Raw genomic sequence first — 60,948 nt, forward strand, 5'->3', positions numbered from 1 at the left:
ACAATTCCTTCTCAAGAGGCCATGGATGTTTGTACAAAATTGCAGGGCAATCCATCCAACAGTTTCACAGCCAGTGCAGCTGAAAAGTTAAAACTGAAAATTGGCCTCCCAAGGCAGTAGTAGATGGGTGGACTTTTCATTTTAAAATCTGCTAGTCCACCAAGTTGTCACCTACATTTGACATAGCTAGAATCCTGTTTTTCAGAAGGATGGCAGTTTTATCTCTCCTTCCTGTGTATGGATGACCTAATTTATTCTGAACAGCTGAAATGCAACATTAAATAGGCCAGTTTTTATCACAGTTTTCTTTTCAAAACTCAGTAGCTGACACTATACAATTAAAAATACAAACCAGCAGCTCATTGAGAGAAAATAGGGAAATGCTTCACTTTGAAGCTTTAATAGTAAAGAGCCCTTCCTAAACACAAGGGGTTCCTGTGTGATCTAACTTAAGGAGTTTCTGTCTGTCTGTCTCTCCTTTGATCGTCTCAAAAACTGTTCATTCAATTGTCTTTACCGTTTTGCTGAGGACCCAAGAAAGTGCAGTGACGAGTGCAGGCTCTTGAGATCTGCCAGACATATTTATTAGCAGTGTGTCGTGTTCACACTGTGTATTGAGAGGGTATGCTGGGTACAGCTGTCTCCGCCACTTGTTAGAGTACATTCAAGAAATGAGGAGAGAGAGAGAGAGACTGCAGATGTTGCATTGTAGCACACTCAAACATTTCAAGCATCAGCTGAGGAAATTTCTAGGGGAAGCTTTTTTTCCTAAGGAACGATCCAAGGAACGACCCAAGGAACGACCCAAGGAACGACCCAAGGAACGACCCAAGGAAGCGCAGGGTCGAGTTTGAAGTGGTTAATGTGAAAGGTTCTCGAGAAAGCTGCAACCAGCAAGGCCAGAAGCCAAGCAATCGACCCGTTCTGAACAGGAATGTTTGGAGTGGGCATTACACAGTGTTGGGGACTAACTAGTTACATGTAACTTGTTACAGTAATTAAATTAGAAAAAAGTCATTGTAATCAGATAAAGTTACGGAGAAAAATGTAATTAAGTTACAGTTATGAATCAATATGTTGGTGATTACAAAAGAGTACATGAAAAAAAGAAACTATTTTCTGTAAAAAGTTTATATATTGAGTAAAACATTCATTCTGTTGCTTTACATCTTTTTGCCGTGCATGACTGCCTTTTTTGGCATAGTTTTGGACAGTGTGGGTCAGCAAAGCCATTGAGACAAATTTGAGCACAATCCTTATGCACTTATGTTCTTAGGTCTTTTCAGCTTTATTGCCCTGTTTAAAAATAATCAAGAAGTAATCAAGTCTCAGAAGTTAGATTACTTTGAAATAATTCAAATAGTTATGTAATGTATAACATTTTTAACAGAGCAACTAGTAGTCTGTAACCCATCACATTTCAAAAGTTACCCTCCCAACACTGGCACTGCACTAGTTAGTTCAAAGTCAAGTATGAACAAGTTTGAATAAAACGTTTGATTTATATATTGTAGATTACTGAATATTATTCTTATCTATCTATTTCTTGGAAGGACACACTTTTTTGAATACTCAATACACCTTCACCTTTTCCTTGTATATATCACTAGTATTATGCATACAGGAGTAGTTGTATTAGCAGTAGTAACATCTCATCTAAGGGGCTTAGCAATTTGGTGTCAGCAGAAAAAAAGAAGTTACACTCTCTGCTGGCAGTATTAATCTGGAGATGTTTTAAGCTGTTCTGTAGAGATGGTGAGGGTTATTTTTTTGTGTGTGTTTTCTGAGGTGGACATCCAGAGCTGCCTCCGCTGCTAACAACCACAGCTGCAGTATAATAATCATCATCAACCCTCCTAAATTATTTCCTCATGATGAGGCCAACAGAGGAACACACTTACCAGTCGCTATGGCAGGATGAAAATGCCAAGACTGACGAAAGCCAAAACCTTGGATTGAAAAAGGTTTTGTAAGACATTAACAGAGAATTGTTGTTACTCAACACAGGCGATCCATCTCCTTTCCCAGAATTCAATTACTGTCACCAAAAAGATAGCAAGGTTTAACTAGCTGGATACTTTTCTTTGTCCAAACTGGCACCAATGAGATGGTATAAGATGTGGTTTCTTTGCTCCCTCTGATGTTTCATCAAACATTACATGTGCCCAATGCATGTCGACTTATATTTGCACACAGTAACGACGGTCATCACTATTCTGGCTCCAGCTATGAGCTTTGTCTCAGAGAAGAGAAGTGTGTGATAGGGAAGTGGTCTCCATGACAATCCATGTGGACCAGAAGAATTAAAGCTGATATGATTTCCCTCCTGATTTATTTGGATATTTACCCTTCATAATAGATCATTACAAAATCCTGGGTGAGTAGAATGGCACATAGCCTTACCACCACTAGAATTAATCATTTGGCCGTCCCAATATCAAGAATTAGAAAGGCTATATTATTTATATGATTTTTTTTTTTTTTTTTTTGATAAATTTCAACCACAAATAGTAGCCTATTTGGCTTTGCATGACAAAAGTAAGACAAAAAAAATTCATTGACAAAAACTAGACTTAATTGTCTTTGTTGACTAAGTGTGACAAAAAAATTCACTAAATAGTTCAGAATCACATGCCAAAATTAACACTGCTCCAGTTCCATGGAGTGTGTTGTAAACATATAATGACAATTGAGTAAAACACAGCAATAATATAAAATCTTTCTTCATACAAGCAGTTGACATATTTATAAAGTCTTAAAATGCCCTGTTATTGTTAGAAACTACAGCTTGTAAATGCTAAATAGTAGGGCTTAAACTGATACTCTATTGTTATTACTCTATCACTCTATTGTCCTTTATTTCTAAGTAACAGACCACTGCTATAAAAAAACAGGCTGTTGTGGACAGTTCTGATCTGCTAGTGGGAGCATTAAAATAACTTTTGAATCAATAGTTGACTTCTCCGGGACATAGGCGTGTAAGAAGCATAAGCATGTCATTCTGCAACAATGACCAATTTGCTGTGTATCATCCTATCAAAATCATGTGACAGACATTGAATATTTGAAATCAATACTTGATTTCATAATGAGTGTGTGAATGACTTTATATAATCCCTTCTGACATCGTTTCCACCTCCACCATTCTGTCTAATTTTGTCATTCTCCTCCTTCACTTCTTTTTGATTCAAGTCCCTGATTTTCTTGGATTAACAAGATTAAAGAGAAGCTTTTTTCCTCCCATGATTTGGTGATCAAATACCTTTCATAACCATGAAAGAGTGAATGTAGAGATAAAGGCAGTTATGCAACATAAGGCACTAAAGTATCTGGAGTCACTATGCTGCTGACAGTTGGATTTCTAACATATTGATTCACAGATGAGATTAGACCTTATTATTAACTTTTTTCCCATTCATGAGTATATAACTTGCAACTTTGTAGTGGTAAAAGCCCAGGCTATCACTTGAATCAGAGACAAAGCATGGGAGGGGGGCTCCCCCTCACTCCCTCCTAACTCATTCTTTCAAAGTCAATTTTCCTATATTCTTGAACTGGTGTCCTGAGAGGAAATGAACTGTGGACTTCAGCACCCTTTACACCATATCTCACATCTGATAGCCTATTGGCATTTTCAAATTGCTGTGAAGATTGACGTCAGTATATACAGTCCATGTGTGAATCCATGGGATTTTTTTCTTGTAAGTCAACCTACAACTTTGTGAAGAGTTTGTGATGACAGCTAACAATGCTGCTGACTAAAAATATCTTGACAAATGCACACGATTGTAGCAATGACAAATCCGAATCCTCATTCTCTCTTCACACAGATTGGACAGACTTTATTTAACCAGCTGGTCTCTTGACATTTTTCTTTTTCTTAGCTGAGTGGAATGAGTAAGCCATCTTTCAAAGCTCAAGATGTTATATGAAAATCCAGTAAATTTACAATATGGCTCTCACCCTCTCAAGCCTACTCAGCTGTACCAGAATAACTTGAAAGCTGCATCACAGCCTTACAGCGTTGAACAGTACTACAAACTCACTGCATACTGTGTGACAATGTTTTGCTTTTATTGAAATAAATGTCTGTTAAGTCACTTTCTATTGAGGGAACACCACAGTGAATGTGCTAATCGCCTAAGAATGAAAGCCCTTGAATTTGCAGAATTATACCCAGCATTAGTCGGTCCACCAAAGACCGTATTTAGAGCTAGTGTAACAGACGAGCTCTTCAATTCACATGTGTGTTTAGCAGTGAACTGTTTTTTTTCTGGTCTCAGTTAGCGTTTCACGTAAACTTTTACTGTGTTCAAACAAACAGTGAATAGAGTGATGACTATTCTCTGGGGACTGAGATCTAAGAACCATTTTCTTTGTGAAGATCAATTCCAGCGTCAATAGGATCAATACCAAAAGTGGGACACTGTAACCATTTGGATTTCAAGAGTGTCCGAGTAAATAATGTTCCATTGTCGTGCATTCATCAAGTACATATACTCTTTGTCAACTGCTGTTGGTGTGTTGTGTGCACTCAAACAACAAGCATAAACAACATGTGTCGTGCATGCATAGTGCACACCCTAACTAAATGAATCCAGTGCATTGTTGTAGTGATGGCTGAACAAAGAGGAAAAAAATAGGAGAAAACTAACTTAGATTTGCAACAGAGAAGAAGGGAAGGAGAGAAATGCATCGGCAACCAGGACAAAGAAACAGAGTTCACTGTATTTTCAGAGAGACTCAGGAAAAAAGTAATCAGGTATAATGTGGTGTAATGAAAGTTTTGGTCAAACTGAATCTTCAGCATTGGTTAATGTTAACGTTACATTTTCAAATAGTTGATGTTCATTATTGGCTATTACTTTAGCAGACTGATTATTCATTTATAAATGATGACACACTGCTCTCTCCTACAGGAGAGTACATTGGCTGCTTTTAATAATTATATAAAATATATAAATATATATATAAATGTATACATACATAAATAAAAGTATCAGTATTGGTATTAATAGTGGCGATCCTGGCCCTGTTCTATTCGCTACTGGATTGAAATCAGTTTTTTTCATATTGTCCACCTCTAGTCTGTAGATATCAGTCCTGCTGTGTGCAGAATTTATCAAGACTCACTGCTGCAGTTTTGTTAGTAAGCTTACTTTAAATTTTTCCACTGCTGTATACTGTATGTAAATACTATTTCATGGTATTTTGTGAGTCAGATTATATTTGTTAGGGTAAGAGTGTGAAATTGAATCTGAAAAACAATTTTGCAAAGCCTGCTCTTTAGACATAGAAAATTACAGGTTCATAAATATTATGTATGGCAGCAAAATAAAATAAGTATCATATATAGCGTGCACTGCAGGCACCCTCAATGGGAGTATTCAAGTGCTACTCTCTAGCAGAGGTAGACTGTAAGAAATGGATGTAATTAATCTTATTAATTTGTACTTTGGGAGTCATCTAGAATGATTAGTCAAAGATGAATCATCAATATTTAATTATAGGGCATAATTAAAATGGGCGGCACGGTTGGACCGGGGTTTGGTTCTTCTGTGCGAAGTTTGCATGTTTTCCCCGTGTCTGCGTGGGTTCTCTCCAGGGTCTCCGGCTTCCTCCCACAGTCCACAGACATGCAGCACAGGTTGATTGGTGACTCTAAATTGCCCTTAGTTGTGACTGTGAGCGTGTATGGTTGTCTGTCTATATGTGTCGACCCTGCGATAGTCTGGCGACCTGTCCAGTGTGTACCCTGCCTTCTGCCCAATGACAGCTGGGATTGGCTCCAGCCCCCCGCGACCCTTACGAGGACAAGCGGTTACAGAAAATGACTGACTGAATCAGTCAGTCAGTCAGTCAGTCAATCAGTCAATCAATGTGGAGTAGTGACGTTTGAGTATGTGCAGGTGTTTGCTATATTTGCTATGATCTCATACTGCAGTGTTGGAGACTATGACATAATATGAAAGGAGATGTGTAGATCATGGTACCGCCCGCCATATTAGTATTATAATAAAGATCATAACCATATCAATCTTTGTGCAGATATTGGCCAGGCAGTAAATTTGAAGGGGTTTGCAAAGTTGTGAAGCAGTGTTAAATTGACTTTTGAACTTCTATTTCCCTCTCTGTGCTCAAAGAGGCCAAAGGCACTTGAAAACAAATTAACTGAGAGCTCAGTATGATTGCTCTCCTGGAGTACCTGGCTTTTCTTAGAACCTATCAAGATCTGAACAATTATTCTGGTGAGTGTGATGTCATCATAACTCAAACTACAGCTGTTGAGAAACAAGTTCAAAACCACATATTTTAACTCCTACTTGTGCTATCTATCAATCAAGATTTTTTTAGTGTGAGTTGCCAACTGTTGGAGTTATTGGCTGTAGAGACAGCTGCCTTCTCTCAAATATAAATGTAAATGTAAATATAAATATAAATATAAATATAAATATAAATATAAATATAAATATAAATATAAATATAAATATAAATATAAATATAAATTATATTTGAGAGAAAGTCATCTCTGCGGCCAATATCTCAAACATTTTGCAACTCAAAGCAAAACTATCTAGATTGATAAATAGTACTATAGGTCAGAGGAAAATTGTGTATTTTTTTTTTAGCACAAAATTTTCCTTTAGTGTGTCATACTGTACCAGAGAGCTCCTTCTTTTTTATTTGATATCCCGTTAGTACATTCAGTGCCAATCCCTAAAAGGAAATACCATAAAAATATCCATATAAGTTACTCTTTAGAACACTAAAAGGGGTGTGTCTTTTAAACCTGCAACAACTGATGTTTTTGGCCACAAGGGGGCAGCAGAAGCAAGTTGTGAGCATAACATTGGCAAACTGCATCTTCCCTCTTTAAGTCACCTATTTATATGGCAAACAATTGCTTATTTACTCATCTAGCAGTTACATTAGCATTCATTTGTGGTTCTTTATCTGTTCACCTGTTGTATGCAAGTCCAATATTCACTCTATATTCTGTCAATATTCACTGTTTCTCGTCTCCACCAAATCATGAGGGAAATATGTGGCTCTCTAGCTGCTAAATGCTTCACTAAGTTCCCTGGTCAGTCACTAATGGTGCCTGTCTGCTGTTTGGTGCCTAGCAGGAAGCCTACAGTGGGCTGAAAACAACACTATGAGAGCAGTGAGGGACAACCAGAAAAGTTTGGGCTGGAAGGCTATACAGTGAGCTAAAAGCTCCCTAAAAAGTGTTGTAAAGCCAATGGGAGTTTGAGATCCAGACAATAATTCACGAAGGCCCCTCACACAGTCACATTGTTTTCACAGACATTTGGTACATTTTCACCATGAAAATATAAATTATAACTGCTTTTAGAATGCATTATTTGTAGAATGTGTATATGATGTAAGAATGGTTATTTTATCACAGAACATCAGAATTTCAGTGACATTTTTGTCCCTATTTAATTATGTGTGTGTGTGTGCATGTGCGTGTGCGTGTGCATGCGTGCATGTGTGTCTGTGTGTGTGTGTGTTCCTTCCCAATTGAATACCTCTGGTCTGAAGTTTTTAAACTGTTCCACTCTGTATATTTTTCACGCAGTCCGTAGTATAATCACAGATGGTCTTTTGGTGCATTTTGATTTTAATGCACCACTAGCTTTGAAGTAGACTTTTGCACCACTTGTCTTTACATGCACTACATGTCCAAAAAGTCTCCCTCAAACAAAGCCAGAGTGTTATTGCTATCACAACACAGGAGAAGATCAAACAGCCGTATTTTCTTCAAATCTCTACATGTGGTCTTTAAAATGAAGCCTCAGCTCTATCTGTAGGATTACAAATAGACGGAGAAGGATATTGTGACCTTGGGGTTCAGCATCACATGGAGCTCAGAGCAGCAGCTGTTTGGGGGCAACACAGCACTGTTTTTCATTATGTGTTCACGTCAAATGGTTCTCTTGCTGCTATCGTGGCATGCCTCCTCCTAGTCAGTGCATGTCATCTCTCCCCACCAGAGCACTTAGGACAAGAAGGCCACCTGCTGTGCCACAAAGACACAACTCTCATGGTTTTCTCTCATGGCCACCCTCAGGTCTTCTGTCAATCAAGCTGACAATCACATTGGAAAGTGTTGGACCTGGGAGTAAGGATGTCTTTTGCTCAACAGATCAATAGATTTACCTGCCAAATGCAAGGCTGTACATCTTGCAAGCAGTGCACCTTGGCAATATCTTGACTGTTCATTTAGATTTTAATATTACATTTTTATTTTATTTTTGTTTTATCACATAAAAGGTTGCTAAAGACAAGGAGCTTTCTGTAGTCTTGATGTCACAATTATGTTGCAAGGCAAGAAATTGTCCAAGCAAGCCTTATATATGCCAAGCTACACAGCATCATACTTATCATATTGATATCAATCTTTTCAGCATGAAAGCAAATAAGCAAATTATCCAAAATGTCAAACCTTTTTTAATAGTTTTGTGATGCTGAAATTACAATTCCAGTGCCAATATATAATGCCCCTGCACATTGTTTTTTGTGTGTATTGGACAAAGGGATTTTCATGTCCGATAAAATCTAATGTGTGTATTCATGGCTACCCTCAGATGTCAAGAGAATGCTAACCTGTTAACAATTGTGCTAAAGGACATCATGTCATTATCATTCCCAAGAACCATCAAACAGGTAGCACCAGCCATCTATATCATTACTGGGGCTTCATTGTGTTTGGGACAATGCATCATCCTTTACTCTCCTCTTTTTGGCTCCTCATTAAATTCAGTATCCTAAGGAAAGGACATAAAATGACCTGCCAATATTAATGACTGTTCAGATGGTTACAAGCGGTGTGACTGTGCCTTCATATCTCCTCACGTCTGCCCTTTAATCAAGCATGACAATAGGATAAATAGGTGTACCATCAATAGTTAGAGTATCATTTGTCCCCATTAAGTCCCCATGTTCAATTAACACAGTTAAGCTGTCTTTCCTCTCACCTTCACTTTCCTGATCATTGCATCACTGCTCATCTCTCTTCCTGGTTGTCTTCATTTGATTGAGGCCATATATGCGACGGAAGACACATCTCAGAAAATATTTAGCTAATAAAATGAAAAAAATAATAAAAAATCTCTTTGCTTGCACTCTATCTATACCTCTAAAAATTGTGCCTGGAGGGACTGTGATTTCTGGAAAAAGAATTGACTGTTTAGTCTCAATCCCATGTCACAATATACCGGCACTTTGAGTTGGTGGTTCAGTCCTAGTACCAACTCAAGGTTGTCTGTATTTGACAATCTAAGAATGAGACTCAACAATGAACTCTTTTTTCCAGTATTACTTACTGAACCTTCAATCTCTCATCTCTCTTTGGTTGTATATGGTGAACCCTGAAGAATATAGTATTTTTCAGAAAAAACAAACAAACAAACAAGTGTACAGTAATTTTCTGCAAAAACAATTTTCCCTCTGACATGTTTTTGATTGAACTATTACATTTTTCTTTCTCCAAACCCTAATATGTTTTCAGTTTATTGTGACTTTTTTGTAACTTTTGGATCAATGCAATTAAGATGAAAAATAGCCCACACTTAATTGCCAATCCAAGTAAAATCTAACCTTGGTCACTTTTTAGATTGGTATTTTCACTCGGATCTTATCTTATTCTGTTTAACAGTTGACACACAGCCACATTAAACAGACTCTGATTAATTGCTGTAGAATAATAACAATTCCAAGGGAGATGAGGCTTTTGGTGTTATTAGTTGTCAAAGTTTAATTGTACCAATACAGAGTGCAGCTAACCTGAAAGTTGGTGACGTGCACTTGAGGTGTTATAAATTCGATAAGCATCATATAACATAACCCTGTCCTGGTTCACATAAATTATGATTTTGCAGTGTGTGACCTAGTCAATATTTTTATGTGGGTAAATGAGCTGAAAAATGGGCCCAAGTGGGTCCAGCATGGGTTATGCCAACGCTGCCTCAGGTTCAGGTTACTTTATTTGTACCTGTAGGTAGATTTGGTTTGCAGGATTAAGTTTAAGGCATCCACAAACAACATACATCTACTTTAATTCATCTATTTGAGTTTGTCTTTTAATTTATCTCTTAATTTATTATTTTATTCTGTCTCGGTCATGTTTAATTCTACCATTAGTACTCTTATTTCTGTGCTTACTAATAACATTCGTTGAATTGGATTTACTCTTATTGGTGTGGGTTGTTAGTGTTATTTTTTGTTATGTAATTGTTTCCCTTGTTTCCCTTGTTTAATTCTACTTGAAATTTTGTCTGGCTTTGGTTCAGGATTATTGTTTGGCTCTTATAGTTATGTTGCCTTTGCAAGAAACCCTTCTTGCTTCTGCTTTGCTTTGTTTGTCAAATCATTTTGTTATTTATTTGTAAACTCTGTTTTTAAAGGTGCTGTATAAATATTATTATTATTATTATTATTGTTATTGTTATTGTTATTGTTATTGTTATTATTATTATTATTATTATTATTATTATTATTATTATTATTATTATTATTATTATACAGGATGAAACAAGAGGATAAAACGGTTGAAGTAAATAATACCAATAAATACACTAAACTAAAAACAAACACACCTTGAAATAAAAACAATCAAAAAAATATGAAAGAAAAAAATCATAGACAGAGGTTCTAAAATAATCTTTTGCAATTGTATATAATTTTACAGCTTGGGCATGGGGCATACTTGGATAAACCCATCCATGTGGGAAATTGGCATGGAGCCAATATGTAACCCCTGGACAATCCCATATAGGCCCAGTTTTCAGCCCATTTACTACCACCATTGGCCCCTCATACAAATGTTAGCTGTAAAGTTACTGGTCATGAATATTGTCAGTGTCCTTCGTTTCTTGCTCAGGCATTTCCTCTTTTCCTCTGCCAATTGCTACCTTAATCCCCCATCTCGTTAGTGAAGCCTTCAGTATTTTTCCTCTTCTTCTCTCCTTGTTATCACCATGACCTTTCACTGGAAAGTCAAGGATGAGATGTGAGGCAAGGTAAGGAGATGTATTTCAGCAATTAAATGCAACCAGGTTTAAATGTGGAAGACAGGGCTGTCACTGGGTTTATCAAAGTGGGTACCCGTCATCTGAGACATTTCATTGATTAGGCTCATGACACCTCCCGAAGGCTCAGCAGTAATTTGGGCATCCATATTTCACAGACAGCTTAAGTCGCTGTACCAGGACCTTGAATCTTAGGCTTATGTAGTTCTAAATTTATTCCTAAACTCTGAGCCAGGAAGGGCCACCAAGACAGTTTTTAATATCCCTGACACTGGTGTTTTAGCTGTCACTCATACCCTGAAGTCTTATTTACTCATATTTAAGCTACAATCAAGCAACACCTACACCTCCTTTTCATATATAACAAATATATTTTAAATTATATTTATTTGCACATTTTTTTTCTTTTTGATTGCTCTTCTTAATCTTTTTGTATGGGTTTGTTTGTATGTGTTTGTTTGTTTGTTCTCTGTACATACTGTACATATCTTTATTATTATTATTATTGTTATTTTATTTTGTTTTATTCTATTTTATTCTATGTTAAGTGCCTTCCTTTATATATTTGCATTATTTTTGCCTTTTTAATAAATATATTATTCAGCTGCTACTCTCTTATTTGCTGCTGTAAGGAAACAATTTCCCTAATGGGATAATTAAAGTATTTCTATTCTATTCTATTCTATTCTATTCTATTCCATTTTATAGGGGTTGAGTTATTAAGGACGGCCTTTAAGATATTCTAGTTATTCTATAAAGCAGAAAACGTCTTAAGGAGTCAAAGGTCACTGTTGTAGTGTTTCTCATAAATTTAAAAGAGCGCTGTCCCTGTCCTACTTCATTTCAGTATGCGAGTGTTAAAGCAGCTCTGACTTGAATATACTGATGAGGCATCTCTTGCAGCCCCATTAGTTCCGCCCATAGAATTAGAGAAAAGATATCTCCTACTGTTGACTGTCAGATAAAAATACTGTACGTGTGCCTGTGTCACTATAGGCACTATTTGCTGTGGGTATCACAGAAAAGGTTTTAGGGAGAGTGTATGGCATATCTGCAGCTCTGATGGATTAGTTCTGATTTTCTTTCATCACTGTAGAGCCATAGCATTATCAAAATTCAATATATAGAAGATGACAGTCTTGCACATTGTAGATTAAACATGGGCTTTGAAGGGGTATGCATCCAGTTTAGGGTGCCCTGATTTAAAAGCTCTCCGCCTCCAAATACATTCTCTCCATCAGTCTTCGTTACCCATGCAGAATATTCCTTTCACTGTGACACCCATGGTGATGACTTCTGCGTCGTTGGCAGTTGAAGCTAGATAACTAACATTGTATACTATATTTCTACAATGCAATAAAAAAGAAAAATCAACACATACAGCTGTTTGTTTGATTTTTCCTCATTTTTGTAAGTTAGATGGTTTTCCTTGTGAGAACATGATCCGTGTTGGAAGATGTTTACTGAGTTATCTTTAACAAAAGAAACAGAAAAAAAAAAAAACCCTCTTGTGCTCAAGGTCTTTCTTGTTTTATACCAATTTAAAATTTGAAAAGCAGATTAAACGGGGTTGAGCATCATCAACTGGTTCAATTATTAATCACACAATTCCTTCACTGATATGGAGAAGGTCATCTCTGCAATTATTTCCGTTTGCCTAGTCTATCAAGAAAGCTGCAATGGGTTCTGTCCCTCCACACCGTCTAACCTATAATACATTTCTTTCTTTTCTATTCAGGTCAACATATAAAGAGGAGGGCTGGGACTTGGATAAATAAAAGTTGTACTGTATAAGTGCCTTGTGCCATTTTCACTGATCCTACCTTTAAGTTCAAAATGAGGCAGGCTTGACCGACCAAAGTCTGGTTTTATATATATATATATATATATATATATATATATATATATATATATATATATATAGGCCTGTGTGTGTGTGTGTAACTCTATTAAATTGTTACTTAAAATTTTACTTAATGCTAACAACGCCTTATTTGCAATGAAAAGATGAAAAGGGGGGTTTAGTAAAGGGTAAATGGGGTGCAAGAGTGTATTAAAAAGCATCAAGATAGAGCAATTTAATCAAAAAGATTTCCCAGGGGACGATCCCCCTGGACCCCCCTCACACAAATTCGGGCTGAACCCCCAATGTCCTTAAATCCTAGAAACGCCCCCGGTGTCACTTAAAATATTAAACAAGTACCGAAGCTATTATTAATGTCTGTATGTTATTTTTATTATGTCAGGTATATGACACATTTAACTTTCTGTTCCAGCAGGCAGCAGTTGAATGTTGACATGTGCATTGTCCTACAAGTCCATTCATACATGCTGCATTCCTCGTGATCACGTGACCTGCTTGCTGTCTAATCACGTCGTTCAAATGATGTGACGTAAGAGATTCAAAGTTGGCAGCAACGTTCCTCTTGAGATACTCTTGTGGCACGGCTCACCTTTTCTCCTCCGCCGCTAAAGCTTTTAAAAAGCTTATTAAATTTAAATTTCTCCATGTTTTCATCGGAGTGAAGTGGGTTTTCACTTTCAGAATGGACGGTAAAGTTATCGGACCGGGTCCGTACAGGGCTACCAAGCTGGTGAGTCTGTTGGTAACGTTAGCAGGGCAAAAACAAATGTGACGTTGTGAAGCTTCACTCTACTTCTAACGTGAAAGTGTAGTTATTAATGTATAAAGTTTGTTTAATGTGTAGTGGTAGCGCCGTAAATGTATATTACGTTGATAATTTATGTTTATACATCAAGTGGGATGAGGTTAAAACGATAACGCAAATTCAAACTTAGCTTAGTCATACTGTTAACGTTAATTAGTTGTTGTCTCGCTAACTTAGGTCGCAAGTCGTTGGTTTATCGATAAGTTACTCAGTTACGGAGTTCAGGTCTTTTAAATACTGACCTCGCAACAAAAAGGAGGGCTCACAAACAGCAGTAAGAGTATATTAGACGAGTCAAAAAAGCAACTTTTGTGGAAATATAGGTCTCTTTCACAAACACCGTGCTATTTATTTAGTTTTGTTGAGACTCTTTTAGGAGTATACAGCAGTGCTATTAACATTATAATCATCTCATTTACAAGAATATTCCTCCAAAGTTTTTTTTGGGAGTAACTGCTAGCACGTAAGTATGAACCATATCCAAGGTATTACTAATGAGTTAACCATGCTAATGCACCATGGCACTAACAGCTCATTTTTTAATTTCATGTAAACGCATGCACAGTACTTTTGATGTTACTGTCAGCTGTTTGTACATGTTCCTAGCTCACTGGCTGTGCCTTGGCCTCTTTCACCACTTTTAACTCCAAATTGTATACATTAGTGCAAAACGCAAAATCATGTATGTTGAATGTGTATGCATGAAATATCAGAGAACAGCATGTGCATATTAGGCTGTACATTTGAAATGCAAGTGACTCAGTTCAGCATCCCATGGTATTTAAGTGTTCCCTGTAAGCCTTTTGATTGCAGGCATTTTGACATATCATTTTATCAAAGGCACAGGTGTTACTGATCATTCTAATGCTGGCTGCTTTGTGCTCAAGTGTCCCAGTGAGCCCTCTGCATGCACAATAACAAGAGCCTGAAAGGAAAATGGAATTCAGTCATCATTTTATTATGTGCACCAGTGCTTTTCTTACTGTGACATAGATGTGAAGAAAAGGCCTTATACTCAATGTCTTCTTAAAAGCCATGTGCTAAATCAAGAAAAATGGGCTACAGAGTTTGCAAGTGCAATTGAAAAACAAGAATATGCTATTTTATTTTGTCCTTTCCCTGACTGGTTTATGACTAGTTTATTCAGCTACAGTAGGCTGTATGTCCTTTTAGTCTGCTGTCTGTCCTATTCAGCTTTTGTGTGTTGCATTTGTACCATCTTGTATTGAAATACAGTTTATATAAGTGTATTCTTAAACAAAGGTTACAAGTAGACACCTGTAAATACATTGTATCTAACTCCAAAATAAATTTTCATCCAAAAAAACCCCCAAAAAGACCTCTTAGGTGGAGAGCCATGCAGAGACCCTCTCTACTCTAGTTTTCTTTTTGTAGGACAGAACCTTAGGAATGGCTTGTTGTAATGAGAGACTATTCTTGTCCCTTCTTCCAGTGGTTCAAGGCCAGATTCTTGCGCGTTACATGTCTTATATTTTTTGTATTTTCCCTCTCATGTTTAGCCTAGCTCTTTTTGAGATTCAGACCAGCCAGAGTGGGCCACATCTGCTTCATATGGATTGCAGCTCCCCTAGGTTGAATGGATTGTGTACCCACTAGCTGAATTCTCTCTCTCCCGCTCTCTGCTTTTATCCACTTCTATCATTTTTTTTTCCCTGCCCATCTGGATAGTTTCTGATCTGATAATCAATGACCTCTGCACCATCCAAAACACTATGAGGAGATAATGTTCTGTTCGGTGGCTAGATGAGTGTGGTCTGGATCCTGTGTGTGATTAAATCACTATTTAGAGTGACAGCAGTGACAGTGGTTACGTGCACATATTTGGTGCTGCTTTACACATAAAGTCTATGAAATGAAGAACATGTACAGTATTTTTTTCCATAGAGCTATATATATTTGTCTGTTTTCACTCACATGTTGTATGTATCCCTTTTTGACCATAACAGGAAAAATGTCCAAACAGGGTTTTTTTCACCATATAAAACAGAAGCTTGTTGAACACACAAAGTGCTGCTCTCTGGGCTCTATAAGAGTAGCAGCTTCAATAAAATATTTACATGCCATATTTAATAATACTTAGGTTGTAGTGTTGTTGCAATACTGAAATTTCTAACTTCAATACAACACCTTGAAAAATATCAATATTCGAAACCTTTTGCGATACCACAAGGAAAAATTGACATGGAGGGCAAAAAATTTAAAACTTATATTAAAATTTAAAACTAACAAGGGTATAACATGACAATGATGACTTTCCCCTCTTCAGTAGCAGAGAACTGCAAAATGACTTGTAAACATAAACAATAATAGGGAGCTAGAAAAGTGCAGCTGATGCCAGTTTATCAGAAAATGAGTATTAAAAACCGATAACAAATGTTCAAAATAGATATACATCAGTATTTTTGAAAACATGACTACATTGTGAAGGAATGCTCACTAAGTTTACTACCAGCAACAAAATTTCTCCCACATTTTTCACACCACAAATTTATTCCCTTTGTCTCATATGTCTCCATTTTCTGCAGTGGAATGAAACCATTAAACTATTCCGGGGAGGCATGCCGCTCAGAAGGCACTGGGCACACTTCCGCTACTATGATTGCAGTTTCACAGGAAGCGAGGCTGTGGATTATCTGCATGAGCTGCTGAGGCGCAATTCCAACTTCGGGCCTGAGGTCACTCGCTACCAGACTCTGCAGCTGCTCAGGAAGTTCCTCAAGGCCCATGTCATTGAAGACATCAAAGGACGGCATGGCACAGAAGACTTTGAAGACAACGGCCATCTGTACAGGTACTACTTTGTCACCCTATAGTGTTACTCATGTTAGTTGATACACCACTGGCAATCTGGCATTGTTGCTCTCTCCAGGTTCCCATCCTCGTCTCCCCTCAAGTCCTTTCCAACAAAGCTTCTGTTGAGAGACAGCAGTGACCTTCCCAGACTCATTCGCTGGGATGACTACGAAGAATTGCCTCAGCGGGAAAACATTCCACCCCCGAAGTCTGCTGTCATGGTGAGAAAGTGATATCATTTTAATTATCTACACTGTTCAGTTACATTCAGCTGTGGGCTGCCATTTACATTATTCTGCACTTAGGGATTGTACAGTACATTGTAAAGTAAAAGCAAAGTTTGATGTAATGCAATGCCATACAAGAGCCCAACAGAAAATCTCAGTGTGCTGCTGTAGTTGTTTCCTTGTTAAACCTAATTCTGGGGTACATCTTAATGGCAGTGTGCTGTTGAACACCATAATATTAAAGGGAATTCCTAATGTTTTGTCCAACACGTTTACATATTGTCATGTCGGGCGCAAACCTCATATCTCCAAATTGGACTGTTTTGTCTTTCTCTTTTTTTCATAAATTAATTCTATTGGTCCCCCTCGACGTCTGTCAGTGGGTTTAACCATTTCTCAACGAATTAAATGCATTTAAAACAGCTTGTGACTAAACCTTCTATCTCTGTTAGATCAAAAACACCGCGTTTTTTCTAATTCCTGAAAAACAGCACTCTGGAGACAGGAGGTTTGCGCCTGACAACAGCGATAAATGGAGGAACAAAAACTATAGAAATGCTTCAATACACCTACAGTTTTATACATTACCATACAACAACCATACAAAAAACAAGCTGAAGATTACCATAGAATCTATATAAACACATCTTTACTATGTCAACAACTACTCCCTATTTGTTTTACATCAAGGTAAGATTTTTTACATAATATTCTATTTAAATGCATTAAAAGCCTGTTTTACTGGACTGTTATTACGCAGGGTTTACTATGTCACTCGACACTCAGTCTAAGTCAGCAGGAACCTTGTCATTTTTGTCTTGCTTCCTTTTCAGACCTCAGATTTGTGGAATAAAAGACATAGTGTCGCTATTGGGGATGTGCATGAATGCAAACTCATAAGAAGGAAGGAGATAACTCCAAAGCAAGTGGACCACATCTGGAAATCAATGACACTTGCTCAGTATGTAACCCTTTTACATAACTTATTAACAGTTCAGCTGTTTATGCTGTTTGTTTCTTTTAGTTCATTGTTTCCCAGACTTTTTGTTGACCATGGCACCTCTTCAAAAAAATTTTTTTTCTTGGCTGGACATTATGTTGACTGACAGGAGCTTTCTTTCTCTACACAGAGAAAGCCAAATCCCACATATTTGCAATACAGACAGTGATGCATGTCCTTTGTCTACAAGCAGCAAAATTCTATACATTGAATCATAGATTAAAAACTTTTCAATGTCATTGTGTTGAGATGACTCAGATTCACATATTCTGACTGCTGATCCCTTGGAGAATCTCCCAAGCAGGAAAGAGTGTTTTGTCACTATGACAACCGTGAACTGTGAATTGCTGTGCCCTTATCTACGGCAGAGCTACAACAAACTGTTTTCTTGTTTTTTTTCCTGATTTCAGATGTCTGGAAAAATAACATAAAACATGTAAATGTTGTCCTTTTGTCATATGTTTTTTATTTTTTGCATTTTTAAAAGACTTAAGGCACTCCAGGGTGATGCAGCACCCAGTTTGGCAACCACTGCTCTAGATATTTGACGCCATCTCTGTTGTTTTAGTTTACAGAGAGTGTTGGGCCTACAGTCACTGGATGGAATTTTAAACCCAACACATGTGAACGGCAAGCACATTGTTCATAATGTGTTCAGCGTTAATAAGACGGGCATCGTGGTACTGGAGAACAAAGCCGGTGAGATGCTTTTGATTCACAATTAGAAGAAAAAATTGTTTTGTTGCATTTTTTACACAATGACTCACCTATTTCCTTCTGCATCTCCAGAGGACATGCCATATTGGGTGGTGTCAGCAATGAAGTGCCTCGCCAACTGTAAGTATACATTTCATGCACACTCCAAATATTACTGTTACAAAAATCCACATCTGCTTTGGACTGAGACTGCAGCAGGTCTAAGTACCTGAAAGACACATGTAAAATAAAAAGATTGATGAAGCTTGCAGTCTGTGCGCTGAAGTTACACTATAATTAGTTTTGGTAATGATCATTTTGAAAGAGTGGGTGCCATATTTTCCAGATGTCTGATATCTCATTTAACTTTTTGTAATAAATGTAATGCTTGTGAGTGTGCACATATACCATAAAATTTTAAGTACCATTTAGCATGTTTATGTCCACGTTTTAAACATGAACTGAGGTAAAGTGTATATTTCTAATTCTTTCTTGTGTGAAGCACTTAAAGCTGCATCTGTCGTCTGTCTCAGGGCCTAATGGCAACGAAAGCAAACAGCCAGTGTACCCGGGTTTCGAGAGGGATGTTCTGAAAACAGTAGCAGATTACTTTGGGAGACTCAAAGAACCACTGTTGACTTTCCATCTGTATGAAGTCTTTGTCAACATTCTCAGTGAGTGCTTCACAATGTGGATCCCCTATACATTATTTGTACACCACCATGGATAACAACAGTGGGTGGTGTTCATTTTGTCTAGCCTGTATGTTTGCCCTCAGGAGAAGAATTCATCTCTCTTCATATCTCTGCAGGTCTCCTGCAAGAACAGGAGGTAGCCACTGAGGCTCTTCAAGTCAGCTGTCTCTTGCTGCCGCCGCCCAACCGAAGACGCCTCCAGCTTTTACTGCGGCTCATGGCCCGTGTCTGCCAGAATCCCCACCTGCCTCCACTCAATGACACCATTGCCACCCGCACACTGGTAAACACACCTATCAGTTATTTGCTACGTATCTTTGTAGTACTTAAAGTAAGACTAGGATTGTTGAAAAATCCAACAAATCAGCATAATATAAGGACACAGTGTAATGAACAAACAATGTAATACACGTGACATCCCTGTAATTTATACTGCTGCTTAACAAAGCTTTTTTTAATATTTTGTAAGAGCGATAATGTTTGCTGTAGTTTATTTGATGTTTGGTATTGGATTTTGCAAAGTGAATGTCTCTGATGCAGTAAAGTAAACATGCAGGCCTGGGGGTAAAGAGAAGCTGTAGGAATATTGTTTGTCCAGAATCTTTGATATCTATTAAAAGTCGATGGGAGGTAGACAGTCTTATCTTCTTAAAGATGTGGACTGGAATACCAAGTGGTCTGAATCTGCACATGTGGTAGACGTAGCAAGACATTTGACTTTTAATCAGTATGGATAATGTGTTCACACCTACTGCATTAGGCATTCTACTTCCGCCTATACACTCTTAGTTGTATAGAATCTCAATGAAAGTCCTTGTTAACAGTTGTGAGTGCCATCATGTCGTAAGTACTTCAGTGCCAATGTCGATACCTGTTTTAAACACTTAAATACGGAAGATGTTCTGTGAGATTTGTTCATGAAAACACTTCTTTCACTATATAAACATAAAAGGCTCCAAGTTAAGTCACAGAAAATCTAAACAGGGTGTCTGCAGGTCCTTAAAGTCTCACAATGTCTTAAATTATATAAATATAAAAGTCATCAATTAGTCCTAAATTTGAATTTCTGAGGTCTCTATTCCCACATATTTTTTCCTCAAATTTCATTTATCCACCTTTTATTTTCGTTTTGTACACATTTTTTGTTACAAATCTTTAAACCTACAACTGAAGATAAAACTTTTTATACTATACTATTTTTACCTTTTACTTGAACTCACCCCCTGGCAAATTACAGATTAACATAACTCACTCCAACAACCATATTTCTACATTAAACCTTCCTCTGCATGGGACTACATATATACTGCTCACCTTTATACTTACCTGTAATGCTTGTATATGGAAAAGAATGCCCTACAATCTCTCTTAATTTGGTTAAAATATAACTCCAAAAGGTCTTAAAAAGCATTCAAATTAAGACATGTAGATACCTAGCTTAAGAACAAAATGTTAAACTACAGAAAGCCTCAGAAATAGCTACAGAATGTCAGTGAACTTTGAGTTTTTATTATTGAAATGTATACTTTGCAACTAAGATAGTGTTTCAGCTGAATTGTATTAGACTTTACTTGTGTACACCAGAAATATAGAATCATGAGATCTGAACCTAGTGTCTATTTACAGCCTCTAGAACAGGCACATCTTAACATGATGTATTATTTGCAACTAAGACTATATAAAGAATGCATTTTGCTGTGCTGTCTAGATAATACTTAAAGGCCCAAAAAGCCTGACCTGTAACACTGCATGCATACAAAATTCAAATACTGAAGCATCACAAAGGTGGTGTTTGGTCCGGGGCTGTAACTGCTGATTTATTCAACAGGTTTTCATCATATTGTGTTTAACATCAATATTTGTGTACTATGATTAGACTCTAATTCCTCTCCTGTTGTGGCCTCTGTCTAGATGGTGCAGATGTTCTCACACTGCGTTCTGGGCTCAGTGGATGAGATGGATTTGGATGAGCTTTTTGCCACCAAACTGGTGACCTTCATGATGGAGCACTACAACACCATTTTCCAAGTTCCTTCCAAGCTGCGCTGCCAGGTTGATGAGCATCTGTCCCACCTCAAAAGAGTCCAGGTCAGTACACTGTCTGCATTTACATTTTATTTATGAGTGAGTCCATCTGTACCAGGTCAGTTAAAGTCAGTTGGTTCAATCATCGTGCCAAACACCAAAGTCTGAAGTGGTACAGTTATGGGTAAAATTAGATATTAATAAAAGACAACTAAAGGAAGGATTTTACATAGATTTCTGTGTTGATGTGAGTGGTAAACATTTGTCACAGTAGCTTGAGGCAATGAACCTGAAAAAGTGTTTTCTTGTTGTTTTAGTGTCTCATCTGGCAAAATTAATTCATTGGTCTGCTTCTGTAGTAAACTGAGTTCTGTGACAGAGAGCTTCAGTAGGAATGGAGGCAAGAGTCGCAGGTCAGCAGCATTATGTCAGGATTATTATGGTATGAAATTAAATTCAGCATGAGAAATATGAGTTGATCTGACAGCTCAGCCAAGGAGGATGCCATTCATGTTTACATATGGCGCTGCCATGAACATTAGCCTCTCTTCCACGAAAAGATGCAAGCTTCTTTTTGCTCGGTGATACGGTTGGCTGGTTTGGTTCAAAAGAAGTAAAATAGCTCTGTCATGAAACTGCTCACAACAAAGCCTGTGGATTTTGTTGAAGAACCCAGTCATGATATCTGGAAAGAGACATTGCTTTTGAGTTTTTCGAATGTATATTTTTTGGCACTGAGTGCCATCTAGTTCCTTTATTTTGGAGACCAAGCAGACATCTCTACAGCCGATATCTCCAACACTGTGCACTACAGGTAAGAGGAAAACTACTATCCCTTCAGATGAAAGCGGTATTGCTTATTCAAATCTGATAATGAATATAATACTTTCACTGCTGCACTGAAGCCTGGTGTTCCTGTATTTGGGTTATATTTGTCGCAATGGGTATCACTATGAAATATCAGAAATAAGGTTTTTAATCACTTTTAGTCCCCAAATGCTTCAAAATAAACCTATTTTTATGATGTAACACTGTAGTAGCATTTATTTGAATGAACAAATAGCCTCCTAGTTTATTCTCCATACAGCATATGGTATCCAGATTTTCAGTGGCAAGCATTGTGGACTGGAGTGATCAGTATCACTACAGGAGCAGGCAGGTGCGGGATTGCACATTTACCCAAGAGAGGTGGTAACAGTTGGAAATCCCACAGGAACAGCCAAGTGCAGGATAGAAAAAACATCTCATGCTAATCTGTGAACAAGGAGAGTCCTTGTTTTAAGATGTCGCAGCATCAGAACAGGCTCTGGCCTAGAGACAGTTTTTTCTACGATTTTGTGCCTGCCCTCTGGATCGCCTTCATGCAATTTATTTTATTCTTCTGTGAACAGTTGGCTCATATTGATGTGTGCATATGCTTTCTCAAGCACATCAGAAAATGTAGGACACAAATTGTATTGACAAAAACATTGTTTTGGCCTACAAATGAAGGCCTTATTGATTTGTGATGTTAGTCCAATAGTGGATGCATGAGCTTGTACAACCCACGCTGTGAAAATAACTCAAAACATGATTTCATCTTAACTGAATGCTGTTAATGACATTTTGAAACTGTAATCAAGCTGCACGTCTTATTCCTGTTCACTAGTCATATTAATTATCCACATTAAATTGTTCTGTGGAGCATGCAGGCATAACCAGCCACCAACTGTTGTGTTGCATTACAATGACTGAGAGTGTAGGTAGTTCATTAAAAATGAACCTGCAAAAATGTAAAACAGCTGACAACTTAAAGTTAATGTCACTGACATATATACTTTAAGCAAGGAAAGTCAAAAGCTTTAGGTCACTGGCTGTATATTTTGTGTATGCTCTGCATATTTTGCCTTATTTATTGATGATCCGGCTGTAAATTACAGAAGAAATTACAAATGTACTTTACTTTATTGCTTTATTTATTCATAGAACAAAAGCAGGAGAGCAAATATCCAGAATATCTTAGATCGGATCACAGCAGCTTCTCATTAAATATATGCATTAAAACATTAAAACATTTTGTGTCTTGCATCAGATCAAATATGCAGGTTCAGATACAGACTTCAGCGCATCACCAGCTTTTTGTAAACAGATCAGCAGGGTGGAGTCTGAGGAGCAGAAGGTTATAGGAACCCAGACCCCCTTGCATGCGCTGCTGGAAGGCCTGATCGCAGACAAAGAACTCCCTGCTAAGGACAAGAGGAAAAGGCTTAAACAGGTATGGTATTTTCATGTCATAAAACGTAATCATGGAGGACGTGGTGTCTCTTTGAAGTCATGATGGAAAAATGCAGCAAAATTAGACTGCTCTTGAGCAATATGTTGAAAAACTGACATGTGAGCCATTTATGTTTGTTCTTGTATGCTCAATGGCTTGTATTAGTGTTTTTCAGTGAGTAAAGAGCTGTGATCACCCAAGGGCATGTCTTTGTTTTACAGTAATAATGCATATCCTCCCCTTTTCAGTTCCAGAGGTCATACCCAGAAGTTTACCACAATCGATTTCCCACTGAGGAAAGCAAAGCTGCTGTAGTGCCTGAGAAAACACCACGACTCAAACCTCATCTCATGTTTTTCAACCTCAAGAAACCCTTCCAGCCCTTTCAGAGGAGCTGGAGTTTTAGGGCATGATCTGACACATCCACACTTCAGCTGGACACTCAATTCAACCTCAGAATCATGAGAACAAGAGCAAAGTTGCTGTAATGGTGCTCCGACCAAAGTTTTGGTCACGGGACACGGGTAAATCACAACAATTAGTTTATAGCACTGTTAAACTAAGTTAATAATACCAGGGGTCAGTTCACACAAATATAAACATAAGGACATCCCCACTGGCTCACACTAACCAGGGGCCTCATGTACAAAGACTTGCATGGATTTCCTACTGAAACATGGCGTACGCTCAAATCCAGAAAACGTTGTATGCACAAAAAAATCCTGATGCATGAATCTGGGCGCACGCATGAATCCAAGCACATTCCCTTTGTACATCCCAATCAGCGCGGAATTGAGCGCACATGTTGGAGTACCCGACCACTCCCTGTCCACGCCCCCATTTAAATACGCAAATCATATTTAAATAAGCCCTGCACCTGAGATTCCCCTCTCTGCACGATCAGAAAATAAGAAACAAAAAATGAGTAAGACGGGATTTTAAGCTTCCATTCATTAAGTTTATACACTTACACGGATCACACACTATTGTTGCAAATTAGTGCAGAAGTGCGCTGGGGAGAAGGTGAGGCAGATAAGTCTTTACGCACACTTTACGCACGGGGTTATTAACATGAGTACGTTGCGCACAGTGACAAATAGGGGCTTGTTAGAAAGATCTGAAACTGTAGTTTAACCAGCAAAACACAGCAAGTCACTAACTCTAACCGCTGTAATGATGCGGTGAAGACGGGATATGATTTGGGGGCGCACATGCTCAATGCGCATCACAGGGACTAATATTAGGACAATTACACGACAAATTTATTTACCAAGAAGCCACCCATCGCGCACAGTGCCAGCTTGTAGTCTGTTCCCAACCATGCTGTTACTCAGAATGCGTGAATCGTGCGTTGAACCAGGCCACCTCGCCACAATGTTGGTTAACTGCATTTGCGCATCACATATGATCTGTACATTGATGGAATGAAAGTGTTTCCTGTTCACGTATACAAATTCATCATGTGACGGCGCTTTTATAGCAATGTGTGTGCAGTCGATAGCTCCGATTACATTAGGAAAACGGCTCTCGCTGCAAATTGCGCTTTAATGTTGACCTGTTCAGCTGCATGGTATGGGAATTTGATATATCTGGCTGACATGCGGATAATTCCGTCCCATACGGCTGGCATGGCTCGGCTGAGGGTCGACTGGCACAGTCCCGATCGGTCGGCCAGCTCCCTCTGGAATGCCCCGGTTGCCAGGAACCCCAGTGTGGTCAGCACCTGAATGGGCACAGGCAGCGCATGGCTCCTGGCTGTGTTGCGCTCCAAGGCCGGCCGCAGCTCTGCGCACAGTTCCACGAGGATTGCTCTCGGGAACCTAAAGCGGCTGATGAGCCAGTCGTCATCGTGTGCCAGTACATCGTCTCTGTCTCGAAACACACGCTCTCTTCTAATTGCACCATTTGCAATGTCCTCTAATGCTGCTAAAGCTGCCATTGTTTTCAGCGGTACTTTTTGCACCACTTTGCGCACGCTTTTATATCCACTCATGTAATTGGAGACACGTATGTTTGTGTGTGTGTGTGTTAATTGTTCACTGGTGTTAATTGTTCATGTGTCTCTGATGTGCACATCATTAAGTCATCATTCAGAGGAGGGATTGGTTACACGTGTTTATTTTATGTTTCCCAGGATCACCTCTGAGTGTCGCCAAAGTATCAACGGCTGTAGAAACGTGCGTACGCCAGCTATGAAGTTGGCGTGAGGCACCGCACATTTCCACGGTCATTTCACTCTTGATACATCTGAACTTTGCTGTGAGAAAGAGCGTACGCCACGTTTTTGTGCGTACGCACCCTTTGTACATGAGGCCCCAGGTAGCTTGGTCTAGTTGCAAAACACTGGCAACTATTTTTCAAAGTACAAACCATATTGCTGAACTGGCCCTTTTAACAAATAAGTTTTACTGTACTGCTAGAAAACTTGAACAAAGTAAAGGATGATGCACTAACACTAAAGAACCACAGATGTTTCTTAAAATGAACTCTGAATAGTTGTTCAATAAATGTGTATTGGTACTTATTTCCACTAAGATGATGTATGTTAGACAGATCAAATAATCAGGGATGGCAACAGGTCGACATTGCCTGTAACTGAATTAAATGCGATGCATTTCAAAAGTATTAATAGGTTACTAGATGTTAACAGTATAGGTTGTGAAAATGTAATGATCAAAGTGCATCTACTCTTAAAACATTTCTATTGATAAATAGTTTTGTATTATTGGTACTAATTAGCTTCCAAAGGGATTGTATGATTTCATTAGCTGGACTCTTTCAGTGCAAAGATGCATTTCAGTTTTATGAATACTTTTTAATGTATTTAGGCAACACAGAGCTTAATCTCAAATATCTGTTTGTCTCTGTCAGCAAAAATGGTTACTTGATGTCAATGAACATATCAAGCGTTTCCTAAAAAAAAGGAGCTTATGTGACGTGTTACATAAATGAAAAGCTTTGGCTGAAAATTGCATTTGTAACCACAAAAACAACACTCTTGCTGTATCCACTCTTAAAACAGCTCATTTCATGTTTTTCTTGTTTTTATTCTGTATATAAGAACCGTGTGATTGTTACATATGTCAATGTCTCAGATACTCTTTTTTTATCTGTTTTCAATGTGTTTCGTCATTTTCTATCACTTTCTCTTCTGTCGTGTCAATCAGGTTGCTTTTTACTTAATTTGAGACTTAAAACAGCTTCTGTTTTTTTTTATAATGATTAAGTGCTGATAATTCTATATGAATTTCCATAAATGTTCTTGAACATTTATGTAATAATGCTGGAAAAACTGTTACACTTGAATTGCTGCTGTATGCTGGAAAAATTCAACAGGATATAAGTTGTTGCTGATTTTACTATAAACATCCTTACTGGCAAATGTAACTTTTTGGTGTCCTTCCTCTTAGGGGTTGTAGGTAGTTATGTAGGATACAGAGGAGAACATTGTTTTGATGTAACCCAATGTGAATGCATAAGAAAAATGCATCCTTCCGCGGGGTTGGTAACTGAATTTGGTGCAATTTCCTGTGTGCCATCACCTCCCGTAGAACAGTAATAACACTGCAAAAACATAACAAACATAGACGCAGTTTTGTGTTGGTGATTTTTGTCTGATTCCTGTTTTTGGTTCAAGCACACTCTGCTGTCAGTATGTTTACAAGAGGCTGAGTTTAAAAAGTTACTTCTACACTTACACTTTACTTTTAAAACCATACTTATTTAACAGTTTAAAAATGTTTAATCGGTTATCATCCCATCATTGATACTTCCAGTGCTTTCTCCTAGATGGAATGGCAGTTTCAGTGGTTTAATATTACATCTACAGCATACTAAATCATCATATTAAGTAAGAAAATGCACAAAGGATCCTGGATATTGCTTTTCATACAACATTTAATCGATTTTTTTTCCCCTTATTATCCTTGCTTATTATTAAGCAATATTGATTTGCATTTTCCACAGACAAGTACTAGAAAATGACACAGCCTCAATTTAAATTGTTTGCCCTCTTCCACCTTCTCTTTTTCCTCACTGTGTGCACACACGAAAAGCTTTTAACTGATGGTAATCATATGCCATGACAGATTATATAAATCCCCAGGCTGCCAGAGTAACAGGGAGATGTTCAGCAGCTGATTCATGCATGATTTCACAAGAAAACATCCCACATACTAAACACTTAAAAGATCCTTTGGTGGCAGAAGTTCATGCCCTTTGAAAAATTAGTCAGTTGTTGTGAAATTGTCTGTAGTGCCATTGGCATATGTTGTTTGATTGTTGTCACCATGTATTTTTTTGATACTTCCTTTTGGAGTGGGAGAAGTTGGTTGTTTTGTGTGTCAAAGTGTAAAAGTATGAAGTATGAAATGAGACTAATGGTTTGTGCAGGAAGCATTTCTATTTGAATAAATACAGCTGTCTACGCAGGCTACGAAGCTTAGTTAGTTTCAAGTTTATTATACGTGTATAATGACAGTGATTGTGTAAAAAGTAGTGCAGGAAGGAGCCCTAAAACTCAGGAATGAGTTGGTATTTCAGCACTCTTGATTCCCTAGTCTTGATGTCAGTCGCGCTTTTTTTATTAGATGCGTTAAATAAAGTAAAGAGACTTTCACGTTGTTTTCTAGTACATAAAACATAAAACTTGTTCTTGGTACAGGGAGCAATATGTGGCCAGAGGCTGCACCTTGTGTGCTGTAACCATATGTGTGTGGGCAACTGGGAAAGGTCCAGGAAATCACAGTTAAAACGTACTGTTGGATTCTGCGATGTGCATTTAAAACATAATTCTGATGCGGAAGGTGCACCATATGCAGACTAATGAACATGAAGCTCTTTATGCTTGCCAATCCATCTCCCTTCCCCTACAGATTCTAATGAGATTACATATGATATTGTTTGCATCTACAGCAATGCAGACAAATACATTAACTGGAGCATCCAAAAGGCATCGAGGATATGGAGACCAGTCAGTGACCTTCTAGCCAAACTCAAACATGAAATCTGGTGCTGTTATAGAACCACGCTTGTTAAAAAGCTACACTGATAATGTCGTCATCCTCTAATGATTGCAGATCTCAGATAAGAAGGACTTTGTTAGTAGAGGGCCAATGACGTTCTCGAAGTTGTCATCTGTTTTAATGATGTGGTAATGTGAAAAAATGTGCGAAATGATCCCATTACTCTAATGAACGGTGGCGTGAAGATGTGTAGTCATTATGCTTCAGGTATTATCAGTGCATTAATATTCCAGTCTGCAGATCGTACAGTAGGTGTTCCATTCAGAGTGACTGGGCTGAGCTGATGTCTCAGCAGTAGAGTGAAGGAGGGAAATTAACTCCATCATCAGGGACCTCTTTAGCACTCGTAGCCTTGAGGGCAAAACCAGATCTGAATACAAAGCAGCTGATTTGCTTTCATCCATCAAGATTGTATAGATGGGCATAATATACAGCTTTAAACTCCACTCAGGGTCATACAACAAGTCTGATCTTTAAGTGCTGCTGACAGGCTCTCATATGCAAATTAAGACAAATTGGCAGTCAAAGGGGAAACATAAAGAAAACTTTTTTTAAAAAAACTGCGTTGCTAACATCCATTTTAAAAGTTCAGTTTCCTAATTACTGTTATTAGCACTCAACAACTGATTTTTTTTTTTTTTTCACTATTTTCTCTTGCAGTGCCTGTTGGTACTAGTTCCAGGTCCGATAGGTTAAAACCTGACTTTGGTCCTTGCTGTATGTGATTTGTTTTTCCTCAGTATTCATGTGTGTTTTCTTTGTTTTAATCAGCTTACACTTCAAGGATTCAGATTCCCAAAAGGACATTTAGTCTTGATTCGTGAGCTTTGCAGAAAAAAAAAAAGTGCTTTCATGGTAATTAACCTAAGAGGCCTTTCAAAGCCCCTCACCATTGGCAGCTTTTATACTCAGAGGCTTTGCTTTGGGTGTCTGGAGGTTAAGATAAGAGGACCTTGGAGATGGTCCCAAGTCCCGTGGTAAAGAGTCTGGTCCAAGAGGGACACAACATTGTTTTGCTTCCTCCAAGGTAGCATGATTATAAGTAAGTCTGTATGACAACCATGCATGGGCATGTACACGCTGTGCCAAAGTCTTGTGTGTCTAGATTTATAGTGTAACAAACCTACATATTCAATTAAGGACAAATTAGGCTCATCAAGTGTGTTCTTTTATTCTTCAAGTGAAAACTGAGTATAAGGTTTTTCCACATCACTGAGGAAAGGAAATTAAGTAAAACACTCACATTTCATATAGATCCTCTTCACTTGTAAGCAGTCAAAGTCACATGTTCCCACATCACATTTTGGTATTTTTCGTTAGTGAGTCAGCCCATGCTCTTCAGTTGGGAAAGCCCATGCTGTTTCCCTAATGCTTTTCTCGGAATAGACATGTAGCTGTGGTAATTGGTTTTTCACTCTGGAAGGTGTTTTTGCTCTGGACCTGACAGCAGTTGTCACGACCTGGCTCTGAAGGCAGGACAAAAGAGAGGGAGATGCAGGCTGAATGCAAAAAAAGTAATCTATTTACATAAAGAGAATGACAATAATGAGAAGTGATTATGGGTGAAGTCATTGCTGAGGGTGTGAGTGCACCGTGTAGTGTGAGATGTTGGATGGGTGAAGCAACACAGTACTGCATGGGAGAGAGGAGAGTGTCTCAGCTAGAATGTGGGGTTTTATAGTGTGAGAGTATTGAGCACAGGTGCTACCAACTACAATGATTACCGCGATCGAGCCCCGAGGGTACCTGCTGCATTAACCAAACACAAAACATCAAATAGGTAACCAAGCCACAGGACCGTCATTCAATGCAACACAGGGACAAATAAAATCCTGCTTTTTGTGTAACATTGTCCCACATTACTGCTGCAAAATTAACTTGACAGTTGCTCTTTGACTGTAGTTGGTTTTTGCCAGCAGCAGACACATGAATTTATCCAAATTAATCTAAAAGAAATAAAATGAAATTGACCTTAATTGATTCTGATTTACACATGCTGTGCACTAACCATGTCTCCACTTACCATGCATCAGTCTTGATAACGAGAGCACAAACATTCACAGAATGATGTTCACCGGCGACTGAATGCACCATGTTACTGTTAGCATGGAATTTCTTCAATTCAGTTCAGGCAACTTAATTGGCCTCAAAAAGGGCAGTTTATTTGCAGTTCAACCCAGCCCATTCCGTGCATACAACACTCAAAAACAACACAGGCTACATAGATCCATACCAGGTAACAATGAGCAAATAAAATAAACCATTTGTTCTGACATTAACTACCATGTTAAAAAGGTATAACAGTCATCAGCTTCCTGACACATGATGACACACTGACCACAAATCAAAATGTATCCTAGGTGTCCTCAGGCTGGGACTCGAATCAAATGTAACATTTTTAAAAGATCTGACTACATGGAATAGAGGTAGTTACTAAATGGGAAGTTTGAGGCAGATTTTGATGAGGTACACTCAAGTTACAAATCACTTCCTGTTGCGCTGTGAAACATGGAAATTTAATGACTCGCCGCGGCCATGCTGTTCTACAAAAACTCAAACACTTCACAATTCAGTATTGTCAAGCTCTTAAGATTGTATCACCCAAAGTGCTGTGAGGGTATTACAATAAATTCACTAGACAGAGCAGGAGCAGATTGGCCCATGATTCCATACTGTCACAGTGGGCTATTCTTGTCTCTCTCAGAAAGTTAGAAGACTTTCTCTGACTGATGGATAAAATGACATAGTATCACAGACATAAAAACAGTTTTGTATTAAGTGCATTGTTGCCCATGCCCAATAAAACTTGCCTTTTATTTAACAGACAGCACACTGTAGGAGCTAATGAGACTGGCAAAACAGTCAAAAATTAAACAAATTAGAAGAGAGAAAGTTTCTGAGAAATAATGGTAACTTGTACGTGTTATGGTGAAAAAATGCATCAATACACACGTTTAGTAATGGGTGACCTTTTTAATCTGGCTGTCTATTTTAATAATTTATCTTTGCACCTCTGCTCCGTGAAGTGGAACCTACGCCCATTCTCGCTCCATCAAAGTGAATAATTGCAAATTTAGAGGAAATTTAGGCTGTGCGGTCTCTACGTGGGTAGAGTGAGCACCATTTTTGTTAGTTTGTTTGTGAGTGAGTGAGTGAATGAGTAAGTGAGTGACTGAATAAGTGAGTGAGTGATGTATCTTTTAGTCTTAATCACCGTTTTGGGTCGAGTTTTTTCTGCTGCAAAGAGCAAGAGTGCTTTTTGTCTCTAATCCTTTTGTGGTATAAAAAACAGGATGAGTAGCAATAAGCTTTTGTGCTGATCTCAAAGTGTGATTGTAAGATTAGCAGTAAAATGTCCTTTCTTATTGAGAAAGAAATAATGGAGCATTATGTAAGAGATGGCCAAAAAAAACCCATGAAATGAAATAAGATGAAGTGTTGCTCATGTCTTCTTCCTGACTGTATTTCTTCTAACAAAAGCAGAAGCAGTTTATTGGTTTTTAATGAAAGGGCTGTTATGCATTATTATCTCTATGTAGTTTGAATTTAAAATCTAAATCATTAATCTCAAGATGACTCTAAGTAATTTCTCATAGACTTGGCAGTTTTTGTTGCATAAGTGTTAGTCTGCTTTTAAGGCAAGAATAAGATTACTTTCACATTGAAAAGAGCCATAGTTCTTCTGTTGCTGCAGCTGCATCGAATATCAAGGAATCTTGAATGGTAGAGAAGAAATTGTTATAAAATAAGTATAATATAAATAGCACTGATGTCTGCTTGATTTATTCAGGCTCATTCGAAAAGGACCTTGAACACTGAACCTGATGGCCAGTGTCAGCTCTCTGTGGGTTATTACATAAACAATCATAGAGTGAACAATAGCAGTCACAGAGAGAGCTTCTGTGGGAGTAATTCAGCATTAGATAGTGTGTTTCAAGCCAAGCTTGTAAAGAAGGGAGGTGTCCACAAATCTGTCATCATCACTTGCCTATCTGTAAATGTGAGAAAGAAAACACAAGTAATGACACAAATCAAAAATGTATTCTGGACCTAGAATAAATTTGTTTTGGAAAGCAAGTCATTTATCCCATGACACAGTATGTTTATCAGGATCCCAGATGAGTGTCAGCCAGTCTGGGTGTCCAAACCAGCTGTGGTGAATAATAATGAATGGATAAACAAAACAATGTGCCCGTGTACATCACTTAGACTTGGCCAGCAGAGTTGTGCCTCGCTAAAAGTGTTTTGAATTCATCTAGTGTTAAACAGAACAGTGCTCATTCTAAAAATTTGATTATCCACTGCAGCTGTTCACTGCCGCAGTCTTGGATATAAGCCAACAAAGTTTTCTTGGTGGATTTTAGATGACTAAGGGTGTCATAGCTGAGTTTTACATAAACTGATCTGGATTTATTGCATTTCTAAGTGGATGCAATTGAACCTCATTTAGATGGATGGAAGCAATTGTGTTGTGTATCCAACTGCAATTGTAACATAGAGGGTCTATGCAATTACAACAGTTTCAACATGTGTGTCATTGTGCCATTAATTCTGTATCTGACCAAATGTTGCCCCTCAAATCATGACATTGAGTAATGACCAGAAAAGTGTTTTTTTGCAGGTCAAATTCACAGAGCGGTTTACCTTTGAGCTTTTAGAGCTTTGAGCTTTTCTAAATCAGCATATGAATTCTTAACCTATGAACAAAAACATGATTTGTGAGGTCACAGTGGATTTGACCTTTGACCGCTAAATTCGAACTGGTTCATTCTTGAATCAGGCTGGGCATCTGTGCTAAATTTTAAAAGAAAAATCCATCAAGGTGCTCTTGAGATAATGATTTCACAAGCATGAGATGGACGTGAGGTCACTGTGACCTTGACCTTTGATCTTTGACTGCCAAATTCAGATCAGTTCATCGTTGAGTCCAAGTGGCTGTTTGTACCATATTTGAAGAGATTTCTTCAAGATACTACATTCACGAGAACGAGACAGACAAGGTCACAATGACCTCTGATCATCAAAATCTCAGTAAGTCATTCTTGGGTACAAGTGGATGTTTGTGCCAAATTTGAAGTAATTTTTCTCAAGGCATGGAGACTTGTGATCAATCAATCAAACTGACTGATTGATTCTTGAGATATCACATTCATGAGGACAGACGTACAGACCCAACTGACACTGACTAAGGTGACATATCACTTCAGACTGTACATAGCTCCCACTGGAGCCATGAAACTGACTGTGAAAGTGAGTCTGAAGAGAAGTTCCTTTTATAGAGATTTTCATTTGTGAGGAAGCACTGAGAATTAAAAACTGTAAATCATGTATTGTTTTTGTAATAAAAAGAACTCTTCAAGGAAATCTCACAAAGTTTAATATAATTGTATGGTTAGCACTGCATAAAGACACAATCAAAAGCTGAGACATAATCCAAAATACCATCCAGATATTGAGAACTCCAGAGAGCCCTAATTGTTTCTCACATTGCATTTTCAAGCACATAATGTTAAATATACAAGAAACTTATCTTTCATTTTCTTATACTGGTAAATTGTTTGATTTAAACAGCACGGCTGCATAATACAGGAAACAAGGTTGAAAAGACACCAGGACCCCTCAGTAAAACACATTAAGCACTCAAAAGCTTTACAAACATTATCTTCTAAATAAATGAATCAATGAATAATAAAAAAAAACAAAACAGAAAAACTGTGAATCCCTCAAGAAACCTCCACTGAAATACATGTATTACATGTCCTCACTCAAGGACACGCAAAGTATCTGATGCTTTCACAGTCTCTTTTAATGTCATAAAAAATTCAATTTTTTTTTTAACACTGAAAAGTCAAATCATGTCTAAAATGTTTTATTAGCAAAATTAAAGGTAACACTTTAGAATACAGTCTGCAAATTGCAGTGTAAGTAAGTGCAGTTTTGCAAATTGCAAAAAAGAAAATTCCATTGTACACTTAGACATGTGTTTAACCAGTATTTTTTATGTTTAACAGTACTGATTGGGGTGGTAGACAGTGCTGTGTAAATATGATATATGTAAAAAGTTACTCCACAGGACTGTATAGAGGTACACCCTACTTCCAAGGGTGATTTTACATTTTACATTATTATTATTTTTTTTAAATGTTCTAATTTTAAAATATATGATACCAAGACTAAATTTATTGGAATATCAGTTATCCTGCCCATTTTTCCTGCCTTGTTGCTCAGTAATACATTGGTGTACTCCTAATTATAAAATGGGTTCTCATTAAAGAAGGAGTGTAATTTATCGAACTCTCTCTCAAACCCATAGTTTTCCCCATATGTGTCTCAAGTAAGCAATAATAATTATACTGAATTTATATTCCATATATAGGCTATTTAACACTGTATAATTTGCAGGCTGTAATCTCCTGTTACATTATCAAACAATGCATTTTCTGCTAAAAACATAAAAGGTTCTTATGCTCTTTATATGGGTATTTTGAAGGAAACAACACTATTTCACATCAGTATCAGTGACCACAGGAATTCCATCAATTCACATTGCCATAAGTGTCCACCATCACCTCAAAACAAAAAGCCATGTCCTTCGCACCACCTGGGTTACATGTCCCATTTTACAAAAATGTCTTCAGTCCTGTGAATGAGCATCACCATCTGTACAGTCAGTGGTGTAGTGACAAAACTCATCAACTACATTTCCTCTGCTCCTAAGTAATAAACCTTGAATTCTACATCTGATACATCCTCGCTGGCAGAGTCTGCTGATTACACTGATTGGTTCCTTCTTTCTGAATGAAGTTAATGGTAATCATTCATCATCAGTCACAGCAGACGTGCTTTCCTTCATGGCACACTGTTGCCGAACTGCAGGCTGAGAATCCACATTGAATTTCAGATCTTTTGTGAGACGTTCCTTCAAGTCCACAACTTCCAAAGATGTACATAAATTACTGTGCAATTCACAGTGTGGTTTTTATATTGTTTAGTTTTCATGATCGTGTTACACTGAGGTAAAGCTGCTTTGTGGAGGCATGGCACATCACAAATATAGAATATACAACATCAGAATTCTTTATTTCTGATAGATTGTTTTTGGTGAGAAATATGGCTACCAGAAAGGGTACAAAACAAGCATTAAGCTTTATGTGTCCAACAGCCTGGCTCAGTCGCACAGTACAACACAATTGGAAAACTGTAAAAACATAGCATAACAGCCAAATATAGATTACAGGCAAATGTGAATATCAGCTTCAGTGTAAATCAGTGTCAATATTTACAGTTAAATTTAAAATACATTCTTTAATCATACTGAATGCAATGGCGATGGTATTCTTTTTGTTATTTACAGTGGTGACCTTTCGTTAGCAGGGCAAGTCATTTCTCCAACAACACCAAAACTCCACAAACAAAGATTGCATCTCCTGTTATTAACATGAGGAAATGGGAAAGTGAGTTGCTATATTTTAACAAAGGGTCAGCAGTTTGGAGGCATACTGCACTTAAGGAGCCAGTTTCACAAAGACATTGACTTTAGTGTTCAGCCAACTGTATTTTTTTCTCTTAGATAAGTCTAATGTGAGTTAGAAGTTCCCCAAAAATAAAAACTCACTTATTTTAAACGTAAAACAATGGCCACCCTATCCTAAGGGTAACAGAACTAAAGGCATATTCTCATTCCAGTGGAAAAACAATGTGTTGCATGTTCTGCATTGGTTGGCACAGCATTTATCATTTCAGAACTACTAATGTTGTACTAAACGGCACAACCTTGGCTAAAATTCTAATGTTGCTAGCAGCAGATTGCTTTGTTTACGAGGATATATTTTTGTCCAGCCGCAATATGAGGCAAATTGTTTATTACACAGTGCAGTTATTCAAATTTAGAAATTAATTTTCATAATTTATAAGTTTAAGCAGTGGTCAACAGAGATTAGCTGTGCCCACAAAGGTCAATAAATTTGAAATGCATGCAAAAGCAGTTTTGCGTTTTTTTTTCCGCGTACACCTTATGAGTTATGCTTTAATAGTGAGGAATATGCCTTAAGAGCCAGGCCTCAATGATAAGAACCAGTGACACCTGACCCATGGCACCCAAAGACCAAATTAGGAACCCATGGCTCATGATTTGTGGCCTGCTAACAATGTTGTACAGTGAGCAATGACAAGGGAACAGAGTGTTTAGAGACCACAGTAACCAGTTGGAAATATACTGTGGTAAACACATCATCAGTCCTTTATGTTTGCCCAAGGAAACTATCCTAACAGATGTGTCAGCAAAAGTGCTGAGCTGTTCCCTTGCTACACTATTCTGCAGTGGAATGAGAAGTCATGCTGCTGGAAAGTTTTACATGTTAAACTCTTTAAAAATTTGCCAGCGAAATGTCTTAGTAACTGCTGAACGTCTACATTTGCTTACGTGATGAGAGCTGAGTAGTTTGACGTTGCTGCTAGATCAAATGTTTTTTTAGCTTGAAATAAGATATTCAAAGCCCACAATAAATGAGTCCTCTTTAAAATAGTCACTAATATACAGCTTTGTGCAAAACATGAATTTAGACCTCTGTCTGAGGTCCAACTGTTAACCAAAGTCTTTCTTTGTGAAACTGGCTTTTGTTGTTGCATTCACCCTCCAACTCTGAAGAGCATAATGGTAACAATTAAGCTATCTTAGTGTATTTTACATCTTGTAAATTGTCTCTTTTTAAAGAGAATAGCTGTCTCCAGCCCCTGCATCAAGCTAACTAAGCTATCATGTCCTGGACCAGTTTCTTCACTGAACTCACATCCAACATCTAATTCCTGGTGAAACATTGGTGTCAGAGTGTTAGTGCAGTTGGTAAGTAATGTTTTTACTCAAATTAAAATTACAGTCCCTTACTTGTTTCTAAAAAAAAAAGTCATCACAGTTCTGAAAAATGTTAATAAGCAATGTCCAACACTGTTCTTCAGATAGAAAATACACACTCAAACAACAGTTTTACTTCAGCAGATGATTGTGCTGTGACTCAATATAATTCAATAATAATCTTAAAAAACAAATGTGGTTTTTAATACCTCTGAAGTCTGACACTACAATGAACTCATATTTTTTTATGTTTTGGCTTGCACCTATACTGTGATGTGACATTTAAGTATTTCTACAATCAAAATTAGTTTCACTTTAGAGAGAGAGGATCATTTTCCCAAGTTTCAGGCTCTTTTATTATGAAAGAAAAAAACAGACTGATCAGAGAGGGAGTAATCATGCCCTGCAGCCACAGTGGCTTTATTTCCTCTGATCCTTAATAAACAGCGCTTATGTGGAACAGTAGCAATATCCAAGCAACGATACTTACCTACATCAAAAAAAAAAAAAAAATTCACCCATTCATGTCTCATGGCTCTGTCACTGTGTACATTGAGCGTCAGTGTGACAGCTGTCAGAATTCATTCACACCATCCACACCTCAATCAGACGTTGGATCAGACGTTGGTGCAGTTAGTTGAGGGCGGGGTGTCCACTTTGCTGCGGATGTCCTTGATGTCGTTGAGCGGGGAGTCACTGGTACCAATCTGGCATTTGAACACCTGCTTGTATGCCTTCCTGAAGTTCTCTGACAGGAAGGCATAGATGACTGGGTTGACAGATGAATTGCTGTACGCCAGGCAATGGGCGGCCACCCTTAATACGAACGAGGCCTGGTTCAGCGGGAAGGTCCCGAACTCTACCCACAGGTGAACGACATGATGAGGGAGCCAAGAGATGCAGAACACCACCACCACCACCAGGACTGTCTGAGCTGTCTGGGAGCCACATGGGGGACAAATAACAGAACAGGAGAGTGATTTAGTCAGTTCCCTATGGGAAAACATTAATGCTGTACTTAAACACATTCTCACTCCCTACTTGTAAAATGCCAGTGTTTAGTTTACGCGCCAAACTACGACACTCTAGGCAGGGAATTTACATTTTCTAGCTAGGCATAGGCTCGGCCCCCCCATTCTGCCTTACTCTGCTTCTGATTGGCTTACCCTGACATTCTTACCCTAACCCAAACCTAACTTCTCTTGACTAAACCAACAAATTCAACCAAAGTAAGTAACTAGTACAAGCCAATCAGAGGGAGGGTAGGGCAGGTCAGGTCTGTGCTATTCTCAGATATGCAAATTTGCCTCTCTGCAATGTCCAAAATTGAAATGACTAGGGTTGGTGAATTTGCATTTTTTTTGGGTAGCAAAAGCCTGACGTAACCAACTCTTCCTCTGATTGGATAGTACTCGTTGCTTTTATAGGTTTAGACTAAAAGAGTGAGATTGTTTAGCAATGTCAGAGTAAGCCAGTCAAAGATAGAGTAAAACAGATTAGCAGGGGTTATGCCTCTCTATTCTAGGAAACGCAAATTCGCATCAGGGACGTTATGTCAGTTTCTGTTTATGCACGGTGTCTTTTCATAATGAACTTGTGTTCACGAAAATGTATATTTCAGCTCATTACATGTCTACAGTCTTTTCAATATAGACATTACTTAGTTTGGGGGTTTAATCGGTTAGGTTTAGGCAACAAAAGCATTTCATTAGGCTTTGGAAAAGTTAAAGGTTTGGGTTAAAGTTACCTTGACTTTTGGTTTCACACAGGACACAACAGCAATCTGTCCTGTGTCTGTTTGACCCATCCTATCCAATCTCCTTTTTCTATCTTTATACACATCAGTTGCTCTGACCATCTTATTATGATGTGGTCCAGTGCATCTCATAAAGATGCTAAAGGGTACCTCTAATGTGTCATTAACGAATGAGGAACAGTAAGAGTAAGAATGGGTTGTGTACTCAGGCTTAAGACTCAAGTCAAAATATGGAATAATCTTATTCCATTTTGTATAACATCAGGACTTCTCTGTTATCATTGTTGCACAAATTTACCTTGCCACACCTGTGCTTAAAAACTGTACAGTATAAAAGTCACTCAGGTGATTGCTGTAATTAAAATCTAAAAATGCTGCATGACTTTCTGCCTACACATTAGTGATGTAACCAATGAAACTACACATTAGTAGCTTCGGGCCTTTTTCATGAATATAAGCACTCAGCTGTGATAGTGCAAGTTGAGGGTCATGGATGTCAACAGTGTTAATAAACTGATCCATTATGCCAGCAACATTGTGGAGGTGGAGCTGAACTCTGTGGTGGCAATGTCGGAGGGGAGGATGTTTTCTAAATTATATGTCATCTTGGACAGTGTCTCCCACCCACTCTTTGTTATGCTGGTCAAATACAGGAATACATTCAGTGCTTGGCTCATTCCCCTGAGATGTACCACAGAATGACATTGGAAGCCATTCCTGCCTGGGGTCCATCTATGTGTCCATCTATATGTATGGACACTAAAATGGATTGCATCCAGCCAGCAGACATGGACGGTGCAGACGCTGAAACCAATTCTGCTCAAGACATGAATGAGGAGCCTAGTCTGGAGGAGGACACTGAACTAATCAGAGAAGACTCTATGAACACTACTCCTCCACCAGCTCCTCTAACCATCAACCACAGTCAGACAGAGGAGCCAGCGCTATGTCCAGACTCTGCTGAGGTACCAGCACCACCACATCCTCTCACCCTCTGTGATGAACCCTCTACCATCAGTGCAGTGCAGGAGGACCTGACCTCTAGTTTTGACCCCTTGCCCACCACTGCCATTGATGATTTGAACGATGGTCTGGATGAAGCAGAGGAACTGCCAAATCCAGCTCAGAACCAGACTCTGCTGAGATGCCATCACTTCCAGCTCTCCAGACCCTCCCTGACAGACCTCCTACCATTACTGTAGTGCGGGAAGACCTGACCTCTTACGCTGAACCTTCTGCCATCACTGGCCTGGATAAAGCAAAGGAACAGCTAGAACATGGTCTAGAATCACAGTCTGTTATCATTTCTGCTGCACTTATTCCCGATACTCCCTCTGCTGAATTTCCTCAAGCCAACACAGGCTTACATAAAACAACGGAGAAGCCAGCAGCTGATCCAGAACTAGACTCTTCTATGATTGTGACTCCACCACCTGCTGTGATCCCTGCAGATGAGCCTCTTGTCATCTCTGCAGTGCAGGACAACATGACCTCCTGTGCAGAACCTTCTGCGAACATTGGTTTGGATGAAGCAGAGGAACAGCCAGCACCTGGTGCAGAACCAGAATCTACTATGGTGCCTGCACCTCCAGCTCTTAAGGCCCTCCCTGACAAACCTCCTGTTATCACTGCAGATCAGGATGGCCTGACCCCCTCTGCTGATGCTCCTGCCAAAATTGGCCTTGATAAACCCGAAGAAAAGCCAGCAGCTGATCCCAAACCAGACTCTCCTGTATTTTCCACTCCACCACCTCCTGTGATACCTGCAGATGAACCTCTTGTCATCTCTGCAGTAAAGAACAACCTGACCTCCAGCCCAGAACTTTATGCCAACATTGGTCTGGATGAAGCAGAGGAACAGCCAGCACCTGGTCTAAAACCAGACTTTTATGTGGTGCCAGCCCCTCCAGCTCTTCAGGCCCTCTCTGACAAACTCCCTGACAAAAAATTGGCATTGATATTGGCCTTGAGGAACTGCCAGCAGCTGATCCCGAACCAGGCTCCACTGTGGTTTGCATTCCACTACCTCCTGCAATCCCTGTAGATGATTCCCCTTCCATCTCTGCACTTCAGGATGAGCTGATCTAACAGAACAGCCAGTGAAGGTGAACAAATCCTTCAAGACCACAACAGGTAGGAATTACTATTCATGTCAATTTGTGTCTGCATAATTGGCTCCATTCACACTGTGGTTAAATGTTATTTCTGCTGTGATGAGTTCAGGCGCTGATTCCCATCCTTTGCTTTTTCAGAGGTCAAAATGACAGAGATGTGTGGATTCAGCTACTTCTTCAGTTGGCTGCAAAAAAACATCTGCTCCTGCTTCCTGCCTGAGGACAACAGAAATGGAATGAAATTCCCTCTGTAAAATTTCATTTTCATTTCTTCATTTTTACTTCCATTTTCATTTACTGTTGTTATTGCCATTTCCATTTGTTGTTAAGTATCAAAACTGTGTCATCATTACATCATGACTCAGGAGTTCTGCTTTGCATACTGTAATATATTGTACATATAATAATGCATATATTATGTTTTTAGTTTTTTAAGAATAATGCATCGTGAGGTGTATTTTATAAAAGGAATCATCTTTCACTGGGTTACTAAAACCTAAGAGAATTTAAACAGAAATGCCTTCAGGAAAAAAAAACCCACACAAAACATTTCCACACACACACAACAGAAAATCTTTATCTTGAATTATTCTGCTACTACTCTATTACTCTTTTTCCATATCCCATCTTGTGCAATACACTAAGACTTCTCTGACTATCATCTATGGATGACAAACTTAACTTACTTAAAGGTAAAGATTTCATTTTTGTGCTACCTTTACTAAATAATTCTGGGTTTACTTCTTAAATACAGAACAAGCTTTCTTCACACAATGAGAGGCTAAACTCACCTGACAGCCAATAAATGTGCCATTGTTGTGTAAAATACTGAAATGAATCTGGGGACAGATCATCAGCAACGATGACTTACTGGTGTTTTTGAATGCTATTATGAAGCTGCGTGTGCAGATAGTCATTTTTGTCAATACACAAGAGCTATGATGGGCAACATGCCAGAACTCCAAAGGAATTAATTTTCCTTAAAGCTGCATTAATGTTGTTTAAAAAAGCACTGGCATATTCTTATAGTTTTGACGAAATTGTGAGAAAAAGTTGCAGACTCAGAGCAATATAATAAAGGATATATATATATAGATATATATAGATATATATAAGATTTTTTTTTTTTGAGATTTTTTTTGGAGTTTTGTTTCTGGCAGTCTGGCAATGTAGCTCAAATATTCTCTCGATTTGCTCTGTTTACCAACTCTGGAGCAAAATATTTGGCTCTTTAGCCGCTAAATGATCCACTATGTTCACCAGCTTGACTAATGTTGTCCATCTGCCATGTGGTACTGGGCAGGTATTCAGTTTCTTTTTTTTTTTTTTCCAAAAATGGCTTCTTGCTGCAGCTGACAAAAAGGTTGATAATAATATTAAGCCAAAAAATCAATCCAATAATATTAATAATAAAAATAAAGTTTATCTATATAGCACTTCTCAAAACCAACATTTACAACTAAAGTCATAAAAAACACAGGCCTACAGGAAAAAAAATTAAAACATGTCCACCCAAAAAATACATATAAAAACAACCCACAAGAAAAAATGTAAAAAGTAAAATTATGTGAAGATGCATCTTTAAGCTTTAAGCCCTTTAAGCTTGACTTGGGAATAATACTAATAATATTAATTGTCTACTATTTTTTCACTAAAAGTGACCCTTTTACACTGCAAACAGTCACATGATTCTTGGTTTTTGTTTTTAATGTTGCGTTTTTTCGTTTCACATCTTCATCCATTGCGATTATATCCTGTTTTACTTTGAAAGTCAAGCTCCACATGTGACATGTCTTGTTTTACTTCCTGCCTTTGTATGTTTAACGCCTGTTTTCTGTCACACCTGTCTTCTATCAGTCGTGTTAGTCCTTTCCTGCTCCCAGAGTCTTCCCTGGACACCTGTTCTGTTTTAGTCTGGTTTGCTCCACCCTAGTGTTCACTACCACACCCTTGTTGTCAGCCAGTCCCTGTGTTTCCTTCCTTTATTTTGTGTCCACCTTCTCCAGCTGTGTCTTGTTCTGGTGATTAGTTCCCTTTTAATATACACCTGTGTATTTCCCTTTGTCCTTCGTCAGTTCATCAGTTTTCTTCACTGAGCCTCTTTAGGCCTGGTATTAGTATGCGTTTCAGTGATCCAAAAGCAAGTGGACAACCGAAACACATCACCATTCATCCCTGCTCCTGTAATGTGTCTCCAGCTGTGTGGTGTTCTGATTTTGTTACTGCCCTGCACACAGTTATTATGTCCACACTTTTGCTCTGTAGATGCTTGCTACTCCTGTTAACAGTAGTGTCAAGTATAGCTGGAGATATCAGTCAGCAGAAATCAACAAATCTCCTTCCATAGGGCAAAACGAGGGATGGTAACTCTTCACGTCATCCAACTCGAGATAAAATGGGTATGTAACCTCCCCTGAACGTGGCTCAGAAATGCTTCTTGGAGACTGTTTATACCTACTAGTGCTAAACCACAGATTTTAATGCTAGATCTTAACAGGGTGACTGTGTTCACCACTCTGTTTATCCCTGTGTTCACGGTGTTGGTCCCTGCTCAGTCTCTCATTTTCAGTTTTGAATTTTTTCCTATACTTCATCCCTGTGTTCATTGTTTCAGTGTAGTTTTGATTCCTGTGTCTTTTATACTTTGATTTTGTTGCCTGCCTGTTTTTTTATTTTCTTTCTTGATTGTTTTTTTCAGGTTTTTACCAGTATTGAAGCTGGCTTTTTCTTCTAACCACCTGTCTTCCTGCTCCTCTGTGTTTGCGTCCTCATTTAAACTATAATATAACAGATCTATTGTTATTATAAAAATATTGATTTTTTAATTTAATTTTTTTAATTAAATTAAATTAATTAAATTAAATAATTTTTATTATTTGTATGATTATTTCTATTATTTTTTTATTATTTATTATTGAGTTACTCATAAATTTACAGCAGTTCCCTCTTAAACTAATCATGCAGTGCACCCATGTGCATTCAATTTCATAATTATTCAGGGCCCTTGTGAATCCCTTAAGTTTATTACATTAGACTGAACAGCACCACATAGATCACGTTCTCCTATTGACATGTAACTCAGCAGATCCTGCTGCAATCTTGATGATGTTTACTTTGCCCCCATATCAGAATTATTCCCCAATGACTGTATATAAAGATGTACAGCATGTCAGCTCAATAGACTGCATAAATAATGACCCTAATAAATCACCAGGATATTTACTGGTTTACTGATTTAGATAAACCTTTTAAGTTGCAACACAGGTTTTTTAAGAGTTCTGTTGATGTAATAATGTTGATAATTACCTCAACTTAAATTGTGCGCAATTTAAACTCAAATTTCTCTGTTAATTGATTTAAAAACAAAATTCAAGTTGTAGTAACATAATGGAATTAGCTTAATAGTTTAACTTTTCTCCACCTTGTGATTTGCTATCAATTATTAAGTAAGCACTACTTAAAAATGCCTTTGATTGTAGGAGATGAGCTAAATCCCCTAACTAAATGTATAGCGCTCGTAGCATGTGCATTCATTAAAAGCTGTCATAACTCAAAATAGCTGATGCAAACTGTTGCGTTAATTTTTTTTGTTCAGATCAAAATCTGTTTTTTCAGACTGTGTGGTGTCATCCATTGGTGTGTGGACCACCGTCTTGAAGCCTTGAGTATAGCATTTCAGCCATGACATCATGGTTTTTGGAGTAATTGCCATATTTGGATGAGTGGGTGAAGCTGTGGAGGACTGTGAGATGGATCTGGATCTCACAGACAGCCTGTCATAAGCGGCACAAGCCATAAAAATGTACCCCAGTACAGTTGTCATTAGTGTTGAAATTAGCTATAGAGGCTAAAACTGTTTATGAACCAGTCTATAAACATGTTTATTTATGTTGTAAAATTGAGAATTTTAACATATGGGTCCGTAGAGATTGACTCTGTTTTGGAGCCAGCCTTAAGAACCCATTTAAGCTGCAGTTTTTTGGCATTTCTGCATTGGCTTCCTTCAAGTCAGCTCCCCAAAAGTATAGCCAAAACATCTTGATTGCCCCCTTGTGGCTGGCGTCAGGACAGATCATAAACTCCACGCCCTTCATGTTCACAGTTGGGACGTGGTCCAATGTGTTTATTTTTTCTGATAAGTTTGGTTTAAATTAATAATTTGATGCTAGTGTATAAAAAGGGGTTTGATGTAAAGATTGTAGTCTGTGTGTCAAACGTGTGCTTGTAAACAATGGTGCTGCTCGTGGCTGGGTCAGACAGGAGTATGGACTTCCTGCTATTGCTATTGCACAGACTCAGGATATTTTGGTTTCAACTTTGTACAGTTGGAGGAAGTGTGGACATGCTGTCTATCTTTACAGACTGTGACATATATAGTACATACTGTAGCAGATAATAATGGTAATCTCATTCCAGTCTGGTACATGCTGACAAAGCTGAATATTAGGTTTACAAAGATTTAGTAAGTCTGTATTGACATAGCTTTTTATTCATAATGCTTCTTTGGCCTTGGGTCTTAACAATAAAAAGAGTATTTATTGAGACAAAATACATACAAAACCATTTCTGTGAAATGTCAATAATGACTGGACAATGACAGAATAAGACACCTCACTGCACAGACTAAGATCTGTATATAAATGACAGAATACACACTCTGTCTTGCAATTTCCACCTAGAACCTCTCTCCATATACCACACTAAAAAAAGATGCAATTTAACAAGATATACTAAATATGATAACCGGATAATTGAATGTGATAATTATGCAAAACCCCTTTTTTAATGCAATATCTGAGAGGAAAGTGTTGGATGTTATTACCTCAGGCAAGACTATCAGTAAAGCCAAAGGCTACAGATGGAAGGTGTCAGTGTATAAAAAGTAACTACATGCAGACATGCTGAACCTCTCCACTGCATCTCTAGGTCAATTTAGTACAGAAGTAATTAGTTCCAGTTCACTGAAAATAAAAAATAAAAATGCCACTTCCTATTTATAATTTTTAACGAAAGTTAAAAATTATAAATAAAATATGCCAAAACATGTCAAATCTAGTTAATTGAGCATGCAATCAAATATCCAGTTGATGTAAATGTAAAGTGACAAATTAAGCAGGGAAAGGTACAGGAGCAGCAAGACAGAATGCAGCATAGCAATAAAATGAGAAATGAACAAATTGCAGAAATTATGGGAGTACACACTGACATTTGGCCAATACAGGCTTTTGATGACCAATGCTGAATTGATGCCGCCATATTGAAGCTGCCATAGCAACCAGATTCTCCGATGTCCAATTTAATATTCTCAACAGTCCTGCTGCATTTCCCCTTCAGTAGCACAGGAAATACAATTTCTTTCACACAGTTTGACAATGTTCCATCTTTCAACACTTCACTGAAGTGATACTGCAATTCTATGAAGTGGAATATTCCAAGATCCAATTTTTTATGTCTGTGCTAGAATATCAAATAGAAGTTTAACATGCCTTGTGTGTCATTTTACACATCGGCATTACACACTGTATTCAGGAAGTTACATTTCTGCAGTTTTTAATAAAACTCATCAACACATAATGGGTTCATAACGGAACTGGCAAAGGATTGAAGAGGTTTTATCTATTTTTGGAACAAAAGGACAAATCATGTTGAATAATCTGGAATAGAAAGAGATGAGAAAATTACATAAAAGTGTCCTCTGCAATGTGAGAACATTTGATGCTTGAAAATGACCAAATACATTAATATCCAAACTTGACTGTTAGGTCAGTCTCAAAGCAGTTATCTGCATGATTTGAAACAGCAGTGTGAAGCTGTGAAAATGCTCTGATAAATCAACTTCACAATACTTGCCTATTACAAAATCTCACACAGACAAAGTTAAATCAGTGACTAGCTACACAGTGAACATAGTGGAGCATCAAAAGAGTCTGATATTTTCCTCAGGAGTTGACGGAGACCAAAACAGAGCTAAAAGGAGAGTAAATATTTGACTTAAAGGGATAATTTGGGTCTTTTTAAGTGGCGCTGTATGAGGTACTTATCCATAGTCAAGTTCGATCTTGAATTTTAAAACTGTAAAATTCAAGATCAAAATTTGAAGTTTCAGTTTCAAAATGTTTTTATTTTTCAATTAATATTATAATCTTTTTTTTCAAATTAACAAAGCTTTTGGCCTTGATCTGGCTCCATAGTACTCCAGCCTGCTTCTCCAAACTTGCTGACCACCATCTACTGTATGTAATACATTGACTGTGGATAAGCAAAAGCAAAGAAAAAGCTTTTTGAACTTTCCAACTGAGACCAAAATAGATTAACTGTGGGTACAGTTGGAGACCGAAGCTCTCCACTGATAAGCAGTATGACAATAATGATAACATGCCTGCACAAATGTTTGTGCAGACCCAATGAAATGCCTCATGGTCGTCATTTCAAAGTCAAATTCTCACAGTTGAGTGCAGTGTCGATCAGTTTTACAATAAACCTTATCGATCATTTCAGAGATAAATGTCACTGAGTGGGCGACAGCCAATTTTATATGAAAGGTCAATATTGGCCAGAGATATCAGCCCGAACCTAATACAAACACACACACAAACACACACACATACACAAAGACACAGTAGCAAGGGAGATGTTCCCAAGCTGAGCAGCCTGTTAATAACCATGCTTTGTTTGGATAGTCTCCATAACACATTTATATCTTCACCTCAACCCCCCCGAGAGCCATCAGTTAGGCTAATATAAACAGCAGCATCGCCACAGGAAGACAGATGTAATAAAATTCATGCCTTTAGCCTTTCTTCTCCAGCTATACTGTCTCAACTTGTAACCCTGTTTTGTTGAAAGCAAGATGCTGAAATACATCAACAATTGATTAAAAGCTGTCAAGATGTATTTTTGGAACTGAGATATTAAGTTTTTTGTGTGTCAAAGCTTGATACAAGAGAAACTTTACTCCAAATAATCGTGGTAGCATCGTGCGCTCAGTTCAGGATAACAACACTGCTGTCAAAGACGAGCAGTTTGCAGCTGTTTGCTGTCCCTGTCTCTGTTTACAGATGCTGTTAAACAATTTGAAGATGACTTAGCCAAATATTCATGTTACTAATTATCCATAACCATCTGTGTGCTCCGCCTGGGTGCCTGACTGACTCGTATCATTGAGAGAAACCCCCTCAAACTACGCTGCTAATTACGGGCTTTTTAACCTCTGCTTCTACACTGAGAATCCATCACAGACATTATTGTTTACCAAGTAAAATGAACTCTTAAATTCTGGTACTTCCAAAAACGTTAACTATGAACTATAAAAACTGTTTCGCAGATTTTTTTTTTAGCTGAACATGATTTAAAACTGGAGGGGGGGGGTTTATTCAAAATGGATAATCCACAGAGGACTTACAGCAAGATTTACAACTTTTGGGGGGTTCATTTTGCCTTTGAAATTGTCTCGTTAAACTTTTGGAGGCTGTTTGATTCCTGCTGCAGCTGCCTGAGGCTGATAAAAAGTTTGTCTGAGCAGTGGGAGTAACCTTGCTCTTCCCAGCTGTCACCAACATTGTATTTCACAGGCCTGGTAATGAGCTCCAGAGACCTAAGTGAACCAGACAAACTATTGATTAAACATATATTTGGACAAACTGTCCTTACTTCCCACCAAGGACACTCTGTGGCCCATGGTAATTTATTTATTTGTCACATTTAATTTTTTGGTGACAAGCATCCCTTGCATGTATCACATTTAAAATAATGCTGGATACCCAGCCTGCCATGCCAGGGGACAGCTTTTATAATAATGACAAGAGGCCAGGGGCCACTTAATAAATGCATATTCATTATTTATATATTAATGATTAGACTGTACCTCTGTCAGGATACTGGGGTTCCCCCAGGCAGGTTTTTTTTTTTTTTTTTTTAAATAAACAAGCCTTATTTTTTAGGATTTATAATGCACTCTGAAACTTAGTTTAGGCTACCATTAGTTCAACATTTTTAGAGATGAAAGATTGATGTCATGCTAATGTCTACACAGGTTTGATTTTGTAAAACTGTCCTTGAGCTGCGAACAGCAAATTAAAAATCTGTGACTTCATCACAATGTAAACTCTATAAGACAAGCGGGAACTCACAGGTGGGACAAGTGGGAGAAACACTGGGTATACCGTAGATGTAAACCTGGAAGTTAGAAACTTTTTTCGGCAACTGGTATCCAGTTATTACACTACATCTCTGTTAAGATGTCATACATCCAGGAGATAGTTAACATAGCTTAGCATACAAAAGCAAGGGAAACAGCTAGCCTGGTTTCGTTGAAAAGTTGAAAAAGTAGTCAAGAAGAGGCAGAGTGGCGGACACCTTCGTGAACAAACACTGCTCTTTGCCAATACCTTTATGAAAGTTTTTGATGGTTGAACTTTTTAAACATGCTGACATGGCTCACCATGACAACCAAATAAAGTACATTAAGAGAAACTATACAGAAGATGATTTTACTGGTCTCTTGAGTCCCTTCACACCTTGTTCACTGCCATTGTTCATTGTCTGGTACAATTGCAGTTAATGAGATTAACAGGCAACCAGAGGAGACTTCAGGAAGTCACCGTCAATGTTGACATCGGAATCACAGGGCATTTGGGGTTTTGCATGAATTAACCCTTTGCAACCTGAGCAAATTGGCTGGATTTGTCTCGAAAATATAGAAAGATGGTGATGAGCGACCTAGTGAGAATTGACCCACGCACTAACAACATATTAAAACTAAAAAAAAAACAAAAACTAAAATTTAGCACAAAAAAACTAAAGTAATTTAACAAAAACAGGAAATGACCTAAAAAAGTGTGAAAATAAAATCAAAAATAATAAAAAGAATTAATCATATTGAATATACATTTCTGTTCCTCTGTAACCTTATTTCAAATATATAATTATAATGATGGTGAATATAATTTCAGGGAAGTGGTCCCCTGTTTTTATGATTTTCAAATAGTTCTTTCTCTATTTCTGTTTTCTAAGCTAATTTTCAGGTAATTTTTTGTCACCTTTCAATAATGTCTTGCAATTTGACTTTTTATGCAAATTTGCCAAATGCCTTAAAAAAAAAAAGAAAAAAACAAACCAATCCACTCATGTTTCAAACATGAAAATACTTATGAAAGGCATCTGACCACAGTACAAGAAAACTGATGCTGATACAGAGGATGTAACATCCAGTATACTGAGCTTCAGAGACATTAGGAGGTGAGAGAGTAAATTATGTTAAACAGACTTAATGGACTGTATTCATGGGGCACTTTCATCCAAAGCCTTTTGCAGTTTGTTTGATATTCATTCATTCACAAACGTGCTCCAACAAATACACACACTGATGGCACCGAGCCACCATGCAAAGCCCTAGCCTTACCATCTTCAGCAAATGGGGTCGTCTTGCTCAAGGGCACTTCAAAATGTGGACAGGGCAAATTGGGACTATTAATGCTTTTAAAAATTTGTTCTTATGTGTTAAAATAAGTTTGCTGAAAGATTTAATTTTAATTTGTTCTTCATGGTTCTCTCCTGCAATTTTGCTGGGTGTTCATGAATTGGTTTAGACAAAGTGGATCTGGGTAGTTAGGTATTACCTGCTTGGAATTAAAAGTGATAATGTTAGTTTTTCAGGAATAAAAATAATGTATTTGTGGCACAATTTTCAACTAACATACTTTTAATCTGTGCGCTTGGGGGAAGGTGTCACTTATTTTCAAGTCAAAAGGCTCAAGTCCGACTGAAGTCATGGGTCACTGGTGCTAAAGTCTAAGTCTAGTTGCAAGTCTTTTTGATTTCATAAAGTCGAATCTTAAGTCATCAAATTTCAGACTCAAGCCTGGTTCAAATCCAAGGCATGTGACTCAAGTCCATACCTCTGGAGCTAGGTTTGCAGTTTCCAGTCTTAACACTAAGCTAACCAGCTGCTGGCTGTAGCTTAATATTTACACTCAGAGTGCGTTAATGCGTTTGTCTAACAATAATAATAATAAAAAGTGTAGTTCCCAAGTTGTTGGACTGTTCCTTTAAAATATAAGCAATGTGAAGTGAAAGATGTATGGACTACAAATCATGAATTCATGTGGTCATTCATATTTTGGACATTGATGACAGCTAAGACACTGTAGCGTCATTATATAAGACTGCCTAGTAAGCAAAGTTAGCCTTTTAACACATCTCAGAGTAGATAAAGCGGCCAGGACAGGTGTAATGTCAAAACGTGTTTACTCTTAGGATTGTGTTTTTGGCTGGCAGCGACTTAACCTTGATTTCACACAATGAATGGAAGTGAAAACAGCTTTAGGGAGAGCTTAGATTGCAGTTTGTTTTAATACTTTTCAAGGCATTTTTTTTTTGTTTGGTCTATAAAGTGTTTAAGTATATTGACTATGTTTCCTGTTTATTACTTGAATGGATTTTTCAGTGTGACTCTAAACAAGTAGCTGCTGTTAATGAGTTTGCACACCCATCCAACATACGGAAATAAACAAAGATTAAATAATTCACATACATAACAACAATTTATCTGATGTATTTGCCTCCTAATGCACATGTATTATTCATTGTCCACTGAGATCATATTGTACCATGCTGTACTGTGCATTAATCTTCTTATCAAATATTTCCTTTGGCTCACACTGGACAAAAAAGAGACACTGCCAAGGAAACACAGATTTTGGCACTATACTTGTATATTCACGAAAAATAAATCTGCATGTTGCAGCTTCCAATATAAAGTGACTCCTTGAAGTTTGTAATACCTTACTCAGATTTAATATGTGTGCGCAAACAGTCCGTTTTGACATTAGTTATAGTTTAACAGTAGCTCTCCTAACAAGGTAATTTATGTACTACAGTCGGGTTTTAATGCACTGTTTGTCAACCGTTTGTCACAAAGCTTTCAGTGTATCATCCCCTCTGTGTATTCTGGATCAGCACTTCACACAGTGAGAACAGTAAATCACTAGAACATGTCAAAATTCCTGTTTTAAGCCTCGTGCAATAAAGCATGTGTGCAGCGAGGTGCACCTCAAAGTGCGTTCTCACTAATTCCCCTCCTCACAACAGATCAGCAGTCTGCACTCCTGGTTTCAAGGCTGGTCGTTATCAGATTGTGCCGCTAAACTGAACAGGCATGAAGGACAATAGACAGACTGACAGACAATCAAGCAGGCAACAGCAGATGGCTTAATGGAAGCTAAATGACCAAATGAGGGTTAGATGGCGGTTTGATTGCAAATTGCCTTTTGGCCATTTTTGTGCTAGTTAACAGTAAGCATTATAATAGTAAAATTCATCATTTTGGCTCCAAGGAAAAACAGAGGTGGTGAAAATCCTCTAACTGCCTGTTGAATAGGTGGAAATGTTATAACATGTGGTGCAGACAGTCCAGCCCCTTGCTGAATAATGTGCGCTGGGCTATAGGTCAGTGTAGCTGTGATGCATATCTTCCTAAAGGCCAAGAACACTGCCCCATGCACTGAAGCAAAACATATGTCGACAGAAGAAAAAACTGTTGGTAAGAGAACTGTGGAGACACTGATACAGATTATTTGGAGGGGACGACTTGTGTTTACCTTTTCTGCAGAATGTCACTCAAATTAGCATATTATGACCAGGAAGAGACTCAAAATGACCACAAAGATTTGAAAATAAACCACAAAGAGACAGCAAATAACTACAAAGACACACAAATATACCTCAGAGTGCCACAAATTGACTATTAAAGAGACACAAAACCACAACAAAGAGATGCAAAGGAACTACAAAGGGATGCAAAATTAATACAGAGACACAAATTGACCAAAAAATACACATATATACACCAAAGAGACACAAAATAATACAAAGAGATGCAAAAAAGCTAAAAAGAGACACAAAATGATGACAGAGAGATGCAAAGGAAGTAAAAAGAGACACAAGATGACTGCAGAGAGATGCAAAGTAACTACAAAGAGACAACAACTTGACACAAAATTACCCCAGTAAGACGCAAAGAAACTGAGGCATGCAGAGTAACCACAAAATGAAACAAAACAACCCCCAAACACAAATACCCCAAAGACACACTAAATGACTTCAGAGACACACTAAAAAACAACCAAGATGTGCAAATGAACTTCAGAGACAAAAACTTACAAGGACATGCAAAGGAACTACAAAGAAACGAAAAATGGCTACAAAAACATGCAAAGGAACTTCAAAAGGTGCAGAATAACTGCAAAGATTTTTAAAAAATTACCAAAGAAAATACACAAATATCCACAAAATGACTTCAACGTGATGCAAAGGCACTACAGAAAGACAAAAGAACTGAAAAAAGAGAAACATTGACCAAAAAAAGACCCAAATATACCCCAGAGAGAAAAAAATGACTTCCAAGAAACAGAAAAAAATACAAAAAGATGCAAAGGAACTACAGACATAAAACAATATAACAATTTAACTATCCATCCATCCATCCATCCATTGTCTTCCGCTTATCCGGGGTCGGGTCGCGGGGGCAGCAGCCTAAGCAGGGAAACCCAGACTTCCCTCTCCCCGGCCACTTCGTCCAGCTCTTCCCGGGGGACCCCGAGGCGTTCCCAGGCCAGCTGTGAGACGTAGTCTCTCCAGCGTGTCCTGGGTCTTCCCCGGGGCCTCCTACCGGTGGGACGTGCCCTGAACACCTCACCAGGGAGGCGTCCTGGAGGCATCCTAATTAGATGCCTGAGCCACCTCATCTGGCTCTTCTCAACGCGGAGGAGCAGCGGCTCTACTCCGAGCTCCTCCCGGATGACCGAGCTTCTCACCCTATCTCTAAGGGAGAGCCCAGCCACCCTACGGAGGAAACTCATTTCGGCCGCTTGTACCCGCGATCTTGTTCTTTCGGTCACTACCCAAAGCTCATGACCATAGGTGAGGGTAGGAATGAAGATCGACCGGTAAATCGAGAGCTTTGCCTATTTAACTATATATATATATATATATATATATATATATATATATATATATATATATATATATATATATATATATATATATATATCCCTAAGAGGCAAAAAAGACCTTAAAGAGAAACATATCATTTATGATAAAAAAAATAATGATGAAAAAAACCCACAAGGATATAGAAAAATACCACAAAGAGGCACAAAACCTAAAAGAGTGACAATAAAAAAGACATTCAAAACACCAGTGACAAAAAGAGTCAAAATTTGCACAAAGTCTGTGTGTATTGCTCCTGTGTAGGAGAGGTGGTAGGGGCTTTTGCACATCTGTGCCCAGGGGCACAGTGTCTCACGATCCGGCCATGTTTTCAAGTATAATTCTGACTAGATTTCTTTCACTGAGCAAGAACTTACATTTGTGCCATCTCATAGTCATATTCTTTATCATTTTAAGTCCTGCAAATTGATGTTGTTCTTAGTAAAGTCAAATTGGTAAATCTGCTTTTCAGTGTTTATTCAGTGTTTGTTACTGATAAGGTTTGCTAACATATGGCTGTAATCCATGACACTCCCAACCCCCCACCCCCCAAAAAACAAATTAATACATACCTTTTTCTTTGATGCCTCAGATTTTTTGGACACATTTCTTAGTTTTTTGTGCAAGTGATTTAAAACCTGTAGGCAAAGAAATAGAAGGAAGCTATATATATATATATTTATATTTGCTTGTACAGAAATATCCATCATCATCCAAGGTTGGGTGCTTTCCTTACCTTTGCATAGCAGAAGGAAATCAGCAATAGGGGCAACACATAACCAAAAACAAACGTGCAAACGACGTAGACTTTCTTCTGGATTTGATCTGGCCACACTTCCCAGCAATAGGTGTGATTCTCCCCTCTGTGAAAGATGTTCTGGTAATACATGATGGGCGCAGCCATGGCCAGAGAGAGAATCCAAATCACCACCACCCCGATCAAAGCATGCTTCGCCACCCGGATAGAGGAGGACTTTCTGGAGTGCACTATGGCAATGTACCGGTCCACGGACATGGCAGACAGGGTGAAGATGCTCACCAGCATGGACACAGTGAAAAAGTAGTGGATGAATTTGCAAATGAACGCGCCCAGGACCCAAGTCGGCATCATGTAGATAGTGGACTGGAAAGGGATGCAGAAGAGCAGATAGGACAGGTCTGCTATACTCAGGTTGAGGATGAATATGTTGGTGGTGCTCCGCGGTTTCCCCGGTTTGCTGCGGGCCAGCACGGTGATCACCATGGAGTTGCCCAGCACGCCGAGCGTAAAGATGAGCCCGAAAACCAGCAGCGTGATGAAATTATCCGTGCCGATCCCGAATAAAAGTTTCTGGTCCTCTTCCTCCTCCGGTCTGCTGAGGTTCCACGGCTCTTCCCAGAGCCACACGGACTCCGATAAGTTCATGGTTTATTTTTTTCCTTTTAGATGAACTTGAAACGTTGCAAAAAAAACACCTATGGCAGGTCTGCGTCGTTCTGCTGCTGCTGTCTTAAGAGCGAGTGTTTATGCTCCGGTGCGTCTCCATGACCGCTCTTGCTGTCTTGTATTTTTATCTCAAGGTTTCGGCGAATACTCCGCTTTATTCTTATACTTTCGTATTTGTAATACTCGGGGGAAAAAGGCTATCTATTTCTTTGTACAGCGCGCATCAGTCTCCGCTGCGCGTCTTGGAGCGTGTCCTTGTGCGCACCTGATGCGTCTGCGCTCAGACCGCGCTCACCCACTCTGCAGCCTATTTCTTTTTCGCGTGGACTTTCCCCCCTCACATTATAGCAGGGGCTGGGCTGGGCCGTTCACGTCAGCACCCAGTATACCACCTCCTAAGAAATGATGAGGAAGGAAAAGGGAATGTGTATTTGGGTAGTTTTGTTGGTGTACAATTTGGCTGTCAGAGGACAATATCATTTTCTTAGTAAGAATCAATTATTTCTGATACAGTGTGGCTCGAGTGCAAATGTTACTGTCATTATACGCATGGATTGTCACAATTGCCACAAAACAATCTAACAATCTCGTTCGGCAGTCTCTCTATGATTGCCTTGTTTGAGTTTCATCCTGGGTTGCAATGGAGGGGACGTGTGCTTTCTAAAAATGTACATTTAAAAAAGTTAATTCAGCAAATAATATGCATATATAAAGCAAGGACTTGTATCATGGTGAGAGGGGGCCTAAGCAAAGTCACATTAAAAAGAAAATATGGACTCTAAGGTGATATATTTTTAGAGATGCATGACATTGAATTTTTTGCGGATATCCTATACAACTTACTTGGCTGATAACTGATACCGATCTCGATTATATCCACTTTTTCCCCACCTAATTGTCGTGATCATCATGTCTACTCTGTGGTGGAATTGACATCATATTATGCATACTGTTATGGTGATGGCCCACCAGCAGATGGAGATTTAATAATGCTTTTCACTGTATGTGATATTTATACTTGTACACTAGTACATACTGATCTGCCATATCAAAAATTCAACTTAGGGTTGATGTTCTGTGCATGCTCACTTTGTCAATTAAAAAAAAAAAAGTTTTGAAATCAGCATGTTGGCCGATTTCGACTTTTCATTTTAAAGCCAATATCTGCCAGTACAGATCATGTGCCAATATTATCATGCATACCTAATGTTTCTGATTTTTAAATGCTTTACAACAATGACCAAATATGTCAGAAGTGTATGCTCCACATATTTTATTGTATTTAAACAGATTATGATGTATTTTTCCAAAGTGCTATGTAGTTCAATAATGATCTACATGTCCAAGTTAGAAGCCAAATATGGAATATGACCTTGTGATTCTGAACTGAACTGACTTAACATGTTTCTTACAGGCTAGAGGTGACAAAGGGATGTGTTATCTGTAGGAATCATGAAGCAGAATGAGTAGATTCCCCAGATGTATGAGGGATCACTTTGAAGTCCAAGTTGTTGATGGCATTTTCATGTGTGAAATATTGGCTTATTGTTCACTGACAGAAAACTATCTGACCTGAGCTTATCATGCCATGGTTCACCGATAACACATTATTGAAATACTATAGCAATATGATTTATCTCTAGAATCACAAAGACCGTCTCTGCCACAGCTGTAAAAAAAGAAAAACAAAGAAAACAGCAAACCCTCACAGCCAACAAGCTGGAACCAGATTCTGTGTTGTAGTTTTGAAAAAGACCAGTGATTATCAATTTTCAAAATGCTTGCCAATTTATATGTTATGCTGTCAGTTGAAGTGCAGAACTTAATTAAAGTAAATTAACTAACTTAACTAAAACTTAATAGAAATAATAGTCCAGCATTCAAAAGTAAAAGTACAAAAGCATTAGCATCAAAACATACCATAAAAGTCAAAGTCCTCATTATGAAGAATGGCCCAGTTCAGAGTAATGCAGCAGTATTATTTAATGCTTAGTGTTCATAGCTGCAGTGTTGTCACTGGTAAAGGTGGAGCCAGTTTTAAATACTTTTAACTGCTGGGTAACTTGAAAAACAATAATATATCACAATGTATTGGTTGGTATATGTTGTATAATATAATCATAATCTTATTTGCAAAGTAACTACAGCTGTCAAATAAATATAGTAGAGTAAGTTGTACAATATTTGCATCTAAAACATAGTGCAGTAACAGTGTAAAGCAGCATAAAATTAAAATACTCAAGTAAAGTACAATTACCTTGATTTGAACCTAAGTACAGTATTTGAGTAAATGTATTTAGTTACTTTCCACTACAAATGTCTGTTTAGTAACAGTGGAGTAATGAAGACACTCAAATCTCCTGCAACCTTATACTTGAAGTCTTGAATTCTGTTCCTAGAAATGAAGCCACACAGTGAGCGTTAAAGCACTCCAGTGCTCATAATGTGAACATAATTGTCAGTAACAGTATGTGATATAGCTCATCCATTAACATCCATGACCTCTTAATAAGCTCAAAGAAACTGAACAAACACTGAATCACATTTGAATTGCTTTATGTTGGCTCCATCTGGGGGCTCATTGCTGCGGTGTTTGATTGCCAAGTAATGATTAAACAGTAACACAGGATGTTACCGTGACAGCTTTTTTCTGTAGTCTGTAATAACTGATTATATGGGCCACTTGGTGGCAACAGAAACATGCTGTGAACACAGTATTGACATATTCTTAGCGTTAAAGTTAATATGAATTGATTAGTAAAACTGTTTCCTTCTGGCAAACTGTTGAGTGTGAGTCCAGTGTTTTGTCTCTTTTAAGCTGATTTTTGTTTCTATACCAAGTAATTCAAAAAAAAATCTGACTCTTTAGCTGCTAAAAGCTCCACTACGTTCACCAGCTGGTCACTAACGTTTTGGTACTGAGCTGTGCTCTGTGGGCAGCTTAAAACGACACTATGAGAGCAGTGAGAGAGAACAAAAACAGTTACAGCTGATAGCTAAGCAATGAGATGAAACTCACTTTAAAGCTCCATAAAGCTGACAGGACCAGCAGATTCACATAATAATTATTTGCAGGCTCTTAATTACAAGAAAACGTTTTTGATATGTCACATAGTTTGTCACTTATAGCCAATTCAAGTTTCTATTGGTGAGAGTTATGTTTCTGTAGGTGCTGTTTTTTGTCTTTGTCAGTTCAGAGGCTATCACTGATTGTCCAGGTTCTTCTTCATCATCTTTGTCTTCTTCTTCTTTTTCTTCTTTCTTGAACAATTTTACTTGAAATATAAAACAATAGACTCTTGTGTGCCAGTAGGACTTTCTCCAGGGGACACTGGCTAAATACAAAGGTTTAGAGAAGCAAATCCAAAAGGTTCAATAAAATGTTGTGCTGTTGTGTTGTATCAGTCAGTAGCATAAACATGTAAATTGATTCATTTTCAGTATCATGATTACTTTCATACTATCAAGTGTAATTAGGTTATTTAAAATGTAGGGTTATTTATTGCAAATTGTTGCATTAAACCACTTCAAAGTTATAATTCTATTTACATTAATCAGAAGATTAACTAAACAAGTCACAGCATATTAAGCATTTTTAAGAACAACAAAGTTGAATAAATAGTATTGACTATAGTTGAAATGTAGCCAGCGATGCATGGTGTCCAGTTTAGTGGATAGATAATCAGTTGTAATTTCCTCACAACATAAAATCATTATTTGAAATGTTTATAACTGTACTACTTAGATGTTACTTGATATTATTAAAATTTATATACTCGCAGGGGTCTCCTATAATATTGAATAGGAGGCAAGATATTTCTGAGCAGCACATTTTCTTGCATTTCCCATTTTGATTTTGATTTATGTTGCACTTACAACACCTGGCCAGTGGGTGGCAGTGTATGGGACGATGCAGTAGGGTCCACTATAGTGGATTACATGCAACTATGGCAACAAAACCCATGCATATGTAAGAAAATGGGATTTAAATAGTTGTCTTCTGTAGTGACCACTATGCATTTAAAGGCTCAAGTGCCCGTGGGTGTGAATGTGAGTATGAATGGTTGTCTGTCTCTGTGTTTCATCACTATGATAGTCTAAGTCCCTAGAGTCTACTGGTTAATTTCCACCCTACTAGTCCTTTAACAAGTTAGCTCTAAGACCTCGCTACACTAGCAACCTGCTGGGTGTACATCTCTGGCCCAATGTCAGCTTAGATAAGTTCCACTCCTCATGCAACCGTGAATAGGTTAAGCAATCACAGCTAATGGCTGGATGGATATGATAAGATGATACATGGAATGTACCAAACAGATGGATGCAGGAGGATAACAAGCAGCTTCTAGGCATTGCTTAACATCTTGGGCCCGTGTCCTATGACCCTCTCTCCACCATCTTACCAGCTGAAGTGGATCTTCAGTGTCACAGTGTTTTTCCACAGGGATTGCAACCATTGCAACACTATGGGTTGGTGTTAAGTGTTCATCACAGTGATGGCCTGTGTGTCTGGTCATTGTGGAGTACAGTGTTCTGTAATGCCCATAAGAAGCCGAAAGTTGGAAGAGGTTGTGTCCAGGGTGTGAACGGTTTGCAGCGATACCCGCCTGTTTAATGAGTATGGAGGAGAATCTGCCCAGAATAAAGAGATGCTGGCACCAATGATTTTTTTTTTTTCTGCAGTCTCTAAATTAAATGAACGTCAAATGAAATGGGTGCAGGTTCATAAAGCTCTACCAACAGAGCCAACAGAAAAGCTTACGTGAGTACGGGTCAGGAGAGAATAATTTAGTAGTTTCTGTTCCTGTCTGACTTTCACAGACCACAAGCGTGGCTCATAGACTGTGGTGCAGCTCCGCACTCGCCGCGTCTCAGTACTGACAAGAGAGTAGGCAGACACTTCACAACAGCTATCCATCCATCTGGACATGATTAGATTGAATATAACCTCGAAATGGTCAGGATCATTGTTATTCAAAGGTCAGACGCACAATAACAACCAATACAAAACAAATAGATCAAAGGTTATCCAACACTAATATGACTTTTTTTGTATACAACTGGCATTTTGTATATCCCATTTTACTACATTTTTAATTGTCTTAATTACTAAATTTCATATGTATCTTATTTATTTAATCTGTAAAAATGAAGATTTGCTGTTTTATGGTAGATTGTGTGCAAGCAAGAAACCAAAAAGGCGTAAACATCAAACTCGTTCTTTAAAGAGGCCTTCCAGTGATTTTGAACTGGACTTCCACAAAGTTTAAAGATTTACAAGAGACAAATAAAACAAAGAATGGTCAAAATCTATGATAGAGAGGTCAAGAAATCCCAACTTTAACTCCCTAGTCCCTCAGGCACAGCTTTCGTTAGA

General features: G+C 38.1%; 2 protein-coding genes across 3 annotated transcripts; one reads left to right on the top strand and one right to left on the bottom strand.

Moving 5' to 3' along the window:
• Nucleotides 1-13,449: 13,449 nt before the first annotated feature.
• Nucleotides 13,450-26,798, top strand: LOC121946333 (DEP domain-containing protein 1B-like). 2 transcript variants are annotated; one of them, XM_042490856.2, is made up of 11 exons: nucleotides 13,450-13,630; nucleotides 16,252-16,517; nucleotides 16,596-16,740; nucleotides 17,580-17,707; nucleotides 18,315-18,445; nucleotides 18,536-18,583; nucleotides 18,976-19,116; nucleotides 19,254-19,420; nucleotides 21,049-21,225; nucleotides 23,234-23,416; nucleotides 23,665-26,798. In XM_042490856.2, the coding sequence occupies exons 1-11, from the start codon at nucleotides 13,583-13,585 to the stop codon at nucleotides 23,827-23,829; spliced, it is 1,599 nt and encodes a 532-aa protein (XP_042346790.2). In that variant the 5' UTR covers nucleotides 13,450-13,582; the 3' UTR covers nucleotides 23,830-26,798. The 2 variants fall into 2 exon arrangements, with proteins under 2 accessions (XP_042346790.2, XP_042346789.2); XM_042490855.2 differs by lacking the exon at nucleotides 13,450-13,630 and having other exon boundaries at nucleotides 13,661-16,517.
• Nucleotides 26,799-33,800: 7,002 nt separating this feature from the next.
• On the bottom strand, nucleotides 33,801-55,876 carry LOC121946062 (galanin receptor type 1-like). The gene is made up of 3 exons (XM_042490478.2): nucleotides 54,885-55,876; nucleotides 54,721-54,786; nucleotides 33,801-38,229 (listed from the first exon to the last, which is right to left on the bottom strand). Exons 1-3 carry the CDS (start codon nucleotides 55,551-55,553, stop codon nucleotides 37,909-37,911), a joined length of 1,056 nt encoding a protein of 351 aa, XP_042346412.1. The 5' UTR covers nucleotides 55,554-55,876; the 3' UTR covers nucleotides 33,801-37,908.
• Between the last annotated feature and the right edge of the window lie 5,072 nt (nucleotides 55,877-60,948).

Source organism: Plectropomus leopardus, chromosome 11 (genome assembly GCF_026936395.1).
Source record: "Plectropomus leopardus strain MGB_pleo_1.0 chromosome 11, ASM2693639v1, whole genome shotgun sequence".
NCBI lineage: Eukaryota > Metazoa > Chordata > Actinopteri > Perciformes > Serranidae > Plectropomus > Plectropomus leopardus.

Coding starts and splice junctions, on each gene's coding strand:
- LOC121946333 (XM_042490855.2), top strand. CDS start 16,156: ATGCTCACTAAGTTTACTACCAGCAACAAAATTTCTCCCACATTTTTC. Junction 18,446..18,535: donor GGTACTGGAGAACAAAGCCG/GTGAGATGCTTT, acceptor CTGCATCTCCAG/AGGACATGCCATATTGGGTG. Junction 19,117..19,253: donor AGTCTTTGTCAACATTCTCA/GTGAGTGCTTCA, acceptor ATATCTCTGCAG/GTCTCCTGCAAGAACAGGAG.
- LOC121946062 (XM_042490478.2), bottom strand. CDS start 55,553: ATGAACTTATCGGAGTCCGTGTGGCTCTGGGAAGAGCCGTGGAACCTC. Junction 54,787..54,884: donor TTTCCTTCTGCTATGCAAAG/GTAAGGAAAGCA, acceptor CTTTGCCTACAG/GTTTTAAATCACTTGCACAA. Junction 38,230..54,720: donor CTGAGGCATCAAAGAAAAAG/GTATGTATTAAT, acceptor TGTGGCTCCCAG/ACAGCTCAGACAGTCCTGGT.